This window comes from Homalodisca vitripennis, unplaced genomic scaffold, assembly GCF_021130785.1.
Source record: "Homalodisca vitripennis isolate AUS2020 unplaced genomic scaffold, UT_GWSS_2.1 ScUCBcl_1110;HRSCAF=4327, whole genome shotgun sequence".
Taxonomy (NCBI): domain Eukaryota; kingdom Metazoa; phylum Arthropoda; class Insecta; order Hemiptera; family Cicadellidae; genus Homalodisca; species Homalodisca vitripennis.
In genome coordinates, this window is record NW_025777219.1 from 30,214 (window position 1) to 102,302 (window position 72,089).

The 72,089-nt window shown below is 34.8% G+C and overlaps 1 protein-coding gene across 3 annotated transcripts; it reads left to right on the forward strand.

The window, feature by feature from the left end:
- Positions 1 to 10,205: 10,205 nt before the first annotated feature.
- Positions 10,206 to 55,905, forward strand: LOC124371204 (NFX1-type zinc finger-containing protein 1-like). 3 transcript variants are annotated; one of them, XM_046829533.1, is made up of 8 exons: positions 10,224 to 10,395; positions 32,360 to 34,026; positions 37,062 to 37,145; positions 38,772 to 39,043; positions 42,190 to 42,333; positions 44,665 to 44,932; positions 54,014 to 54,221; positions 55,789 to 55,905. In XM_046829533.1, exons 4-8 carry the CDS (start codon positions 38,855 to 38,857, stop codon positions 55,883 to 55,885), a joined length of 906 nt encoding a protein of 301 aa, XP_046685489.1. In that variant the 5' UTR covers positions 10,224 to 10,395; positions 32,360 to 34,026; positions 37,062 to 37,145; positions 38,772 to 38,854; the 3' UTR covers positions 55,886 to 55,905. The 3 variants fall into 3 exon arrangements, 1 of the variants encoding a protein (XP_046685489.1); XR_006923230.1 differs by lacking the exons at positions 42,190 to 42,333; positions 44,665 to 44,932; positions 54,014 to 54,221; positions 55,789 to 55,905 and having other exon boundaries at positions 10,206 to 10,395; positions 38,772 to 38,837; XR_006923231.1 differs by lacking the exons at positions 42,190 to 42,333; positions 44,665 to 44,932; positions 54,014 to 54,221; positions 55,789 to 55,905 and having other exon boundaries at positions 10,389 to 10,469; positions 38,772 to 38,837.
- Positions 55,906 to 72,089: the final 16,184 nt, after the last annotated feature.

The following is a 72,089-nucleotide window of genomic DNA, read 5'->3' on the forward strand; positions in this document are numbered from 1 at the left end:
AGGGATTGACATAAACGCAAATTTATCACAAATCTGTTTTTCTGACTCAGGAATGATTCTTCTGGTTCGTTTGCACTTATTAATTACTAATTGAGGGTATCCATTGCTTCTGAGATCCGATTCAATTTTCTTAAATTCTTCTTTTAGTCCATCTTTATCTGAGCACAAGCTCTTTGCTCTATCAAACAACGAGTAGGCTACTCCTTCTTTGACAGATTTTTGATGGTTGGATTGATAATTTAAATATTTTCCTGTGTGTGTTATCTTTCGAAAAACAGTTGTCTTAAGGACATCCCTATCTCTTAATACACACACATCCAAAAAGGGAAGCTTGTTTTGGACTTCCACTTCCATTGTGAGGCGGATGGAAGGAGAAATACTATTAATGTGATTCAAAAAATTATTTAATTCAATGTCTCCATGAGAAAAAATAACAAAGGTATCATCCACATACCTCCACCAAATCTTCGGTTTGAACTGAGCTGAAGCCAAAGCTTTTCGCTCGAATTCCTCCATAAAGATATTGGCGAAAATAGGAGACAGTGGAGAACCCATTGCCATCCCCTCATCTTGACGGTAAATTTTACCCTCTAACTCAAAATAATTGCATTGAGTGCATAATTCTAACAGTTCCATAATTACTGGCACGGGAAGTTTAGTTCTATCCTTTAATGTTTGGTCTTCTTTGAGACGTGATTTAATAATTCCGAGAGTTTCTGGAAACTGGTACATTTGTAAATAGACTTTCGACATCAAAACTTACCAGTTTGTCAGTTTCAGTCAACTTTAGGGATTTTGACTTCTCTACGAAATCCCTGGAATTTTTGATGAAGGAGTCAGTTTTTCCTACCAATGGCGTTAAGATGTCCAAGAGGACTTTAGACAATTCCCTGCAAGGTGAATCACGAGAACTAATGATGGGCCGAAGAGGGATGGTAGGTTTGTGGATTTTGGGAAGGCCATACATATGGGGGATTTTTGAGTGGTGAGGAGTTAATTTAGATCTAAATTTATCTGAAAAAAATTCTTTATGTTTTCTTAAGGTGTTTGCTACTTTGCGTTCAAATGAATCAGTCGGGTCTTTATTTAAAACTGTATATTTGCCAGTATTTAAAGTTTCCGCAATCTTTTCTTTATACGCTACCGAGTCAAGTACCACAGTAGCGTTGCCTTTGTCGGCAGGTAAGATTTTGACCGTGTCGTCTTTCCCAAGGATCGACCTGGCCTTTTTCTCCTCTATTGTCAAATTGGGTTTTTGTGGGAGGAATTTTTCTGAGTAAAACTTTTTAGTAAAAATTTTTCTTGTTTCACTGAACGATGGCAAATGTCCGAAAAAATCCTGTTTTCCTTCACAATCCTTCCATCGTCAAAAATAACCTTTAAACAAAGTATTAAAACAACCTTTACATTAATCAGTCTTTGCGTATGCTGATGATACCGCCTTGGTGTGCTCTGCTTTCAACAAGGAGACACTAAAAATGAGGATAAAAGAGGATCTGAGTGCGGTGTTGGAGTGGCTAATTAAAAATAAACTTTTAATCAATATTTCAAAATCAAAATGTCTTGTTTTTTTTCAATCAATCCAATGATAAAGATTATTTAAGAGATGATTTGAACTTAGTTTGTCATTCACATTGCTGTATGTATAACTGTACCTGTTCCAATATTGAGGTTGTGGATAGTGTAAAGTATCTGGGCTTATATGTTGATAAGTATTTGAAATGGGACCACCACATAGACTTTTTATCGAAACGGCTAAGGAAAGTAAATTACCCTCTATACCATCTTAAGCAACACCTTAAATATAAACACATGAAGCAACTATTTTTTCTTGGTTTGAGAGTATACATATTAAGATTTGGATTAATACATTACGGTGGAACATTTAAAACTATTCTAAAGCCAATAATAATGGCGCAAAGACACGCACTACGCATAATGTTTGGTCTACAAAGAACAAACCGAATCAGCTATATTTTTAAAGAAAATAATATATTAAATTTTGACCAGCTGTATAAGTTTTGCTTGTTAATGCATGTACATAAATATTTAGATCACTATAAAATCAAAAACCGTGAATAGAACAACACGCAGTTCCAGGTTCTATCAAATTGAATTGCCTCTTTTTGGTTCAGTTTTCCTCTAGATGCCAGTTCTGCTACATGGGCCCAACACTTTTTAAACAAGTTCATAGCCTATTTATGGCAATGAATTATTTTTTGAGAAAAAGCCTAAAGTAAAAATGAAAGCATTAACTTATGTCACTGAAAGCGTGCCTGATTGAGAGCATAGTTGCTTAAATCGCCCCATTTATTTATTTATATATTTTCTATTTTTTGTCTTTTCTATCATATACTAATGTATTTCTATTGTATTTATTATTTATTATAGAAAATAGAGCACACATGTTCTATAATTCACTTTTACTGTACTTGTTATAAATCTATAGTTTTATTTCGTTGTTATTATTTATTTGTTATAAATTTATAGATTTATCTCGTTGTTATTATTTATTTGTTATAATATCTATAGATTTATCATAATGTTACTTATTTATTGTTAAACATTGTATTTATAAATTTATTATATTGTTACTGTTCATTTGTTATGTATTTATGGATTCATATGTTGCTTATTTATTGTTATACATTGTTACAATTAATGAACTGTTGTAATTGTATAGGGTAATTGTGCGGACTCGGTGCAGGTTAATTGATTCATCGATTTCATGTGTAATTTCGATGTATCTTTGTTGAATGTTTAGAGTAGTTAATGCATAGCACGATGGATTATACAGTAGATACCTATAGGATGCTTCCTATATTGTTTAATTATTTATAGGAATATTTATATTTTATTAAGAGAATTGTAAATTTATATAATAAGTGAATTGTAAGATTGTGATCCTTCCAGCAGTGCTGAATTTCTTGTTGATTCGGGTTCGAGGAATGCCTAGAAGCTTCCTTTTGTCTCTAGGTATTGAGCATAAGTTTACAGGTCTGGGTTGGATAGGTAGGCTACCATCCAGTTCAGACATTGTGTTTGCTCAATTTTGATTGGCCAATGTTAGGTTGATTAGTTGGTGGGAGGCACTTCTAGATCCTTCCGGTGGATTCAAGCAGGTTTTCAAGGGAGTCTTTTGCTGTGTGCTCAGAGAGAGAAGTTCGTGTGGAAGTGATTAGCCTACTCTTGCCGTATACATTTTTCGGTAGGAAGGTTGAGTTTTAAGATTAAAATTCTTTTCAAAATTTAAAGTTTGTATTTTCAATTAAGTAGTATTATAACAGTTATTTTTGTTTGTTGGTGAAGTCTTCAGGAGATGTGTGAGGTACTGTGAAAGTTAGAATTTAACATTAAATAGAAAATTGCTTGATGATATTTTACTGTTCAAGTTGGTTAAATCAGGAATAGCCTGCTGATAAAGAAAATTTATTTTATGTTCTGAGATTCTATATATATTTTACAAGTTCCTAAATTTAATATTCAAAGCCAAGCAGATTATTCTGGATAATACAATAATCTTGTAAATTGGAAAAATTACAGGAAATAAGAACTTTGTAATTGATACAAATTTGAGTTTAACTGGTTGGACATTGTCTTTGTTCATATATTAATTATGAATATTACCTTAATTTGTTTGATTTTTATTTTGAGAAGAAGTCTTATTTAATTATTTGTTTCATTTTATATTTGAAGAAGATTATTTAATTTTGAAATTTAATGAAGATTTTTATTTTGAGTTTGTGTTGAAAATATTAGCACTGAGAACTTGAAGGACACAATTATTGAATGATTTGATTCATTGTTAATTTTAAGGCTGGACATGTGAACATTTGATGGCTTTAAATACTAAATAGTGAGAATAAATTAAATGTAAAAAAGATAGCTTGGCGTTGATCTATTTTTGGTGTTGACTTTTAATTAAAAATTTCTATTAATTTAAACTGAGTTTAATCATTGAATTCCATTGGAACTTGTGCTTGTTAAAATAAAGGGTTATTAGTTTACAACCCAATTGATCGCTCATATACTAAAACAAAAATAGTTGTAATTGGTTTATAGAAATTAACCTTCCTATAGACACGTTACTATACCTCAATTCTTACAGTAAAAAATTAAAATTTTTGTCTGAAAAAATATCAACTAATTTATACTTGTAATATAGAATGGACTGTTGCATTAGGACTGCCAGCATCAATCAGTAATGAACAATATATAGATTAAGATGTTCCCGCGCGCACCTTGCATGGTGCATTGGGAAAATACATTGTAAAATTATTAAATTTTTGAATAAAGATGGTTGTGAACTGTGAACACACACACACACACACACACACACACACACACACACACACACACAACACACACACACACACACACACACACACACACACACACACACACACACACACGCACGCACGCACGCACGCACACGCACACGCACACACGCGCACGCACGCGCACACACACACACACACACACACACACACACACACACACACACACACACACACACATATATATATATATATATATATATATATTATACACACACACGCGAGCGCGACAGTGTGTGTGTACTGGAAGGCCGTATTAGAATGTAGAATCCAGGTAAAATTTGGATGATGTGTCTTGTATTTCCTGATGTAGCAAAGGTTTGCAAGCCTCTGTTATTCTCATTAACAGCGTCATTTTCTTGAAATTCTTTTATGTTATTGTTATTATTCAAAAATGGAAAATTTTCGCTTATGTTATAGCCGTTTTTTGCGTAGCATAAAATAATAATAATGCTCTCAGACGTCTGTCAAATATACAATTTTTAAATTTATTAGCATTTAACATATTCCGAGTGGGGGGAGGGGTGCTACGGACCCCAGCTTGACTGGGAAGTACGGGCAATTTTCAGCGGAACCCCTCTCCCCCCTAAGTCATCCTAGATACGCCTATGCAGACATTATCAGTAAAAAGAAGCAACCACCACACTGTCACAAACAGACTGATTTTAGCGAGCGTGATGATTTATTTGTGACGATGCAATTCCGAGATAGGAGGATGTCACCGATGAGTCATAGGAAACGTTTTCGGGCCGCAGCGCATAACGCTACCCCCCTCCCCACCGTCAAACCTATCATCAAACACTCAAGGTCACGCGCGCCGGTAAAGTTTTCAATCTGTACACTAGTCAATGACAAGATTCGCTTTGCTGGAACGGAAATACAGTAGCTTTCATTGATAAGGCTACAGTATTTACAGTATCATTTGTATAAATATTTTAAGGTAGAATAAATAAAGTGTTCTTTTCAAAATTGTATTGACCAACTATGAAGCTGAAATCAAGCATCTCAATTTCAATTTCAACTCATTCGAAAACTATTACATCTCAAAAACTGATAATTCAAAAACTTAAATAATTTGATTAGTAATTTACTTTGGTAGTAGCCACTATAATATAATTTTGTATAATTTTTTATATATATATGTTGCATTTATAGCAAGCTTTTAATATTTTTGTCTAAGGTTTCTTTCTCAATCCAGAGAAGGCTTGGCAGTTCTTTGAAATTGTCTTTGTTTACTTTGTTACTTCCTTTGTTAGACCTTTTGGTTGTAATATTACTTTCGGTATCAGCTTCTCGATCTGACTCACTAGAGTCACTACTTTCTGCCCTATCTTCGTAATCTTTTAGTTCAGTTTTCTGGTGCCCGCGCAATGCAATGTTTTGACTTCCACAAAATATAATGCCTCTAATAACTGATTAAAGGATTTCTCCATTTTTTGTATTTCTTTGGTGAGTTGATAGTTGTAGTCACCACACCAGTCTTTTTGGAAGATTTCCATCCATGGTATTTAGATAAACATGCTCTGTGGACATTGGAACTTTCATTTCTTGTCACCACACTTCCTAGATGTTTCCAATCAGTGTAACCAGTTTTAACTAACACATCTTCAAGTAACTGGCCCTGTGTAGAAAAATGTCTACAGACAAAGCAAAAACTCGAATAATTTTTAATTGAATATTCTATCCAAAGGTATCTTTCATACTACGATCTTTGTTTCCAACTAATGTTGCGGCGTGGAAACGTTACTACTGGCTGTTTTGGGCCCATTGTCACAATTTAAACTCAAACCAAGAAAGACAATACGACTATGTACCATTTGTGTTTTAGAGGTTTAAGGCGGATCCAATTTTTATTTTTTTACTCTTTAGTTGCTAAAATTTTTCACAAATGCTACTCAGTTTAGGCCTGCCATTGTCAGATTCTTTGTCTGTTTGCACTGATTAATTATAATATTATTATAGCATTTTTTTTATTTTACGCAAATATTTATCCATATTAATTGGTTTTGGCACATAAATAGATAAATTCTACAATTCTGACCGCCTAAAATTGTCCACTTTCACTTTCACTAACACTAGTTGAAAGTTCTCAGTGATCTTTCATTTAATATTATTTACAATTTAGGCTCTTTGTAACAATAACACTTTTAAGTTTAGTTTATCTTTAGCCACAATGAAAACTTAGCAGTTCACAAGATGCTTGTAATATAAAATACATGTTTAACATGTATAGGTTATAACTTTTTTCTCGAATTGCTCTGAATATAAACAAAAACAAAACCCGTTTTTCGGGAATACTTCCTGTTATTACGTCATAATCTTAAAAATCTGGGTGGGCCCGGCCCACCCGCTAAAGCCGCCACTGCTATAATGCCAGCGCAACTATAGTTCCAATTTAGTGTTCGAGTCTGTAACTGTAAACTACACAATGTTCAAACTCAGCGCCGGGTTACGTTCACGTTCAAATAAACGGTCAAACAGGTTAGCCAAGTGACAAGAACTTAAAACCCTCAAACAATGAACTAGTCGCGTTTAGTGGGAGTATCACAGATTGGTGGTAAATTTATTTGCGACAAACTTGTTGAATTCGTCTCGTCAAAATTTCCGTACCATTCCAGTGCGCAAGCGTCAGGAACACATTCGTTGTAACTGTTTAGGAGTAGTGGAACTGTTTCAGTAACGAGTCATCATATAGGAGCTATTTTTTTGTTCGTCAATGAGTGCAGTAAGTGTTACACAGTTCCATCAATTTATTATCGTGCGGAACTTTTCCTTATTTTAACAAACTTGTCGTTACCTTTACACTTTTCCTTTGCTGTCTTTTGCTGGTATTATAATCTTTAATAATTTCAAACCATCTTGTGGTAATTTTCATATTTTGTGATTCATATTCAGCCGAGTGTATGTGTAACCTTATCTGCAATAAATATACTTACATTAAAGAGTTTGAATTGAAAAACATGGGTTTATACCCTTGCCTAATCTTATATGAGTAGCGTTTCTCACGTGGAATTATTCCGGATCAGGTTCCATGTTCAATAAAAATTAAAATAATTTTCCACGTTCTCATAAGAATGAAAAATCTTGAGGAAGTTGTGTGTTAAATATTTAGTCTTATATCTGAGTATGGAAATTTGCGATAACACAGATTAAAAATAACTCTCAGGAGAGAATTTTACTAACATACAAGAGTAACAGCTTGTTTTCATAATTCAGTATTCAAATATTCAGTAACATACACGTGTATACATTCAACATACACCAAGAGTTTCAATTAATTGTGCTAAGATACTATTTTATAACACCTAAAATCGAGGCTAAAACTACTAAGATGTTTGGGTAGACTGTTGTTTCTGCGCATCAGTTATGCGCCACAACAGTTGCTTTGTAGTAACAGATCCAAAGAAACTGTTATTACACTGCAAGCAAACCACTGGCATATCAGACAGACTAACGAGCTCCTCCCGTTTGTGTTCAATGGGGTGATCGTGACAGGCGGAGAGAAAGAGTGGGGGCAGAGCCGAGCAGTACCGATAAATCCCGAACATTCCTGACAAACCCTGTACATGCGGCTGATAGCGACCTCAGTTCGGAACGGTTCTGATTTCTATTATCTTACGAATAAATTAATGAGTCGTTTTATATCCGAATTAATGAGTCGTTTTATATCCGAATTAATGAGTCGTTTTATATCCGAACATATCTGCAAAACATAGAAATTAAATTAAATAACGAATGATCGACTTGCTTACCTACATTGTAGTCACTAATGACTACTAGACCACTTTAGGTGGTCAACTATAAAAACACGTTTTGATTAACATTTAATTTTTTGTATGCCATGCACTCTTGGATTTTTGGTAGAATTGTCTACCATAGTTAGACAATCTTTGTAGAAACTTATCGAAAAGTTTAACAATAAAAGCGAATGAAACAAAATATTTTTAATAGTATAATCGGCAAACTAAATTATTGGCATTATTCGCCCGTCTCTGTCGCTCGAAGCCTTGATTAAGAAGTATCTATAATCGAGGCTCGAAGCAAGGGGAGTGTGCGAAAGGGCTTTTATTGTATTTCTCAAGCCTTACTTGTTTGTGCATTGACTCTTCATACCAGGCGCAAGCTTTGTGTTGTCTGTCTGTCAGCTGCTGTAGATAAAATATAAAATCAAATAAACACGAAATTGAACTAAGAGCTTGCGTCGACAACGAATATGATTTCAGCTTAACACATTCAAGTTGAAATTTGCCCGAATGTTTTTACCACTGTGGGTGTTACAAGCCCCAACACCCCTCTATTTGGACTAAATTTAAGATAATTTTGTTAGTAATTTTTTGTAGATTCAAAATTTGTCTATAGATTATTAATATCATTCCATAATTTACTAAAATCAACTATTCCACAAACATGATATACATTTCTCTGTAAAATGTTTTCGCTCCCTGAAATTTGCTGAAATTGGCTATAGCCATTTAAGCCTATATGTCCATCCAGCTATATGCCTAAACTACAAAATAAACCAGCAAAATGAAAATGTGGTTTCCTGTTGTTGTAACTCTAGTGGTTACTCTGTGGTTATTTAAAACTCTGGTATTTATACGTTTTAATCTGAAAGCAATTTCATCTTTACAGTATCCATTACAAAATCAATTTCTCCAACTTACCTTTGGAAGTTATTGGCCGTAGATTAACATTACATTTAATGAGAAACACTTCAAATTATTTAGTTTAAATATATATATATATATATATATATATATATATATATATTATATATATATATATATATATATATATATATAATAAACTAGTGATAAGTCAAGCCAGCGTTTCTACGCCAGGTGCAGGGTTGCAGTATTGGTTGACTCATATCTCCTTTTCTGTGGCATGTCCTTTGATATCTTATCGTATTTTCTTTTGAAACTTTAGTATTTGAAAACACTTTGTTAAGTATTCATATTTTAATAACCTCAAATTATTACGATCAAGTTTTAACTTATAGCAGCAATAGCAATATATTTCTCTGTCTGTTTGTTGGATATATAGAGAATGAGAAATAAGCTATAGACTTGAAATTGTGCATGCAACTCGACCAAGCCTGATAAGTGTCATTTTGTGTCGTCTGGCGTACGCGATTATATAATGCTGATCTGATCTATAGTACATGGAAATTATCGAATAATTTCTAACTAATAGTAATGTAACCTACAAATTATATTTATTTGATTAAGGCAGTTTGAAAAATGCAATGAACCAAATATAATGTTACGAAACAATTTTATTGGTTTACATTTTAATACGAAAGATGCAATAAAAAACTCAACATAATTGTTGATTTTGTGTTTGGAGACCCTGAAGATAAATTCTTTAACTACTATGCTAAGTAGGGCTCTTTTTTAATCCTCCTGGATGTTTAATCACCCTCGAATGTTTTGTAGCTACGCCACTGAATGTAACGAAGTTACTTTGTTACATTAGACTTCCTTACGTCTTTTTTGGTATTTCGATACTCCGTTGTATTGGTTTATTTGTATGTAGACAAGAGTAATTGCCTGCCATTAATTACGTTGTAAAATCACGGTTCAATGAAATAAATTTAATTGCGCTGCATCCTGCAGCATCCAGCTTTGAAAATGTAATATATATATATATATTACATTTATACATATTACATACATATACATATTACACCACCAGGCTCTATTAAATTCAGAGGAGTACAGAGCGAGAACGCGCGGACTGCTTATTCCACTATTCTAATACGCGGGCTATCTCTAGTTGCAGGAGGGGCCCCTCCATCCCCACTTTTTCTCTCCGCCTGTCACGAATCACCCCCATTGAACACAAACGGGAGGAGCTCGTGACAGACTACCCGGCAACCTGGTGTGGGAGCTTGGAACTGACCGGATGCGGATAATCACTCTGGTTTAAAACCGTCCCATACATAGATAAGGGCTTTACTTTACATTTCACGCTCTACTGTCTAGTGAAAGTTTTTTTTTAAGTTTTCGACGACACATCACACAACATTAGAGGATCACTCCACTGCAAACTGCAGGTAACCTTTCTGCTTGTTTACTTTAGTGTTGACGTTGACAGGCGATATTAGTTAAATACGATTCTTAGATTAAGGTAAATACATAACTCTGAACTTTCCAACAGTAGGACCTTACATTATTCACTAATTTAATCTTTAAATCAATGTGTAACTACACTAGATACAACTATGTGTATTAACTAGTACTAATAGCCTGAATATATTGCATATTCATGTTTAGTAGGTCTAACGTTTATTTTTGGTTTGATTGTTTTCTTCAATGTCACACACAGGAGATAACAAAATTATGTTAGTGGAAATGGGATTGAAAATTGTTTAAAGGTTCCTTAAGATATCCCCTGATAGGTCTAGTTAGGTTGCAGTATGAGAGAAGGCCACCATGTATAGGCTTGTATTTCATTATAGTAGACCATGTAGTGAATGTGTACAGAAAGTTTTATCAAAATTGGGCTCGTATGTTTTTTTGACTGGCTATCCATAGATTGGTTTTTGTCAGCACTTGGCCTGTAAAGTTGATGTGGGCTCCGAAAATAGGCAAGGCCTAAGAATTAGGCTTGTATTTTAGTATAGTAGACCATGTAGTGAATGTGTATAGAAAGTTTTATCAAAATTGGCTTGTACGTTTTTAAGGCATGGGCCCTTTTATAGGGTTTCTCAAAACTTGCCTTTTAATTGAGTATAGTCTTGAAAATTGCCACTATAAAAAGGGATTATTATCATAAAAGTAGTGTTTTGTTCATTTAAAATTTGTATTTGTAGTATTTATCTTCACGTTATTAATTAAATATATATTTTGTATGGTTTGAGTTGATGAACTAGGTTAGGATTCATTTAGGAACTAGTTCCCGGTACTCGTTCTTTTTATGGATGGAATCTATGGCCAGTTTCACGTCGGCTTCCGGGTACTCGTTATTTTTATGGATGGAATCTATGGCCAGTTTCACGTCGGCTTCCCGGTACTCGTTCTTTTTATGGATGGATGGAATCTATGGCCAGTTTCACACTCGGTTTGATAACATAATCAGCTAACAAAATTATCAATATTTAGAAACACCTAAATTATCAAATACAAACTCATTTTTATTATACTTAATTAAAATTTTATTTAAAGCTAGCTGTTTTTAATGTATTAAAACAAAATTGTTTGAAATTAATTCAATGTGTAACACTCAATTAATTTCAATGAAATTGCTGAAAATATTTTAATTGTTTTTAGTATATATTGCAATTTGAGTTGTGTGTGTGTGTGTGCGCGCGCGTGTGTGTGTGTGTTGTGTGCGCGTGTGTGTGCATGCGCAGGGTGTTTTACTAAAGGTGTTTCAATATTGTAGTATTTTGTTCTAGACAAGAAAATGAGAAAAAAACTTCATATGGATGTATGTCCTAAAACCTTTAGTTTTCCATCTATCTGTCTCCAAGTGATTTTTACCAAAAAAGTATATCTCTTATACCAGTAAAGATAAATTTATGCAACTTTGCAGTTGTTGTGTTGACCTTTTGTATACCCATTTGAGAAAAAAAATATGAACAAATTATCTTAACCCGTTTCAAAATGGCAGCCGATCATAAATTTTGATGTTAAATACCGCAAAATCGATACCCTGTATGAAAATTTTACAAGAATAATAAAATGTTGTAAAATTTATTGTAAATCTCTAACAGTGGTTGTTTCATTAAAATCAAATAAAAAACAACTGATTACAGTAGTACTACCAAACATAATACCAGGTTTTACAACATTACACAACAGGAAGTATAGTATTCTAAACTATTTTAATCTGAACAGCTGATTTAAAGTAAATGAGCTGATTAATGTGAACAGCTGTTTATTTAAGCTATTAAAAGTTGTTTATGTTTCTGGCATTGTTTGCATTTTACTCATAACTAACTTAACCTATTTCTTCTGTAATGTAAAAGTTGTTTTGTGTCCATTCCAATTACTTTAGTATAAAGTATTGTTTGTTTTAATTAGTAAGTGTTTATGATTTAGTTTCTTTTCATTAGCAACAGGAATGGCAAATAATGATATTACCAATGATTTTACCAACTCAGAATTGGGAGACATGCATCTAATGTATGGCCTTGCTAATTGTAGTGGTACTGCAGCGAGAATACTGTATCAGGAACGTTTCCCAAATTGCGTGTTACCTTGTAATGAAACTTTTTCAACAATTCATCGACAACTTGCAGAGACAGGAAGCTTTTCACACCAAAAACCAGGTAACTCAGGCCGACAGGTTTCAGTAAGAACTCCTGAATTGGAAGAATCCATATTGGATGTCATATCAGACCACCCCAAACAAAAGTACTAGAGAAATTGGTTTGCAGTTCAATGTTAGCAATGAAACAGTCTGGACTATACTACGTGAGCAACAACTTCATCCTTACCACGTACAACGAGTTCACGCACTGTTTACTCGTGATTACCAACCTCGAATCCAGCTTTGTTAGTGGTTTACACAAAAAAATGTGGTTAAAAAAAAATCAATTGGATAGTTATTGGGCATCATCTTTATTTGTTACACAGTCAATAGATTTGAAAAGAATGCAGTGTACCAATGATCTCATTCTGGATTATGTAGTTTAAGTTATCTACATCTTTATTCTTAGCTGCCAAAATTGCTCTCTCACTCAACCATTCATTATTTTTGAGGTTAGTAATGATGTTTGGGAATACTTTATTGATGAGTTTGTCTTTCGATGAGACAAAGTTATAGAAATTCGGAGGAAATGAAATCCATCCGCTCGATTCGTCAACAGGTACACGACCATTACCGATAGTCAGCAATCGCTCAGAGAAATCTTCAGCAGATGTATCGTTCAGCAATGCAACTCTCATGTTTTTTGTCAGCTGAAGTTTCTTAACATAGCGCCATAGATTCGATGATTTGAGGCAAGGGTTTATTTCGTCAGCAGCAGTCGATCTGGGAATTACTGGCAATGTTTGGCAAAAAACGCCAGACAGTAAAATCATTGCGCCTCAAAACATCTTGAGTCATTAAGTAGATCTTGCAATGTTCGGTTAAGTGTTTCCATTGCACGTTTATGTGCCATTGTGTATTCATCCCAGATTATGATCTTCGATTCTGATAAAACTTTGGCCATAGCGGAGCGCTTTGTAATGTTGCATGTTGGTTCTTCAATAAATTGAAGATTTAACGGCAAATTTTAATGCAGAATGTGCCATACGACATCCTTCTAGCAATGTGGCTGCTATTCCAGAAGAAGCCACTGCAACCGCAATGTTGGTACTTGCACGAACAGTGGCTAAAACTACTGACTTGAGGAATGTCTTACCAGTTTCCACCAGGGGCATCCAGGAAATATAAACCACCGTTTCCATCATCAATTGCCTTCATTAATGTATTATAAACTTCCTTTTGTTGGGGATTCATCAGGGGTACATTCGTTTGAACTACTAAATCTAATTCCTGGTGATTATATTCACGTTCCCGTTCCCGATTAAATGCGTCACTCATTTCACGATTTGGCGCTGGTATTCTAACCTGACTAATAAACTACCGCACATGAGATAACAAATGTCTTCAATCAAGAGCAAGGCCCCGATTATGTATCTCATCATTCATTTCAAGATCGGAATGTCTTGAACTGACACAAATTTGGTGTAAAAATATCTTCTGCCAAATTATCCTTGTATTTGTGCCACAGGTTAGATGGGTTCGATGGAAAGCATGTCAAAATGATGATATCAAATAATGTACGTATTTGACTTGGAGATGCAGAGATAATTGCTTTGAATTGTAAACAATTAAAATTTGAATTGTATTATCTGGATTGTAAAGTCTATGATTAACAGTGATTGCAGAAACAGTTGAAACAAAATTTGCTATTTCTCTTAAGCTTATTCTATGCTTTCAAACTATAAATGTAAAGACATTTAAAATGGTAATTAAATGATATAAACATATATTTCTTTTGTCGCATTATATATTTTACAAAGAACAGCTGATTTAATTTGAACGGGATCTTTCACTTAATAACATATGTTTGCTGCAATGCATTTCTTATGGGTATTTCCGTAACTTTTAGAGACCAGTGGCGCGAAATACTGTGAACTTTTATGATATTTTAATACTTATTATCCTATTCCGATGAAGACAATTCCAAACACATAAACATCTTCAAAAACCGGTCAAACCGTTCTCGAGTTTATAAATAGTGTAACTAACACGACTTTCTTTTATATAAAATATAGATATGTAAATGCATAACTTAGAATATATGTTTTTTCAAAAACACTAAAAATCTCAAAAGTGTAGATTTTTTTCTCTTGTAATTCATTAAGATTTTTGTAGTAATTTATTTTGATTGATTATTTAATAAGTTTATCAATTTCACTAGAAACACCCTGTCAAACTGATTTGAAGGCTCAGCCATGGCCATAACCACTATAAAACAACTCCCGTATGAATGCTGAATGTTTACTATCAGCACACCAGCGTCATGTTTGTTGTGCATCAACACAAAGCAGAAGACAATCAGCCATGCGAAGCATTATCTGTTGGCCAAACATTGCAATATAAAGCAAGGTTGTATAAAGCAATAATATTACGCATCACAAGTTACAAAATTCAACCTAAGACCAATGGAAAATATTACATTAAAAGTTAGATGTAACTAGATTGATGTAATATATCAGTATAATATGTTTACTTTAACAGCTTTAAATATTTTTCCACACATATTTTAAGACTTTTCTCATTGGTTTGATCAACATTTTAAAACATTTTGATGAAAAATGAGCTAAAAAATAACATGTAGGTGGCACTGTACTCGTTATGAAACGATTCCGTGATAAACATTTAAGCTTAGACTAGCTGTCACGGCACCGTTCCGTGGTACAAGGCCAATGGGTTAATGCAGTTCTACGTGTAAGATAAACCTTACTCTGTTTTTGGAAATAACTAAAAATGAAAAACTCCCCCGAATTTTTCATCTATTATGAATTTACAATGTTCATTATTGTTTAAAGCTAGAAGGCCCCAGTCAGAATCTCCGAGAGTGGCAGACTGACTTTTGCCTTCTTCTTCTTCTATGGGGCGGCCTACTACCATGCACTTCAGCCTCAAGGGCCTTTTGCGCACCCCGGGAGCACACCGTTAGTCCTACCAGTCTATGATTTCAAGCACTTCCACAAACCGCCAAAAACAACTTATCAGGTCCTCCTGGGGAAATTCACCTCCCTTGTCCAAACTATCAAAGATGGCATACCGCTCCCCTTGTTATTGAAGGACAATCAAAGAGCAAGTGTTCGGCAGTTTCATCCAGGCCCATCACACAGTCTACAGAGCGGATCCTCCTGAAGGGATGCTGACTCTGTGAAGATGCTTCCTCAGGTGACCATGTTCCTGTGATCAGGCCTATAACCCGAGAAGACATCGATCTATTTAGTGGGAGAAGGTCAGACACCACTCTGGAGGAAGGCGACTGTATTACCATTCTGCTCATTCTCATGCTTCTCTCATGTTCAGTGAGATCCCATTTAGTCCAGGGATTCACTAAATTACACATAATAGGCTACGCTGAAGCCATAGAGTGATATATAACTGTAATAATTTTTCATCTGATCGACTTATTCCACAAATTATGAATCTGGCACAAAATTCCTGTTTTTAAAATGTCAAAACCGATTACTTTAAAAAAGAGTAATAAATGTTTAATCATTTCCAAGATATAAAAAAGTTTGGAAACTCATTTGTTTCTTTAGAAACACATTTTTGTATTGCACATAATAGTTTTTTATTATGTTGATTGTAATAGAAATAGTCCTTCTGGCTCTATTTCTTAGAAAGAAGTGACTTAGGTACTTTTGGTGACATCTGAAATATTAATTTATGCGAGCATTGGATTTACCGATACCAAACAAATGTTAATAAATAATAAAACGTTAATATTATAATCATATTAGAACAGTTTTTGATTTTACTCTAAGTTTATAAATAACAGAGATGTGAACATTTAAAAGTTTAAAAGACCATCATAGTAAAGAGAGATGGTGTACCAAACAGTTCAGTAAACTTAGTCGACATTTCAAGGATCAAGTTTTTGTACCAAGATTAAACTTGTTTCAGCATATCTATGTGATAGAAAAGTTCTTATAGGATTACATTTAATCAATATCTTGAAAACCATTTGAGATGTAGTCCCGGGTACCAACAAAATTGATTTCCACAAATTTTTAGTAAATCTTATAAGCATTTCTGAACATGTTTTTTCTCTAGGTTCATATTATAACTTAATTGTGAATTTAAAAAGTTGTATACAGCCACCAATTGTAAAAAGTGACGAATCAAGCTGGCCAAAGATCTTCTGCGAGATATTTATAGGATATATTTTGTGGTTTAAACTTTTTCGGGGTTTTTAGTGACAATTATCGTATCTACAAGTTGCGCTATATAAGTATATTTAAATCATTTAGGACAGGGATGGTTTCGGTTTTTGGGGATCATGTTCGGTAGTTAAGTTATGCAGAAATTTTTCCAATTACTACAATAAGACTGGTTGTATATAAAATCTACCTAAAAACTTCAAAATTACAAAAAAGTTTACTTTTAATTCAAATTAACTGTATAAAATCTTAAATAATGTTTATTGTTGATAAATAACTTATTTTTATGTAGAAAAACAAAAAGGAGAACAAGTTCATATAATAGTTTAAAATTATTACTAATTGTAAAACCTAAATAAAATTACAATGAAAGTACTATTGTGTTTTTAGCTCAAAAAGAGCTGAAGCAGTAGTAAATTTAACAGATATTTAAAATAACTATATTTTTATTTCATGATATACATTTTGTAGCAAAATTTGTACGATTACTGTGGTAGTTAAACGCTTTTACAGACCTTAAGCTTTTGTTTGGTATAAACGTAATTTCTAAAAATTAATTGTTTTATATAATATATAGAAATAAATAGACTCAGCTGTTTTTCTACTGCTGGAACTTTTGTTTGCTTGTAGTTTTCAAATAAGACATAGGCTAATTTCCAAATTCTGTTACATGAAAATTATAACTTTTATATAAAACACATGATTGACCATAGTTGCTCTAAAAATGGAACTTTTCTTCGACTGGTGCTACCCATACGGAATTTTTCCGTTTATGAATTTCATTGGTGCAAGCGTTTAAACTGTCAACTGAATTTTACAAATTATTGTAGTTTTTTCTTTAACTTTCCATTGATAAATGTTGTGTTAGGGTGCAACATTAAACCATGAATTAAAGTAAAATAGTACAGAATATAATCCAAAACTACCTCAGAAATAAGGAAAACCTTGGAAATCTGATATTTGTCACTTCTAAAGTTAACCAATGAAATTATCTTTCAGGTACATTACATGATCAATGCTTACACTATTATTCTTATCAATACTGACAATAACTTAAATAATATTGGCAATCAAACAAATTCTCCATAATTGTAAACATACTGTTGGCTGTTATTCCCTTTACTGATTATCAGATTTATAGAGAATTGAAATAGAAACTGTCAGGTCTACATCTAGCTTTGAAGCAAGTTAGCTTATCATTCTTCATGATATTAAATAAAATGACTGAGTTTAATTTACTGTAGGGTTTGCTGTTTTTGTAGGGTTCTAATACGGCAGTAAAGCAGGATGTCTTAACATGTTTGCTACTGAGTATAAACTTTTTCTCACTGTCCAATCCTGTTAGACTTGATTTCTACCAGACACTAAAGATGGTGACACATACTTTCGAATAGACCAACCTAAAAACATTTGTTTCATCAATCAGACAATGATTAGATACGTAAATCAGTAAAGAAAAACATAATTTTCCTTCATAAATTATACTTTAATTTACCCAGGAAACAGGATTTTTCTGGACATTTATCCATCGTTCAATGAAACTAAACGTCTTACGATGACAAATGTCTGGAAAAATCCTGTTTCCTTCACAATCCTTCAATTGTCATAAACTAAACTTCAAACTAAACTTCAGTTATGTTAATTAATTATAAGTGTTTACCAGTCTATTGCGTACCTTGCAATGTATATAACTTAAAACATGTTAATATTCTCATAGACCAATGTAAGCTATAGTTGATGTAGAGAATATGTTTTCTATTGTGGTGTATTTTTATCAATTCAATAAAACACGACAATATATTACAAATTTCAACCACAATTTCAATCCATTACAATATATAACATACATCACTATTCGGCCATCTTGTTGAATGCCGTTTGTAGGAAATTTAGTTACAAGATAAGGATTATATAAAAACAGTAAAAATTATCCCACTCAGGAAACGTGTGGCCAGCCCCAATTTTCAAACATTCCTGTTGATTCCGAACAACTAAATTTTAAGTTGATAACATAGATCAAAAGGTTGTAAGAGACAATAAAACAACATTGTTTTTACGTCAATAGTAGCTGACATTGGTTCAGTGCATTCAGTCCATGGGTAACCTACAGTTGTCAGTCTATGGGGAGAATAATTTGAAGTGACAACTGTATTTTTTTGGCACCGGGCTGTTGTAACGGTGTTTTCTTACGTGTTGATAGGGAACGTGTTAATCCTGGATCCTGGCCGTTGAAAAACTTTTAGTTGCGGAACACTCATCACATAGTCACTTATAAATAAATATGTTTAATGAGATTCTTTCGACTCAAATCAGCATTATTTTGTTTTTTTGTATAAAGTAAAAACTCTAAAAAGTAATTTTCAAAACATACAAAAGGTTATATGTTGGAACAATCTAAATATACAAAGTGAATGTAAAATAGACTTTTGTAGGAAAAGGATACAATGTTTCATCAAACGAAAGAAAGAAAGAAAGAAATTTTATTTCTCAAACAACACCTTACATACATACAGAATCAATGTATGTTTACATACATATTTTCTACCATCAATGCTATAGAAAATATAGTATCCTATGTATTTCAAGGATTTTAATAAAAAAATTATACTCATGCAACCTTGTTGGACCTAAGTAAAGCGTTTGACATTGTGTCTCATGATATTCTTATGACAAAACTTGAATTTTACGGTATTGTGCAAAATGAGCTAAATCTATTAAGGTCGTACTTGAGGGATGGATATCAAATGGTTTAAAACTGGTGAACAACAATCAAGCCTGCAAAAAGTATTAAACGAGGTTCCCCAGGGCTCAGTACTTGGGCCATTTCTTTTTATTATTTTTACTAATGACCTCCCAAGTTTCTTATCCAGAAATTGTGCTTTATATGCTGATGACACAACATTGTTAAATGCAGGAAAAGATCTTAATATATTACTCGAAGACAGTGAAACCACATTTAAAAAGTCTTGCATATGGCTCGAAAATAATAAATTATTACTTAATAAAAATAAGACTGAAAGAATTGTTTTTGGGCTTAAAAACACTGAAAATAGATCTGTTAAACTCCTAGGAATAAATCTAGACTGCAAGCTTAGTTGGAATGAACATACAAATAAATTGTGTAAAAAATTGGCTAAAGTTCTTTTCTTATTAAGGAAACTAAAAACATGTACCAGTAGGGAACTTATTTTAAATGCTTACTACTCTTTTTTTCACTGTCACCTATTATACGGTACAACTCTTTGGGGAAACTCCTCTGGGGCTCAACAGGTTTTTATATGGCAAAAGAAGGCGATTAGATGTATAGTGGGAATTGGGGACACTGAATCATGTAGACCGCATTTTATTGATCTGAGTATTCTAACGTTACCCTGTGTGTTCATGTTTCAATCAATTATGTATGTTAAAGACCATTATGCAGAATTTAATTTACGAAGCAGTAAACATGTATATAACACCAGAAATAAAAACCTTATCGATGAAGAATTTGTACGTCTAAGTAAGACGAAAAGTAATTACATACATATTGGCATAAAGCTTTTTAACAAATTACCTCTAAATGTAAAGTCTTTGTCTGTAAATAGTTTTAAATTAGTTCTTAAGGTTTTTAAAAAAAGCTTTTTATAGTTTAGACGAATTCTACAATGTTTCATTAGATGACATAATATTTTAGGTGTAATATTTATATATCATAATTTATTCTCATATTTTGTAATTGTTTATTATTTGTTGTATTTATTGATTGTTAATTTTATTAATTGTTATGTTTGTTAATTGTTATATTTGTTCATTGTTATATATTGTTAATTGTTATATTTAGATTAAGACACATTGATAAACAACAAGCTATCTTACATCAAATTTTCGCTGAAGTCAAATGTCTGCTATTTTATTTGTATCATTGTGCTACCATTTAATTGACTAATGTGACAAAGCCTATTGTAACATATGTTATTTAACGGCAATAAATGAATTGAATGAATACATACATTTAATAAGTATATCGTGAGAAATATTTAATTCTCCAAGGCTTAGCCTGATTGGAGGCTTTACTGCAATTTTAAATATCACCGTTCATATGGCAACTAAATTATATAAACAAAAATAAAGTAATTATACTTAAATCTATAATACACAATCAAATATACAATAAATACTACTCTTCCAAACTACAGTAGAGTCCCGTTAATCCGACCTAATTGGGACCGAGCCCTATTCGGATTATGTGATTGTTCGGATTAGCCAGAATTACAGAAAAATACGGTTTTAAACTTGAGAATGGGTCTATTTTGTTATAGAATTATCAACATTGTTTATTAAAACATGTTTTCTGACTGTTGCATTGTATTTTCTTGACAGATAAAAGTGTTTGCGAATATTAAGCACATTTACCGTATTTATTGTGAGAGTTCTATTGGTAAGCAATGTGAGCGTACTGGATATTGTACGGGTCCACGCGTTCAATAGTTGTACGAAACTACGCGTCATCCAATAGACTCTCTTCAATGCGACAGAAGACAATAACTGAATTTATGTCTTTTAACAATTAATATTGTACTCAATAATAATATCAGTACTGTACGTCCAATTTTCGTTTGATTTCACTTCTTAATACAGTAATTTAACTCATACTTAACCTATAAGTTTCAATTTGATACTGTATTTAACTTCATTATTTATGTACTGTACCGTACACAATTTGTCTTAATAAAATACCTACTGTACAGTATGTCTATTTAATTAAAGTTTTCTTTGTTTATGTACGAAATGATGCATCCATTTTCATTTTTTATGTAATTAGTTCCTATAACTGTTCATTATCGTTATAAATAATTCCTCCTGGACCTGTTCGGATTAACCAACGTTCGGATTACACGTGTTCGGATTAGCGGGACTCCACTGTACTACAATTTATAATATGAACACTTACAAAATCATTAGACAAAACAACTTAAATACTTATTGAGAAATTATGATTTCATAACTATAATAATTATCATAAGGCATATACAGTAAGTAAACCAAAGTACAGTGGAGTAAAGTAGGAGGGAAAACTTAAAAAACAACTAATTACAAATATAAAAACAATAAATCTTCAATATTCTGAATTGTAAACAACCATAGTCTTAATTTTTTTAAGAAAAACATTTATATTACTTAAATCTTTTATGTTGTTTGGCAATTTGTTAAATAATGTAGGTGCTAAAAAAATTAAATGATTTTTTAAAATACGTGTTTGTTGGCTTCGGTACAAACACATTTTTATTACTACGCAGTCTGTTAATATACTCATAATTTTCCCTACAGTTTCTACTTCTTAAGAAAAAAATTTTGAGTACCTTATATACATAAATATACCTATCTTAAAGGAAGAACTTTTAAGGAACAAAAAATTGGGAAAGAATGTTCAAATCGATTACTTTTAGTTATTATTCTCATAAACTTTTTCTGTGCTGTAATTATAGGTTTTAAGTTTGAGACATATGTGCCTCCCCAACACACTATTCCGTATTCTAACCTACTATGAACTAATGAAAGATATAATGTTCTTAATAAACTATCACTACACATACTTCGAATATAATAGAAGAGTCTTGTTGTATTATTTATTTTTTGTTTGAGGTGTGTTATGTGATCTTTCCAATTTAACTTTTCATCTAATATAATTCCTAAATATTTCACGCTCCGTGCTTCCTTTAGTTCACAGCAACCATCGTTGCAAAAACCACCACTCATTATACAAGTAATGCATTTCAAAACAATTTTATTTTCCTGTTTATTATTCTTTTTAATAGAGAAATTGATAAATTGAGTTTTTTCAGGGCTCATGCCATATTGTTTTTACAAAAACCACCATTAAATCGAAAGCAAATCCCTGTTCATCTTAATAGCTACTTCGTTCCAAGACTCTTCGGAATAAGACAAAGGAGTATTATCAGCGAAAGAAGTGATACTAGCATTTAATTTAGCATTGCACAAGTCATTAATGTATATTAAAAATAACGTAGCCCCTAAAACCGACCCCTGCGGCACACCGTGTTTGATTTCCCCCATTCCACTTACTACTCCGTTAACTTTAACACATTGCATCCTCCTTAATTTCCTTAAAACGAATCTTAATCACTGTCGAATTTACTCCATCAAGACCTGGTGTAGTTCCATTTTTCAAATAGTTTACTGCTCTTTCTAGATCATTATCTAATACAGGAGATAGAAACATTGATCCTGACAACGGTTGGGTAGCAAAGCTGTCTTTACAATCCATCAGCTCAAGATCAACTGTTTTATGAGTTTTTTTGTTTATCTACTAATTTTTCAGAAATGTACAAGAAATGTGTATTAAATGCTTCAGCTACAGCTAAAGGTTTAACTATGCTTATATTGTCTTCTTTTAAATAAATCAAACCATTTACTTTGGTTTGTTGACCACTTACCTCTTTTAAAACCATCCAAGTTTTCTTAGAATTTCCCTTCAAATAACTATCTTTTTGATTCCTTATGTCTATCTTTGAACTTGTTTCTAAATGTTTTAAAATACGTTAATAATTCCATATTGTCGGAATTTTTTTAAATTGCTTTTAATAAACTGTTACGCTTTTTAATTAGTTTACACGTTTCATCTGTAATCCATGGCTTTAATTTAGGAAATTTACATTTTTTATGCACAACCTTCTCGGTTTTTCTTAACAAGTTACAAAATTTATCGTGGAACAAATCAAAAGCGTGAGATGCATTCTTTTCCTTAAAAACGAAATCCCAATTTACATTATTTAGCTTATCACTGAAATATTCGTGATTGATACCGATAGAGGGTACTGGCTCCGTGACCTTGATATTTCTAAGTGTGTCTTCCCCCTCCCGCACCAACAGTACAGCTGATAAACAATGGTCAGTCAGCCCGCCATCAATTACCAGTGCTTGTACTCCTATTTTGTTTCTGTTCCGAATTCTAACTAATACATGATCAATGCAAGTTTGTGATTTCTGTGTTATTCATGTTGGTTCATTAATCATGGACTGTAAGCCATCTAAAGCTAAGGTAAGCTTATAGTTATTTATTAGTTCCCTATCCTCCAAAAGATTCAAGTTCATATCCCCAGCAATCAATAGGTTGTCGCAGATTCTAAAATCATAAAATCTGGCAGATAAAAAACCGCAACATAAAAAAACTACATATGACACTTTCAATACTATGTATTTATTCACAGTACTTATTACTGAATAGTATACTTCACAACATAAAAACTATGATTCCCAAGATGCTGTTTCCCAAGATAACTCAATATTCTTTAAAATAGGGATAATCTCTAGTGTAGGAGCAGTTAAGAGCCAATCTACTCTGTATAAACAACCCTGTTGTTCATAATAGACGATATTTTTCCTAGGAAAGAAATTGGTTGTCAGCTTTCCTAATTTTGGTGGAGATAAAACTTTTAGAGTAACAAAAGATTTAGAAATAGATATAGATGATTTTTGACGTGACAACGTCTTAAATTAGGTTGCGGCTAGGAGTCACTCATGAAAAAGTGTAACGCCCGGTAACGTTACGATGCCCGTCCAGTGGGTCCGCCGCACGGGATAAAGCAGATAACTATGTTTATTCGTGAAAATGTGGAAGTGCTTAGATTCGTCATTTACAACAACTACAAACAATAAAGGTAAATAATTGTACACTGATATTTCATTATCGTAAACTATGATTGATTGATTAATTGTTAGATTGACACAAAAGTTGAGAAACTGAGTTTATAGGTTATGTCATACTATTGACAAATGTTGATAGTGTTAAGTAAATTATTAGTTTAAATCACTCTGCAATCAATCGTAATTCAGTCGATTGAGAAGAAACAGCGCGTATTGCTAGTCAAACATTTAAAATAACAAATTATAAACCTCTAACCTGCATAACAGTGCGACCAAACAAACGAACTAAACCGACCAATCACCACGCGCGGAGTTAGAATTTAACTGTGTTTAGCAAGAATTTCAAAATTCCAATTTTAGTAAATGTTTTATTCAACTTTACCATTTACAATAACAAATTTTAATTAATTTCAAATTATGTACAATGTTTTAGTAAACAAAATATATTTCTATAGTTTAAAATTTGTGCAATTCTTATTTTCATTCAATTCCTTGTTCCTATTGTGCAATTTAATAATATTCATATCAATAAATATTCTAACGAGAAAAAGACGTTGTCACGTTAAAATCTTCGCCCGTAAAACCGACTTTACAGGCAACCATAATTTTTTTTTGGATTTTATTTTTCTTTGCTCTTAATTAAGACAAAATAACCATCAGGTGCATTAAATAACAATAGTTGTAAAAGTTGCAATCCTTGAAATTCCAAGCTAACTGAAAACTATTATTTGACATATAGTAATTAAAAATGTGGTACTGTAGTTCCAAAATCTAATTATAGAAAGATAGATCTGTTGGTTGAAATTACGACCCAAGGCACTAACTACTGGGTGGGGCAGAGTAACTTGCTAATTTTAATTTGGCGCAGTGAAAGGACTGCTGTTCCAAATTAAAATAACGACTATCCGTCTCTAAATTTGTAGGTCTATCTGTCTCTCTACCTGTGCATCTTTCTGCCTCTCAGTCTGAATAAGAAACGTAGAGAGACAGATAGACCTACAAACTTGGAGATGGATGGTCGTACAGACATAGAATGAGATAAAACATATAGATAGAGAAATAGAAATTAGTCTTTTAAATGTATGTGTTTACATATACCTCATACTTAACACTGGGAACTATTATTATTATTATTATTATTCTTTATTGAACATATTCTTAGAGAACAGTACAATCGTCAGATTTTATTTTGTTACAGCAGGTTAGAAAGTTCTGTTTAAAAGTTCATTTATTGTGTAGAATGGATGGTCTTGAAGCCAGAGTTTTAGTTTGTGTCCAAACTGCAGTCGGTCTCTCCTCTTCAGTTCTAGTGGGAGGGTGTTCCACAGCTTTGCTCCGACATACTTGGTTTCTTCTCCGTGGACGCTATTACATTTTCTACTATTATATGACTTAATTCAGAGTTAGCAATGCAAAAGCTTATTTTTTATGAACTTTTAACAGTTTTCTTGTTGTCTTTGTTAAAAAAAGAACCAAAATAGGATACTACGTTCTTTTGTTTAAATAGACGTGAACATTACTTGAGATATTTCTCCTAGTTGTTAGGGTGTCTTCTTTAAAGATGGCATTGTAAGCATAGAAAGCGTCATACTCTTATAGTTAACAGTACACCAGTCTACACATTGAAGACTAGGAGAGTTCTCGTCCTGGAAATAAAAAATCCGTCCTTTAAATACGCATCGAAATATTTTCTTTTCTTTGTAACTGAAGAGATGTAACATTAATATCTCTTCTCTTCCCTATTGGTATTGAGGTGTTTTCACTAACTTATGTTGAAGTTTCCTTTGAAGAAGAACTCGGCGCATACACTTCACTGTTATACTTATTTATAGCAGCATACTTTAACAACTTATCACTATTTCCTGATCAAAACGTAACTGGAAAACAATTCTATTAAGAACTAGCTGACCCGACAGACTTCGTTCTGTCCAAAATATTTGTAATGTGGCAGTTTTTTTGTTCCCCTATTTTATAGTGGGGGCAAAACATTCTCCTGAACAGAACCGTCACCTGGTGATAGGGCGTTGTAAATAAAAAATAATTAAATAAAACATAAATAAGCATTTAAAAGTATGTAATCGCTTTATTGTTAATCATGTGAATCATAATTATTCAAAGATCAGTTTTATTTTCATTGTAATGATTTGTGATATACAATGTTTTTTGTTTGAATACCTGGCAGATAGACAAACAAATCTGATGGTTCTCCAACACAGGAACAGGTAACATACAATTGAGCAGGGATTTTTGGCCAAAAAGCTCAAAAATGACATACAAAAATGTAATGTTTAGAAAAATTCAATTAGAATCTGTAAAGATTTCAACATTCAAAAGAACTTTTAATGTGTAAATATTGTAAAACTTGTCACCACCTTGCCTTGAGATCAATTTTCAGACAAAATGTCTCTTCAGATAAACGGCACTTTTATTTTAGAAACTGTTACCTCTATGATTTGTTGTTCGAAAGGAACATTAAAATTTCATTCATGGATCACAGTCACATCAAATTCTCACATGGAGGCAAGACTGTACTGTACTGTGACAGTGCTTACTGTTTAGTTTTCCTGCGTGACTCTGAGATAAGTCATGGAGACTGCTGATCGAATAGCAAGCAAAAGCGATCTGTTCTCTTCTCGGGTGGACAGCAAGCCTATAGCTGTCCGCCATGCAACAGGAAAATGTAAATCGTTAAGAGGAAACATTACTCTTGAGGACGGAGGCAAAATAATCAAGGATGGCATTGCCAATATCACCTCATAGAACTCCGCCCATTGCAACCAACCTCATAGCGGTATTTCAAGGACATTTTAAAATAACATTTACAATCTTTTTAATTTTTAAAGCGAACTAATATCAATTTTAAAATGTACTGTATATATAAATAATTTGGACTTTAATAATTTTGTTATATTAACAGACTCGCAGGCAGCAGTAAGCGCTATAGAAAACAGCTTTGAAAGTTTAACGAAACAAAATCAAATCTTTTCAATAATATTCAAAATATTAGAATTGAAGAAAAATATTGCTCTACAGTGGATTCCAAGTCATATAGATATTTCAGATTATACATCACTACAGATCAAGCACTGTTCTAAAATTTAAATCTAAACTGTTTAGTGGATTTTAATTTAGAATATGAATAGTAAAAATTACCATTTTCTGAATTATACAATACTTCAGGGAACTTTTATGATATTTATCTTCATATAAACCTTCCTCGGACTTCAATGAATATTTTACAAAAAGAATTAGTTTATTTGGTCTGCCAGTTGTTAAGATTAGCGCTTAGCAACACATTTTGAGATTATTTTTATTTATAAGACCGCAGCTTCAGACGCAATTTTCAAAATCAAAGTTTTTATACTACTTAGCAGTAGCGCTTATGATGTAATATGATGCATTTCTATGAAATGTTTCTAACTTTTTAAGTAGGCAGGATATAGAAGGAAGGAGGATCAGAGTTTAACCTGACTATTATATCACATTTTGCATGTGTAGGAGCATTTCTGGTTAGAATTATTTTTCGAATATAACCGTCGTCATATCTGGCAGAGTCTGACATGTCGCCTTGATCAACCAAATATTTGTATCTCAAAAACCTACTTCGGTCAAAAAACTTCTAATTCCGACTCTTGTAATCTACTTTAGGTCTAAGATATTTCCAGTTCCATAGAAGAGTTTGCCTTGTTATTCCGGCGAAGATAATATACATACATACGTAGGACTGAGAAGCCTATTACGGTTTAGAGGGAAATCCTATCTAACTCCCAATGGTGCAGTGTAGCGGGTACATCGGTTATCCCGAGATAACCGGATCAAGCAATGTCGTGCGTGGTTGCTCCTAGATGGGTAACCGTTGAGTGATGGTTCGGAAGTCATCTTTAAGCCGTTGGTCCCAGGTTAAGTATTAGGGCAGTCTTCTTAGCCTTAACTTCGCTTGGTAAAATAAGAAATATTTACTTTTAACTCCTACCTATTTCTGGTATAAAGGGAAAATACTTAATAAGTTCATGTATCATTTGAAAATAAGCGTTTATACAAATTCGCTTTAGAGAACTCTTGTTTTTCGGAGTGTAGTCTGGGAAAGAATGTATCGTTGAGGCATTTTAGTATATATTTCTCTGTATCTCCATAAGCCACTTTAAAATCCTATATCACAATGCCAAGGAAGCCCTCCAGATTCGAGCCGTACTTGAAACTATTCACAGTTTGTTTATTATGGTTGGGTTGTAAACAGTGTTTGAATAGAATCTACAATGCCTTTAGATGTTTTTAATTTGTCACTGGCGCAATCTGGAGTAAAAGTTACTACATAACGTATTACTATCCCATATATTATAACTATTAACTTTGTCTTTGCTATCTGCATCACTACTGATCAACCACTGTTGTATAATTTAAAATGTAAACAAATGTTTTTGCCTCTTCAACGAATTTGAAAATGTCATCAGCTGTTTAGTTTCAGCTAAAGTTTAGATTATAAAACGTAAATATTACCATTTTTCCTAAATTATAAAATAATCCAGGTAAATTTTCTTAATTTTTCCTTCATAAAAACCTTCCTCCGATTTCAATGAACATTTTACAAAAAGAATTAACCGAATCCGTCCACCCGTTATTGAGTTTAGCGCTTACCAACACATTTCGACATTCATTTTTATTTATAAGATAAAAACAAGTTATAATGCTTTGAACTGTAATAATATGTTGTATCAATAAACAAATTTATTACAATTACAACAAACAAGAAAAGTGCAGATGCAGTTTCACCAGCTAAAAAATTTGATTTGACTAAATGTGTGGGAGAGTCTAAATTCAATGTGTGAAGGGTGGTCGCTTAGTGGAGGAGTCCTGGCACGGACAAACTGTGTAGGAGAGTCTAAATTCAATGTGTGAAGGGTGGTCGCTTAGTGGAGGGGTCCTGGCACGGACAAACTGTGTAGGAGAGTCTAAATTCAATGTGTGAAGGGTGGTCGCTTAGTGGAGGAGTCCTGGCACGGACAAACTGTGTAGGAGAGTCTAAATTCAATGTGTGAAGGGTGGTCGCTTAGTGGAGGGGTCCTGAGGCACGGACAAACTGTGTAGGAGAGTCTAAATTCAATGTGTGAAGGGTGGTCGCTTAGTGGAGGGACCCTGAGGCACGGACAAAATGTGTGGGAGAGTCTAAATTCAATGTGTGAAGGGTGGTCGCTTAGTGGAGGGACCCTGAGGCACGGACAAACTGTGTGGGAGAGTCTAAATTCAATGTGTGAAGGGTGGTCACTTAGTGGAGGACCCTGAGGCACGGACAAACTGTGTGGGAGAGTCTAAATTCAATGAGTGAAGGGTGGTCGCTTAGTGGAGGAGTCCTGAGGCACGGACATAATGTGTGGGAGAGTCTAAATTCAATGTGTGAAGGGTGGTCGCTTAGTGGAGAGACCCTGAGGCACGGACAAAATGTGTGGGAGAGTCTAAATTCAATGTGTGAAGGGTGGTCGCTTAGTGGAGGAGTCCTGGCACGGACAAACTGTGTGGGAGAGTCTAAATTCAATGTGTGGAGGGTGGTCGCTTAGTGGAGGAGTCCTGAGGCACGGACAAACTGTGTAGGAGAGTCTAAATTCAATGTGTGAAGGGTGGTCGCTTAGTGGAGGGACCCTGAGGCACGGACAAAATGTGTGGGAGAGTCTAAATTCAATGTGTGAAGGGTGGTCGCTTAGTGGAGGGACCCTGAGGCATGGACAAACTGTGTGGGAGAGTCTAAATTCAATGTGTGAAGGGTGGTCACTTAGTGGAGGGACCCTGAGGCACGGACAAACTGTGTGGGAGAGTCTAAATTCAATGAGTGAAGGGTGGTCGCTTAGTGGAGGAGTCCTGAGGCACGGACATAATGTGTGGGAGAGTCTAAATTCAATGTGTGAAGGGTGGTCGCTTAGTGGAGGGACCCTGAGGCACGGACAAAATGTGTGGGAGAGTCTAAATTCAATGTGTGAAGGGTGGTCGCTTAGTGGAGGAGTCCTGGCACGGACAAACTGTGTGGGAGAGTCTAAATTCAATGTGTGAAGGGTGGTCACTTAGTGGAGGGACCCTGAGGCACGGACAAACTGTGTGGGAGAGTCTAAATTCAATGAGTGAAGGGTGGTCGCTTAGTGGAGGGACCCTGAGGCACGGACAAAATGTGTGGGAGAGTCTAAATTCAATGTGTGAAGGGTGGTCGCTTAGTGGAGGGACCCTGAGGCACGGACAAACTGTGTGGGAGAGTCTAAATTCAATGTGTGAAGGGTGGTCACTTAGTGGAGGGACCCTGAGGCACGGACAAACTGTGTGGGAGAGTCTAAATTCAATGTGTGAAGGGTGGTCGCTTAGTGGAGGGACCCTGAGGCACGGACAAACTGTGTGGGAGAGTCTAAATTCAATGTGTGAAGGGTGGTCACTTAGTGGAGGGACCCTGAGGCACGGACAAACTGTGTGGGAGAGTCTAAATTCAATGAGTGAAGGGTGGTCGCTTAGTGGAGGAGTCCTGAGGCACGGACATAATGTGTGGGAGAGTCTAAATTCAATGTGTGAAGGGTGGTCGCTTAGTGGAGAGACCCTGAGGCACGGACAAAATGTGTGGGAGAGTCTAAATTCAATGTGTGAAGGGTGGTCGCTTAGTGGAGGAGTCCTGGCACGGACAAACTGTGTGGGAGAGTCTAAATTCAATGTGTGGAGGGTGGTCGCTTAGTGGAGGAGTCCTGAGGCACGGACAAACTGTGTAGGAGAGTCTAAATTCAATGTGTGAAGGGTGGTCGCTTAGTGGAGGGACCCTGAGGCACGGACAAAATGTGTGGGAGAGTCTAAATTCAATGTGTGAAGGGTGGTCGCTTAGTGGAGGGACCCTGAGGCATGGACAAACTGTGTGGGAGAGTCTAAATTCAATGTGTGAAGGGTGGTCACTTAGTGGAGGGACCCTGAGGCACGGACAAACTGTGTGGGAGAGTCTAAATTCAATGAGTGAAGGGTGGTCGCTTAGTGGAGGAGTCCTGAGGCACGGACATAATGTGTGGGAGAGTCTAAATTCAATGTGTGAAGGGTGGTCGCTTAGTGGAGAGACCCTGAGGCACGGACAAAATGTGTGGGAGAGTCTAAATTCAATGTGTGAAGGGTGGTCGCTTAGTGGAGGAGTCCTGGCACGGACAAACTGTGTGGGAGAGTCTAAATTCAATGTGTGGAGGGTGGTCGCTTAGTGGAGGAGTCCTGAGGCACGGACAAACTGTGTAGGAGAGTCTAAATTCAATGTGTGAAGGGTGGTCGCTTAGTGGAGGGACCCTGAGGCACGGACAAAATGTGTGGGAGAGTCTAAATTCAATGTGTGAAGGGTGGTCGCTTAGTGGAGGGACCCTGAGGCATGGACAAACTGTGTGGGAGAGTCTAAATTCAATGTGTGAAGGGTGGTCACTTAGTGGAGGGACCCTGAGGCACGGACAAACTGTGTGGGAGAGTCTAAATTCAATGAGTGAAGGGTGGTCGCTTAGTGGAGGAGTCCTGAGGCACGGACATAATGTGTGGGAGAGTCTAAATTCAATGTGTGAAGGGTGGTCGCTTAGTGGAGGAGTCCTGGCACGGACAAACTGTGTGGGAGAGTCTAAATTCAATGTGTGAAGGGTGGTCGCTTAGTGGAGGAGTCCTGGCACGGACAAAATGTGTGGGAAAGTCTAAATTCAATGAGTGAAGGCCAGTCGCTTACTGGAGGGGTTCTGAGGGTCTTTAAGTTAAAAACTAGTTAACTATTATAATTTCATTTCCATAGTTATTTATAAGTTATTTTAGAAAAGTACAATTGACATATCTTCCATTGTTAATTTATCTATTTCATATCCCTTTCAGCTCTACATAAACATTTGGGAATCCAGGAAGCCCAGTTTGGGAACCGGTGATGTATTTATTATAACTTGTATGTACATGGTTTTGAAAATGTATGGGTATGATTTGATTAATTTTGTTTTATTTTTACAGATCTAAATATTTGATGAATACTGTAAAACATGTTAGAGTTCAATATTTTTTGAGATTGGGAATATAACCTTTGGAATATATATTTTGAACATAAACATGATTTATGATGATGATGATGAGTATTATTATTTATCTAATAAATTTCAACATGTTTCTATTGACGGAAATCCTAAAAATACATTGATTGATTCTAAGACTCGTTATCCTGAGTATTTAAGAAATCAAAATGTTACATCAGCCCGTAAAAGAAAATCAAAGAAAACTTGTAAAACGCAGGAAGTAATCACTAGCTCAGGTAGCACCAGTGAAAGCAGGAGGAGGAGTAATAAAAAACCTCTAAAGGAACGTTCAAGGAATGTCGGTTATGTTCAGGAAAGTTGTGAAACCACTGATGAACACATTCATGAAATGAAAACTGTGAGTATTTTTCCAACAGAAAAAGATTTGTTCGGTACTCCTGAATTGGAAAAGAATATTGTGGAAGGTGCATATAGAAATGTGGACCATTACTTGGCAGTACAATTTAGACTTCTTCGAGAGGATTTTATGGGTTCACTTCGAAAAGGAATTATAGACTATCGAAGACATAATTCTTCCAATGACGATCCAGAAGTTTCCTTCTATACTCAAGTACAAGTAACAGGATCTTCTTTTATTGGTGGTGGGAAATTTGGCCACAAGATAAAATTTAATAACAATGTCAATTGGGCTGATTTGTCAAAGGACTGCAAATTTGGCTCCCTCCTTCTGTTTACAACAAATAGATTTGAAACCTTTTTCTCAGGAACAGTGATTGACATGGACAATGTCAACAGCACAATAATGGTAAAATTCAATAGCAAGTCTGATACAGTCAATGTCTGTGCTTGGCAGTTCACTGTAGCATTCCCAAAAGTGTATTTTGAACCTTATTTCCATGTATTGAATGGACTTCAAAAAATGGCACATGAAAGATTTCCCATGGAAAAATACATTATAAAAGTCAATTCCAGACCAAATCCACCAGCTTATATCAGGGGATTCGGTCCTAGAACCTACAAAATAAATGGAAATCATTATGTCAATGTCTTAAGTACTACTTCGTGGCCACATCTTGAATCACTGAAATTAAATCCCTCTCAGCATCGTGCCTTCCAAGCGGCCCTGACCAACGAGTTTGTAGCAATACAAGGACCCCCTGGGACAGGGAAGACTTTTCTTGCCAAACAAATAGTTGCCACACTTCTGGATAATGTGGAAATGGATACACCTATTCTAGTCGTTTGTTACAAGAACCAGGCCTTGGACCAATTTCTGGAGGGAATTCTAGAGAAGACCAAGAATATCATCAGAATTGGCAGCAAAAGCCAGAGTGAGGTATTGGAAAATTTTAATATAAAGAATCACCGTCCAAAGAACTATGGTTATAATACATATGCAAAACCTATGGAGAGATTAGCTGCTGAGTACTCAGCCAAACAGAAACTGTTAAATGAAACCATCTCTCAAGGCGTTAGAGAAGAGATGAGGAAAATTGAAAGGGATATTCAAGTTCTAGAACAGAAATTGGATGATGCCAGAAACTCAGCTGATATAAGTGTTATGAAAAAAGCCAAGGTTGTAGGAATGACTACTTCAGGAGCGGCCAGACTTAGGCCTTGGTTTGAACCAGCTTGGAGCAAAGATCGGTAAGTTTCAATTGCTTTATTCTGCATTCAATACAAATTACAGTATTTGCAAGAACTCTGATACGGTAATGTCTGTTATTTGTATGCAATATAATCAATCATGAAGGAACTAATATTCCTTCTATAAGTGAGTTTTGTTTTATGTAAACAATGTTTTTCTTATGATAGCCATACAAGTTGAGTTATTTATTACTTAAGTTGGGTTGTGATTTGGAAAATCTTTTGATTTTTTTATGTACACTAAATAATTTTATTTTACCTATGAAAACAGTTCAAATGATATTACTTTTTTGGCAAGAACACTTTTTGCACCTATTCTAGATAAAAATTCATGGCCTATAACTCTGTAACTATAATTAACTAAAATATGGTACTATACCTTGTCAAATTTTACAATTATAATATTTTCAACATTTGGAACTGTTTTGACAAGGTATAGAACCATATTTTACTTATTCTGGATCTATTTCCTTTGTTACTTAATGGCACTTTTTGTTGATAAGTGATCCTTCTTCATATTCTTCCCCCTCTTCAAGTTCAACCTTTGCTCGTCTCTGCTAGGCCCAACAATCAAGTCCTATCTGAATTTCAGCGTTGTCTTTTCCCCCCAATGGATAATAAATTAACTAAACAGAATTATAGCATTAAGAATACCCATTTCTAATATGTGAATAGACAAAAGACAAATTCTTTATTTACAAATTTTTAGAGAATTCTATCTCCATCAATAAAAAAAAACTAAAATTACAATACATTTTCAAAGAAAAAAAGCCCGTCTTGCAAAGTACTCCTCAATCGTATGAAAAGGATTCTGCAGCAGCCACAGCTTCAATTTAGTCTTGAATGTTCTCGCATTAGTCAATAGTCAGTAATCTTTATTACAACTTCTCTATACAGATTGGTTAAGTTGTGTTGGCTTCTTTTCTCCTCCGGTCCAGGAATTCATTCATGGAGTAGAATGTTCTGTTGATGAGCCATTTGGTCAGAGTCATTTTCAGCTTCTGTTCTTGGAGTGTCTTCATGTCGTCTGGTAGAAGGTGAACAGCATTTGGCCCATATAGGATGGTTTCTTTTCAAACTGTGGCATGGTCTAGGGGCAGGTGAAAATGTAATGAATGGCAAGTGATGTATCTATGAATGTTGTGGCCTCTTTGTAGAGTTCCTTGTCAACATGCCTATAACTTCTTGGGTGTATAAATAAGCCAACTATTGCTAAAAACTTATGATTGGGGAAAAACTTTTGCAGCTCTCTTTAGGAATTGCAGCTCTCTCTAGGAACCAGTTTTGACATTATACTGATGGCTTTTTTTCTATTCCATTGTAAGTTGTTGTTGACTATCATCCCCAGAACCTTGGCATGAGTTTCCAAATTTACGTCCGGAAGTGCTGGAATTTCGACATTGCGATTTGGTCTTATCAGTGTTAACTACTAAATCATTTCCATTACAATATTGATAAGCCATGTTCAGTGTGAGTTGACAGCTAGGTTGTTTAAGGATGATTCAGACACCAACTGTGTATTGTGTTATCAGCATACATCAGAGCGGAAAAAGTGTGTGCCTAGGTATTGTGGCATGTCGTTCGTCAGGAGGATGGACAGGACTTGGCCCAATACGGAGTCTTGTGGTACTCTCCTGCTGATTGGTAGAGGGGTTCTTGTTATTTGGGTTATACCATTTTGTGTGTTTTGTATCTTAACGATTTTTTTCCCTCCTCCAAGGCGTCGATGATAAACTGTGCTATTTTGATCATGACTGATGTTGTTGACCTTCCTTAGACAAGGTCATTCGTCATGAGGATGAACAGGACCTGGCCTGATACAGAGCCCTGTGGTACTCCCCTGCTGGTTGGAAGAGGCTTTGTTCTTGTTATTTGGGTTACACCATTTTGTGTGTTTTGTATCTCAACGATTTTATTTCGCTCCTCCAAAACGTCGATGATAAATTCTGCCAGCTTGAATATTGTTGCCAGCTTGAATATTCTGCCAATGACTGATATTGTTGACCTTCCTTATACAAGGCCATTCGTTAGGAGGATGAACAGGACTTGGCCTAATACAGAGCCCTGTGGTACTCCCCTGCTGATTGGAAGAGGCTTTGTTCTTGTTATTTGGTTACACCATTTTGTGTGTTATTTTCAAGAGTACCTTTTTAATCACCTTAGAAAATGTTAAAATTAATGATGTTTGTCTGTAGTTGCCTGCTTCAGTATTGATCCAACTTTTAGCTTTTAACTAAAACCTTGATTTGTTATAGATCTGAAATGAAATGACCTTGGTTTAGGAATAGATTTGTTATGCTGACTAGAGGTGGTATTAAAGATTTCATACAGTGTTTTAGTAATTTTGCTGAAATTTCATCAAGCCTGGCTGAGGTTTTGGGCTTAATGCTTTCTATTATGGTCTTCATTTCTTGTTTGTTAGTGAGAGGTAGTTGGCCATGGTTTGAGACTGTCAGGTGTGGTGCAGTTCGTTTAGAGGGTCTTGGTTGTTGGTGGAGAGTAGTTCTGCGACTTTAGCAAAGTAATGGTTTAAATGGTTGAACATTTTGTGAATCAGATTAACTGTCCTGTGTTGAGTTAGCTCTTGGTCATGACTTTTCCTCTCACTGTTAATAACTTGCCAAAGACTTTAAGACATCTTAAGGGATTTTGCTACATGATCTAATAACTTGCCAAAGGGGTTTAGACTAGTTTTAGACATGTTTAAGGGCTTTTGCTACATGATCTACTGATAATTTACAACTGAGATTTTTCAGTATGATGTCGTAGTCTTTCTTGGCTTTGCTCATTTCAGCTTGATCTGTTTCTTCTCCAGTCAGTTCATATATTTTGAGAGAATTAAAATTTTGAATGAGAATTTAGAAACATTTCTTAAGTGCACAATAAAAACCAAGAGCAGTTTTTATGGCTATCATACAGAAGTTGTGTGTTTTATTCTCTTACATCAATAAATATTACCAGAAATTAAAAATACTAATGTACAGGATTATGTTTGAAATAAAGTAAACACTTTTGTGGTTTTTTTGTCATGACAGTGGTGATTGAAGAAGCAGCGGAAGTGTTAGAGTCACACGTCGTAACAGCACTCAGCAGCCAGTGTCAGCATGTCATACTCTTGGGTGAGTCATAGCAGTTGTTTTATATATACTATTGTAAAGTATTAGAGTCTAACATTGTGACAGCACTCAGCAGGTAGGTATCCGAGGAGGCCAGTTCAGTAACCAAACTAAACAACTGTCAGGATGATATCATATGACAAGTGAACTGACTAGGTTAGCTGTCTGAGGGGACCAGTTTAGTGACCAAACTAAACAACTGTCAGGATGATATCATATGACAAGTAAACTGACTAGGTTAGCTGTCTGAGGGGACCAGTTTAGTGACCAAACTAAACAACTGTCAGGATGATATCATATGACAAGTGAACTGACTAGGTTAGCTGTCTGAGGGGACCAGTTCAGTAACCAAACTAAACAACTGTCAGGATGATATCATATGACAAGTGAACTGATTAGGTTAGCTGTCTGAGGGGACCAGTTTAGTGACCAAACTAAACAACTGTCAGGATGATATCATATGACAAGTGAACTGACTAGGGTAGCTGTCTGAGGGGACCAGTTTAGTGACCAAACTAAACAACTGTCAGGATGATATCATATGACAAGTGAACTGACTAGGGTAGCTGTCTGAGGGGACCAGTTTAGTGACCAAACTAAACAACTGTTAGAATAATATTAAATGACAAGTGAACTGACTAGGGTAGATGTCTATGGGGCCAGTTTAGTGACCAAACTAAACAACTGTCAGAATGATATCATATGATAAGTGAACTGACTAGGGTAGCTGTCTGAGGGGGCGAGTTCTGTGTCCAGACTAAATTATTGTCAGAATGATATCATAGATGACACGAGAACTGAGTAAACAGTAATGTAATGTTTAATGTCAACAATATTCTACCTTTCATAATGATCTATATAACTGTCTCGGTTCTGAGCTCAGAACATGTTGTGTCACACACCTTATATTTATGACACATGAGACCTGACTAGTTGATACTCTTAAAGTTTATATGGAGCATACCTAGAATGTGAGACGGTGCCCACATCCGTCTAAACTATCCTTTTCAGTTTAAACAGACAGGTTTTGGCACACCCTTATGTCTATTCCTGCAATAACCCTCAACACTTAGGTAGCCATATCAACCTCATCAACCATCTTCCGCAATATACAAGACCTTTCGATCTTCCCTTCTCAGTATATTGTTATATGTGGCTAATGATGTCCATAAGGTTGCCTAGATTTCAGTGATCTAATGTTGGTTCTACTGGAAACGATAAACCAGCCAGAATTGATTCCTACTCAAGTGAGGAATTAGGAAGGATTAGTTTTCCGCCAATGGACTTGACTATCCAACTGTAGGGCAGGATTGTGCTTCTGTTGTTTATTCAACAGCTAATTGGAATGTTTCCTGTCACCCCCACATGATTGCTTTGATTAGTGTAGGGTTACGCTTCTAAGAAAGTGCTCCCAAACACTGCACCATAAGAATGCATGTCTGGTATTTATTCACTTTTTCTCTTATAGGGTGTTTGACTGAGCTAAGATCAATCGTCTCTTTGTGTACTGTTTAAGATCAGTGGTTTAGTGATACTATAGCAGTAACAGAAGATGGAAAATTATATTTTTTATTAATGGATATTATAACACAGGAAATAAATAACAGTTGGTAAACCTTTTGTTGACAGGTGACCACAAACAGCTGAGGCCTAGCACTGAAGTATATGAACTATGTCAAAAATACAACTTAAACATCTCGTTATTTGAGCGGATGGTTGAGAATGGATTGAACTGCTACCGGTTGAATGTCCAACATCGCATGCGACCGGAGTTCTGTTCTCTAATATCTCCAACCATATACGATGACCTCACCAGTCACAAGTCCACCGAGAACCGACAGAATATTCCAGGAGTCAGCAAAAATCTTTTCTTTATCACACACAGCTTCAATGAGCGTAAGGTAAATGCCTTCACTAAGTCGATACTCTTTTACAGTAATATGTCTCACTTAGTAGGCTAAACCATTTTACTCTTTTACGAGATGTGTTTTTTAAGTAAGGTCCATTTGAACTTAAATACACAACAAAAGGTTAGGTCAAAAGAGTAAATTTTTTTAGAAGGTACATATTTTTATTCTATTTTTCGACATAGTTGCCACGTTTGTTCAAACACTTATTACACCTCTTATCCAATTTTAAAATATCCACTTCATAAAAATCTACCAATGACTAAGAGTTCACTGCTGTTTTCCCATTGTCGTCATCATTGTACCGATTCCCACGGAGGTGTTGTTTGAGATGTCTTTCTATCTAACTGTCTGCACATCATCTTAAAACAAAGTGACCCATAAACTTGAAGTTTTCCATGAAGCTTCATTTTTACATAGACAACACTGACTTAGATGATGGTGCATGTAACTCACTAAATTATAATAAATGGTTTGTTCAATTTTGTTGCTGGAATTTATTAAAATTTTGGAAATAACTATTTTAATAATAAAAAAATACACTAATGATAATTACGAAATTAGGGTAATTTATGGTTACCTATTTTATCAATGATCAAAATTATCGTACAATTGTATACAATTATTTTCTGTAAGAAAACAGAAAAATTATACTAAAAATAGGATAATTATCGTAATTGTACATCTCGGTACACTGATCTAAAGCCATCTAGTGACTGGTAGAGGAATCTCTAGAGGATTACGTAAATGTCGATGTTACTATCACAGGACTCTAAAACCACACTGGACAATTTTTTTCACTGAACATGCCCAAGGAGACTAGAAGAAACTCCTAAATTTTAGAAAGACAACCTTCCCATAACAACCTTCTGTCTCTAAAGCATTTACTATAAACAGAAGCCTGGAATCCTATTTTTTCTTTACAAGATGTAGATTAAGCCTACCTACACTAAGTGCAACAATCCAACCTGCACTCGACTGGCCATGCCCCAAGAAAGAGTCTTGGGGAAGGCAAAAAAAAAGGAAAACAAATCAATTACACTGAGGAAATTTCTCAACCCTCAAAGAAGAATTTTTAAATATACAAGACAAATTCCTACTGTCCGGAAATGTAAATGACCAACTGCTGCTGCAACAAAGAAGAAATCATATGACCAAGAACTTAAATGGGGCAGACAAGAAGCCAACACTACATATATACAACAAGCCAACAATAAATCCAAAGCTGTCTGGAATATCATTAACAGTAAAAGCAGAAGAAAGGTAGACTCTGAAACAAGTAAGCTAGAAATACTCCACGAAGGTTAATTATACAGACACTAAGACTATAGCTAACCATTTCAATGAATACTTTTTAATGTAGCTGACAAAACACTGAAGGCTAACAACATGAATGTCAATTCATCTACAAACACTAAAATCTTCAAGCAGTTTCTACAGAGTGTCTTATAAATTTTCGACAATATTCAGCTGATAAAGTGAAGGAGACGATAAAATCATGAAAAAGTCAACTTCTACAGGGATTGATGAAATATCAACTAAGATCCATAAGTATTGCTCAGATGAACTAATAATCCCACTCTTTAAAATCTCAAACTTGTCCATGGAGCAAAGCATTTTCCCATCTAAACTAAAAATAAGTCAAATCTATCCAAAACTGAAGGTATTAGCAGCTATAGACCAATATCTTTGCTCCCATCACTCTCAAAATTCATAGAAAAACATTTATAATCACCTGACTTTTGGAGTATTTAAGAATAAATTACTAACTGACAAGCAGCATGGTCTTATATCTGGTAATCTGGATTTTTTCTACTGCAGTTATTGACCTTATAGAATTGGCAACATAGAAATTGGTAACACAGTAACTACTGTACTCCTTGACCTTAACTAGACATTTGACTGCTTAGGTCATGACCTCATACTGACTAAACTTAACAGACTTGGGATCCAAAAAACAAAATTCCAGTGGTTTGCAAATTACCTTAAGGAATGAAGTCAGACAGTGGAACTAAAGGAAACAATCAAAAGGGCTCATAAGTATAGCTCAGTCTTCTGCCAGTTAGAAGAGGAGTTCCACAAGGCTCGATCCTTGGACCAGTCCTATTCATATTATTCTTCGACTTCCAGGACATCTAGTTAAATATGAAACTGTGTATCCTTACAGCTAATAAGGATACAAAGCAACTAGAAATAGACTTGTTCATTTCCTTCAATATATACCCCAAGAATATATACTTACAAATAATCTTGTTCTCAATGAGGATAAAACCCAAAAAATCTTGTTTGGTACTAAAAAAGATCTTATAAGTGAACTGCCAGGCCTCCAAGCAGCTGGCGATGTTAAAAATCTAGGCATAATACTTGATGAGAGACTTGCCTGAGCTTCAAAAGTCACGTAGACAATATAAGCTTAGCTCAGCTCTATTCGCACTGAAAAGAACTAAACAGGTAGTAGTCCTGAACCCACGAAAATTGCAAACCATGCACTTTTTGAAAGCCACTTATGTCGTGGAATAACTGTCTGGGGTTGTTCTTCGGATGGAAATCTTCTTCTTGTCCCAATTATGCAGAAGAAAGCACTAAGTGTAATGGCAGGAATAGGACTTGGAGAGAACTGCAGAAACGTATTCAAAGACTGGAAATTGTTGACAGTGACTCCCATCTGCATCCTGGAAACCATTATACACTACAGAACCAAGGTTCCTCCTAAACAAAGTCATCTGCACATTCACTTCACCAGATAAGCATAAGACTATACACTCCCTATTCACTGTACTGCCCTATTTGAAAAAGAAACTGTCTTATTCTAAAATTAAGCTGTGTAACAAGCTGCCTGACTACCTGAAAGATGACAACCCAAGAACCATGAAGAGAATCCTTCTCCATTAGCTACAGAACCAGGCCTTCTACACACTTGATAATTCTACTCGTGGAATGACAATCTTTGACTTGACTAGACTTCTATCTATTCTGACATACTTTTGTCTCTGTAACATATCTCAATAAGATTGTTTAATAAAGAATATTGTCTATTTATAAGTAAGTAATTTGTTCACACATTATTTTTAGCGTTCTTTTGAAACGACAAATAAATCGGCATTACAACAATATAATTTGCTTGTAATTTAATGTTCCAGCTGCCGAATTCAGTAAGCTTCAGGAATGAGCATGAGTCAAGTTTTGTGGTTCAGCTTGCGAGGTACTTAATAATGCAGGGAACCCACCCAGAAGACATAACAGTTTTGGCCACGTACTCGGACCAAGTCAGAAATATTTCTAAGGTCAGTTTCTTTAAGAAAGTACATTTTAGTACACAAAACCTCAACTAGTACATATGTTTTACCTAATTTGCTTACAATTAGACATATGGTAGACTCTAAAATACTAATAAAGATTTTAAGTCTAACCACAAGCTGTTGTTTGAGTTTCTTTCTCAATTAAACTCTTTTTGCCTTTAGCTGTGTGCTTCTAAGCAATTTTATTGAAAAATCTAAGTACAGTTATAGGCAAATCTTTGAAAATTCATGAAGAATCTTAAAAACAAATTAAAAATTATTGTTATTATTTCGTAAATTAATGAAAAATTGAAGGAAAATCTGTGTTCTACAAAGTTAATTATAACACATTTTTTATCTTTATTATCTTGTTTCCAAAAATGTAAATTTATCTTTTTATTTATCTCTTTTTCATATAAACAATTTAAAAATCTGTTAGGCAAATGTACTTTAAATTCTTCTAACTCAAAAGATAACATTGTAAATCCAAATTTAGATTCAATTTCTTATATTCTTTCAATCTTAACTTCCCTATTTTATTTAACTCTTCTAAGACCATTTAGTGAGACAATCGTTTGTACTGCAAAATATTTTGTAGAAAATGCCAGAATTATGCACTCTATAATGCGAGAATTCCTTTCGAAACGGATGAAAAATTTTAACCTTTTTTTGAATAATCATAATTAATTTCATCAATGTATTCTTCAGGTGTTTTCTCCAAATGTTCTATAAAATCATAAATACCCTTGGTCAAAAACTGGTAGATTTAACATGAGTATACTCGTATAAGGGCAGAACGTATTAATCCGAAGCGCTTTCTTCTTAATTATCTCGCACCCAATTTGGTTAACTTCCCGGTATTTTAACCACCACCCCTAGAATCCTCTCCAGTCTTTTTTGTCAAACCTCCAACGCTCAACCTCAAAATGCCTTTGGTAAAATCCAGAAAATAAAACTAACTACGATCTAATTTTAACTTCCAGACTAACCTATATCTGGACTTAACCTGTCACCGAATTCCGCTTATCCCCGAATCTGATAGCACCTCACTTAAAAGCCTGGGGTGTAGCCCCCAGTGAGCCGAAGGCAAGTTTTTATATATTCATAAGATAATTCAAAATGGTCATTCCTTTATCTAAATTCTGGAACAAATTTCTTTTCATTTTTGTGTTTATATTGTAATTGTTTTAGCTGATTGTTCAAATTCTTTAATTTATTTAGAAATTTCTTAAGTTTTGGTTTCTTATACATTAATTAAATTACAAAGTCTAAAAACTAAATATTTGTTATCAATAATTTCTCCTCTTTCAGAATAATTCTATAACAGCTGATCCAGATGGCTCCTTCTTTTATTTATATAGAAAATTACTTTGTTATAGATGCAAAGAAGAATTATAAGACTACCAATAAATAAAATTTTCAGCAAAAATGTTTATATTTCTACAACTAATATAAATAGAAAAGATTTAATTTTATTATTCAACTATTTAGGTTATTATGTTTATGATTATAAAATTTTCTCTAAATTTGTGATGTCTGCATTACCTATGTCGAACTTGACCCTGAACTTTTAACAGAAATGTTCAAATCTTGAACTTTACTTAACCGATTTTAATGAAATTTGGTAACACATAGCAATCTTGATGCATCTTGTATATAATTCTGGAAAGACCTCTGGAAATGTTTAAGTTTTGTAATTCATCTGGATGATAAGAACCATTCAATTTTACTCTATCGATTTTTTACATTCGAACTATTGAAATTTGAAGTATTTTTTCTTGATTATTCTGTCTATGTTTGAAAAGCAATAATAATGAATTTAGGATTGAATATGTTTCATTAAAATATTTGTAATATTGAACGAATAAGTTGTTCTTTTTGTTCAACACATCTTCAATCTAGAAACTTAAACATAATATTTTGAGATTATGTAATATCAATCAATTGAAGTGTAGTAATGGTTTTATAATCAATCAATCAATCATTGGAATTCTAGTAAAAGTTTTGTTAGTTGTAATTTTTCATTGTGCTGAGTTATTACATACACATTAATGCACAATATTCACTTTCTGCAGTTGTCCATTTCAAAATGATGTCAATTCAAAATGTTTGCAGCTAAAATGTTTAAGAAATCTACAAGTTTTACAAAAAGTGTAAAATATGCAGGCAAATCAAATGTAGTATCAGTTTTTATCATAGAGTGAAGGTTAACTAAGAAAATAATTCATTCTAACAGTCGTATTTCCAATTTATTAAAAACTTATTAGAAGACAACTATTAGAACAAATAATTTGAAACATATTAATATCATACACACTTTAGTTATTTCTGTTGTAGATGATGAAACAATATTCAGAAACCATGTCAATGAATGCTTCAACAGTCGATGATTTCCAAGGCCAAGAAAATAAAATCATCATACTTTCATTGGTTCGTAGCAACAATAAAAGGAATGTTGGGTTTCTGAAGATGGAAAACCGTGTATGCGTTGCCTTGTCTCGTGCCAGAGATGGGTTTTATATTATTGGCAACATGAAACTTCTTGCTTCTAACACTGACATATGGTGGGAAGTAGAGCGATCCCTACTTAAACACAATGCAATAGGTTAGTATTATTATCAGTATTTTTAATTGTTGATTTTTTTAATATAGTGATGGGCAATTCCGAAATGATTGGATTCCGATACAATAAAGAGGTATTGGTTCTTGATTCACAGTTCGATTCATGTAATCACGCATTCCAAACAAATTCAAAGAAATTAGGCAAAAACATGTTATTATTGGGCTTCTAAAAAGGTAAAAGTTTTAAAATTAAAGCACAAAATGTAAAGAAATCCATAACACCGTAAACAGTTTTGTGTAAAGATTATACAACTAACTATATATACACATACACCTACCTGTATAACATAATTATAAGAAATACATACAACTAAACTTTTAATTAGTAAAATTGAGTAACTTGTTATGATTTAAAAATCTTGATTTGTTAACTCTCTGAACTAACAGCAACTTCCACTTATTTAAGTGTGCGATACTTTGTAGATTTTTGTTAACTTTTACATCACACCTATTTTGGTTGTCCTTGCACTTTTATTAAAATATTTAACAGTGTATAATCTCTTAAATCATGAGATTTGCACTTTACTTCGTAGAATAGTTTGAATCTTATTAAAGTGGATAACAGAAACAGTCTGGTTTAAACTAACCTTAATATTTCTGTTCAGTTTGAAGCATTGTACTGTGACAAATGTTTTTTTGCACTCCCTTTTCTGAAGTAAACTTTTTTAAAGTTCTTTAAAGCACAACACCTGGAAGTGATTCAAGATTTAAGATTCAAAAAGACTTTATTCGTGAAATGCATATCATGTATAAGAATAGTGTCAAATAAAAACACAAATTTGCTATTGAAATACCATTAAATTAATTATATAAAGAAAACAACAAAGTATACATATATATATATATATACACATACATACACACATACACACATACACAAAATAGTTACCTCCCAATTTACCTTCTTTCCAAAAATTCCTCAAATAAATAAAGGTTCAGCAGGTAAGATTTTAATTTCATTTTCATTTTTTTTAAGCTTTGTTCTTATCTCTCTTGGTAGGTTTTTAAAGACCTAATGTCCCATAAAATCAGTTTTCTTTTTGAAAAAAAAAATCAAGATTATGTTGTGGGAAATTTCTGTTATGACTTGTGTTGTATTGATGACTATTAACTAGAATTCGAGTGTTGTTTTCTTATTGTTTCGCATAGAGAACTGTTTCATAAATATATAAACTGTATACCTTTAAAATTCCATTTTCTGTAAATAATTCTTAATGGAGTCAGTCTTTTTAAGTCTAAGAATAATCCATAGAGCTTTCTTTTGTTGGACTAGTAATCTATCCAGATTCTTTTTTGTTGTTGCGCCATATATGCTTATTCCATATGATAAGTGTGAATGCACTAGAAAAATATAAAAGTGCACAACATTACAAAACAAAATTAAAGGTGTGTGCGTTAAGTTTGGAAAATTCACCTGTTTGACATGTAAAATCCTTTAGGCAAATCAGAATATGTCCTTTGGGATCTCTAAACAATAGTCTGAAATGAGAAGAACTGTCTTGCACTCATCACAGTTAAATTTTTATTCCAACTTCTTCACAAGCCACCAGCAAATAATCCTGCTAGGAAAATAACATTGTCTTCTAGAGATGGGCATAAAACTAAACATCGTGGCAGCAAGTAAAATTGTGTAACACATCATAACATTTCAGAAATCTCTAAGGCAAGTGACAACAAAGGGATGAATAGAAAGGCTAGAAGTAAGTTTATTGCTTCTTGAGTCAACTTTCAGCACACGACCCAAGAACACCTCTCATAATCGGCAATTTCATATTCACAATTTCTATTCTAACTTCTTCACGAGCCACCAGCAAATAATACCTAGCAAATAACAACATTGTCTTCTAGAGATGGACATGAAACTGTAAACATCGTGGCAGCAAGTAGAACTATGTAACACATTGTAACATTTCAGAAATCTCTAAGGCAAGTGAGGACAAAGGGATGAATGGAAAGTTTATTGCTTCTTGAGTCAAGTTTCAGCACACGACCCAAGAACACCTCTCATAATCGGCAATTTCATATTCACAATTTCTATTCTAACTTCTTCACGAGCCACCAGCAAATAATACCTAGCAAATAACAACATTGTCTTCTAGAGATGGACATGAAACTGTAAACATCGTGGCAGCAAGTAGAACTATGTAACACATTGTAACATTTCAGAAATCTCTAAGGCAAGTGAGGACAAAGGGATGAATGGAAAGTTTATTGCTTCTTGAGTCAAGTTTCAGCACACGACCCAAGAACACCTCTCATAATCGGCAATTTCATATTCACAATTTCTATTCTAACTTCTTCACGAGCCACCAGCAAATAATACCTAGCAAATAACATTGTCTTCTACAGATGGACATGAAACTGTAAACATCGTGGCAGCAAGTAGAACTATGTAACACATTGTAACATTTCAGAAATCTCTAAGGCAAGTGAGGACAAAGGGATGAATGGAAAGTTTATTGCTTCTTGAGTCAAGTTTCAGTGCCGGCTCCTAGGGCACCTCTCACAGTTGGCGGCAAAGTCCTACCTAGTGTGTAAACTATCAGATTTCAGTGTGTAGTGAAAAAAGTGGCAGAATTATTAACATGGAGCCTGTCCTTCTTATGGTGTAGTATTCATTCCCACCATGAAGTTTACTGCTCATGCCTTCAATTTTAGCAACGCAACTAAGTAGCAGCCTTGTGGAGACATCGTCTTTATTCATGTTTATCATCATATAATTCATGTTTCTTCGTGTAAACAACTGGATCTACCTTAGGTGTATTGTTGGACTTGGCTTAATTACATAGTAGTTAACCTATTGTTAATTTATGGTTCACTGTTAATTCTTCTATTATAATTATTAACCGTTAATTAGTCTAATAGAGTAATAAAAATGTCCTTTGTTATTTAGAAAATAACTACAGTTAACAGATGTATTCAAATTCAAATTTGTTACTTACATACACAAAACAATAATAGATACAGTACACTTCCATAATTTAAAATGAAAAACTCCTCATATAGACTATAGGTCTGTGTAAGGGGAAGAGTCCATAAATCAGTCCTTTCTTTATTTAAAATTTATATGGTATGGTTTTCCATTCAAATTTACAAAAGGTTGGTTTAAGATTGTACGAAATACATTATTATGAATTCAATTTAGGCATCGCTTGACCACCATATTTACTGTTAGATGGATGAAAACAATCCAAAAACACCACTAAACCACATCCAACAATAATAATTCTTATGTACACAATATTTCCTGTTAAGAGGCTTCTACATAATTTATTGGTAACGCGAACAAATCAGTGCCTCTGCAGCAGCATCACCCAGGTTGAACCACCACTGACCCACCCTACGCTTGTACTCTGCTACACATTTGCCCTCTGCCTTTAATACTCGTATGTGCTCCGGTAGATTTTTATAAAGCACATGACCTATGTAAAAGCAGTTAAATTTTTCTACGGAACAATTTTTGGTCTTGGTATTTCATATCCAAATTGTATTCTATGTGTGGTAGTATAGTTGGGGTGAAGCACTACAAAGATAAAATCTTCGTATTTTTTTCCATGCAGTAAAAGAAATTTTATATATTATTGCCGTACACTTAAAACAGGAAACTCGTGGTATAAAAGATTAGAAGGATATCTGCGATTTCTCCTCAAAATGATCCTTATTATACTTCTCTGTGTGGCCGCAAGTTGTTCCAGTACAACAGACGACACTCCTCCCCACACGAGAATACCATACTGTTAACTAATACTGAGAACTGAGAATAACCATTGATTGATAACTACAGATATAAAGTCGTATACTTCCTCTAGCGGACGGGTTGTAACATAGAGATGCCTTTGTAAGACCTGCACGGCTTCATTGACAACGGATAGGAATGGTGAGGAACATTTGTTTCACAAAAATATACATTGCGGCCCTCAAACCAAAACATTAATAACGGGTGTCTCTCCTTCACTAGAGTGCTCACACTCATCTCTCAGATAATATGTCGCAGATCGACGCATGAGATCAGGGTGTAAACTGATAATGACTGTCTTATTTCAAAGAACTATTTGTTAGTGAGAATTGACCAATTGACTTGTGGACGATCTTCGCTGATAAACTAACTTCAGCACTTATGCCTTGAACTTGCTAAAGAAAATATAGAAACAGTATGCATGAGAAGAATCGACCTAACCTCATAGATAGGGATAAGGGAACTGTGTACCATTTCGAGAAATATCATAGTGCGAAAAATACATTCCTGGCTGCACGAAATGGAATGAAACAGAAAACAATTGGGCTAAAACTGTAAGAAACTTAGAAGTTATGCAGACAGAGTCTGCCATTGTCAGAAATAAAATAAGACTTGTTGAAAAGCAATGATAATAAGGATGCGAGCCAAACAATTAAGAATGGAAGATAGAAGGGTTATCAACCTTTAGTCATGTCAGATTGCTGGGATGACCAAACACACACACAAAAGATATGTTAACCATTGGTGATAGGGAGGGATCGAAACTGAAGGATGCAAATTTAGGGCAATTACACTTACTATTTATTGGTTGGAAAGTCTGACAAAAGCCTAGAAAATCTTAATCTTAAACTACTATTGCAAACATAATAAAATGAATAAAAGGAACAAAAAGGAAAATGAATGCTACACTAAATTTGGCGAAGCTAACATTGTACCATATACGAAAGCTTGATACGCTTAAGTAACTTTTTTAAAGTTGTAATTGGAAAATCAACTAAGCAATCTAATGAACAATCTGTTCCCTCCAATACTTAGGAAATGAAGTACAAGACAAGAGCATCTGTTAATTCAAAATACACGTTGACTTCTAGAATGCAGCCTAATTCCTTCGCTTTACCATCAAGGAAACAAATCAGCCAGGTGCTAAGAATATAGAATGACAGCCTTCAAATGTGTGGGAAGTGGCAAAGTATAATAGCAATACTGAAATTTTGGTTATTGGAGATGGCCACACATGGATTGGGGAGGTGCTGCAAGTAGAAGAATTTTGCCATCCAAGCAAGTCTTTTGACTACGTCACTACGCTTCTCATTGTTGGAGGCACTGTTGGATCAGCAACACAACACCAACACCGTGTTGGATTCACTCCAACATCTTCCCACCAGTAATCCTCAGCTTGATATTCTTGTCTGTGAAACCCCTCTAGGAAATTTAGTAATCCTAACTTCTACTGAATCATAAAGCAAACAAATTCTTTTTAAACCTGGAATCACTGTGACAAGGAACTAATTATGGAGATTCAGTAAAGCAAATTTTTAGGGAACTCTAAATATTTACTGTCTATAATCTTCACATATTTGAAACTATAAATTACGTTATACATTTCTGCAATCTTGCCTTAACACATTCCTTGCAGCAAAAAGCATAATTAGGGTCACCGGATGCTGAAAAATTTGTATGTACAAAACACTTACCTTGTACGGTAAAAAGGCAGGATTGAAGGTCTAAATGATGTTTCCGGCCGAGTTTCCTGGAACTGTGATGTCACACGTGTCAGCCCCTATTGGGGCCAGCCGCATTTTGTGCTGGTCCCGTACTGTAGAAAGTTGTTGTTACGAGCTCTCTGCTGCCGATATCACTTACTTCTGTCATTGAAAGTCCGGGATGATTGTCCAAATGATATTTCCGTTTGTTTTTCTTTGAACATTGACGTTACAAGCTCGGTCCCAATTTCGGCCTGCCGCATATTATAGCCTTATGACTATTCTTATTAGTTATAAATATTATATGCACTATATACACCACCTCCAACTATTGATAAGCTTAAAAGCACTGACCCATGCACAGGCCAGGCTTTTCAGGGCATGTTACACAATAGAAAGCAGTTTTCACATTTGGTTTGCCATTTTTTCGTGCACTGCCTGCACTTCTTTCTCTTGGTACGGCTGACGTTTGCCTCTTAGCCTTGAATTTTGTCTAATTTGTGAGCCTCTTTTCTAATCCTTTTTTGACCTGGAGTTTCAACAACATTTAAGGGAGGCGGTAAAAGTCCTTTGATCACTTCCTATCGAAAATCATATAGCGTTATTTTTTGGTTGTACATGTTATGCAGTTGATCATCATTTGTATTGTATGTACAAAGATTTTTTATACTGTTTCTTTCAAATGGGTGGTATGCCATCATCTGATCGGCACGATCAACACCACTCATATTATGAGCATTGTATTTCACTATTGGGAGAGGTATAGGCTTAGTACAACCTCTTTTGTCCACAAAATCCACCATTTCGTTTTTGTTTTCAGTCGAGATGTATAAGACTGCTTTTGTCTTTCCATTTCCCAATCATAACACTATTTGCATAACATGCAATTGTCTCACCCTGCTTCAGGAATTGATTGATCACTTCTTGGGGTGTAAATTTTCAACCAACACGTAATGTCCCCGTGCAATATGTTTTTTCAGCTAATAATTTCGAAGCAAGGGTGTAGCTGTTATAAAAATTGTCCATATACATTGAATGGCCTTGCCCCAAATAATCCTTAAAAATGTGTAGGACAACCTTCTCCGTATGCCCTACACCACCTACAGTAGTATCTGATTTGCCCGTGTACATGAGGAATCTAAGAATAAATCCCTGATGCTCTGTCAAAGTGTGCAATTTGACACCAAACTTGTGCCTTTTTCCCTTGATGTACTGATGGAAGTGTAATCTTCCTCTCCACAGTACCATACCCACATCGAGAGATAACTCTTTTTGAGGGTAGTAAACACTTCTCATTTTGTCGTTGAAGTAACCTACAACGAATTGAATTTTTTCTATGGGGTTTGTAGTATCGGATTCAAGAGCATTGTCGTTTGTTTTGCAAAAATGCAAACAATGCATAATGGACAAGAACCTGTCCCTCGACATAAAGTTACTAAAACACTTGAAATTGAGTAAATAATATGTTTTCCAATAGTCTTGGATTTGATTCATTTTTATTGTGCCTGTGTGCAATAAAACGCCTAAAAATGTCTTCAGCTCGGGTACAGTGATGTCTTTCCACGCATTGATTCTTGATTTTGGTGTCAAGGTTGGTTTACTGTATACACAATTGAATGCGTAAGCATTTGTAAATTTGCAAATATTTTCTAGGATCATCAAGTAGGAGTGTGTAAAAATCTATTGGGGAACTAACCCCCGGGACTGATAGTAACAAAGATTTGGTTCTGACGAATTCAATAGGCCTCATACCTATGAAATCCATAGAACCATCACTGTCGTAGTTTTGTTCATTGCTGGTGTGAAAGTTAGTCTGACCAGAGGTACCTGGCACTGCAGACTAAAACACAAATAATGTTAAGAAAGAATTACACAGATGATATACACAAAAAAACACACTAAACACTCAAAGATTACAACAGGCTCCTATTGAAAAAGAACCGTAATGGGTAAACACGAATGAAACCGATAACAATAAAGCGTTGGTCATGACCTAAAATGCAGCAGAGATTCTATGGTCTACAACAAATGGCTGAATCACACTGAGGCTTTGTGTGTAGAGCGGCAAGGTGGTCCCATCTGGGGACGTCTGTACTCCGCACGTAGGTCAGCCATCCCCTAGTGGGGCCGGCTGCACTGAATTTGTTAACAGAAAGAAAACATCAATATAATACACGGTTCAATATATCTAATGATTTTCATCAATTGGAATTTTATAAAAAGAAAACCTCATACATGGGGAGAAAGTTGCTAAATCATTTACCGATTGAATTGAAATTTCACTACAACACTAATAATTTCAAAACTAAACTTAAAGAGTATTTACTAAATAAACCTCTGTATTCATTCCAAGAATTTTTTGAAAGGGATAATTGATTGGTTTAGCTCAACATGTCTATTTGTATATATGTGTCTGTGTATATGTATTTATGTATGTGTCTGTGTATATGTACATGACAACTATTTGTTACCATAATTTAGAATATTTTATAAGTTGATATTAGATAACTATTTATTAATTATAATGTTCTTGATGTGGCTCTTTATTTTGCATTCTGTGCATTTGTTTGTGAATCTGAATCTAGCTAAAATGATTTCAGTCTAATCAAATAGAATTATTTAAGAAAACATAACTGTATCTCTCATCCTGACCTCCTCCTTGCTCTTTACATATGTAGGTTCATTTTGCTCATGTGTTAACTTAACCATCACTTGCTAAATATGAAATTATTCAGAAACGCTGTATTTTTATTAGTTTGGCACTACTCTGATAAATTTGTAAATTTCAATCACTTCAGATATTCAACCTAATCCAGGAATGGGGTCAAGGACGTTTTCAGCAAGAAATTCTTCAATTACTTTTTTAGCAAACTATTATTATTTAAATAATTCAGTATTACTGACATGTACTGCTGAGAAATTGTTCTCAACATTGAAACAGGTCAAGAACCTTTGGAAGGAACAAAATGGGGAGTGAGCGGTGGACTGCACTTTCCTTATTTTCTGTCCACTACAGGAAAAAGTCGTTTGACCCCCCCTCCCCCACCCCAAAAAATGTGAGTGGAGTAACTGAAACTGGCTAAAGCAAAATATATATGACGTATGTTTCTAATCTGTCGTAGGTTTTTGTATGCAATTAATTGTATTTGTATAATTTATATATATTGTTAAATTTTACATTTTGATTGTTAGATTTGATATATTAATTGTTCAATTTTATAATATTAATTGTTAATTTTATATATTAATTTTTAAATGTTATACTTATTGTAAAATTTTACACCTATTAATTATTTTTATATTTGGTGGGGACTTTTGGAAAGTTATATTCATTTTTTTTATAATTTTGTTGCTTTTTACAATTGTTAATCTGACTAGTTTTAATGTAGCCTGCTGTCAAAAAAAACAAAAAGTACTAGAAAAAACCTTCTCAAACCAATAAGTTCATCTAATGTTGCTGTTAATGCTACTGTTGGACCCTGTGTGATTTTTATTTTATTTTATTTGTAGAATAGTACATTGTTACGTGTACTTTTGACTTGGCCATCTGGTGGCAAATAGACATTGTCAATACTGGTAGAAGTCTTAAGGCAATAAAGTGATTTGATTTGGTAAATTTTGTTAGGAAACTCCCTGAGTCTTCATTGCCAGTACCATCCAGAAATAATCACTTCGGTATCAACAGGGGAAGAGATCGCAGAGATCATAAAGAAAGGTTGCAATAAGGTATGTGGGTCACACATATTCCGTTGTGGCCACACCTGCAAGTATGGGTGTCATACTGCTGACAGAGAACATATAGGAGTGTACAAATGTCCTTCACATCCTGAAAGGTACGTTACAATAATGTTATGTTATATTACTTATGGCTCATGCTATTGTAAGGTTGTGTTAATGAAAGAGATACGCTGTAATGTAAAGTATATCAACAGGTATTGTTCTAGAAGGAACCTACCACTGCTGAATCACCTATCGCTCTGCTCCGTGTTATTGTTAAAATTGTCTTTGTTTATTTCTGCATTTAGACAAGTGAATGAAATGGTTTATAAACAATAACTTCTACTTTCTATTTCCATAAATATGAGAAAAAATACCGGATTTTGGTACTTTTCTTTGAAAATTTTTAACTCTGAAAATTGTGATCCGATTAAGACCAAAATTTTTAAAGTTTGTAGTGTTAAAATTTTTAAATATACAAATAAAAGTTCTTACCAATTTACCATCTTAATCTTTATTCTCGACCAGGTGTTTTGTAAAATTCGGAATTGGTCACGTTATGGAACTCTTAAAGCGCTGCCTTAGGCATGTAATTTAGTAAACCACTATTCAAAACTTTAATTTTTAACTTCGGTTACTTTAAACAGATTTTGTTAATATACTGTAACAGTTATACCTCCTTGTTTTAAACATGCAAACCTCCAGACTGCAAGGTTGTTGTTACAATGATTGTGCGCAGCTTGCATGCATTCAAGATTGGAAGGAAAAAGTGTAATTAATATTGTTTGAATATATTTGACCATTTCTCACAAGGGCTTTGGACCAACAAAGTCAGGATTAATTGTTTGCTAAGAAGTCGTTTTCGAATTACATTATTTATACAATATTTACAGTGGAGTAGTGAACCATACAACAAAAAGTTTAAAGTTTGATAGAATAATTGACGATTTTACCCATGGGGAGCCAGAAAAAAGCCATTATTTAAGTAAGCAAAAGTTAATATTTTTAAATTCAAAGAGATCTTTTGAATGCGCAACAAGTCATTTTCTATCTTTACTGTGATTATTGTTATTATTGTCTGCAATCTGACAGAAATAAATAGGCCTACTTTTTTAAATCTTGATTTCTATTTCCATATTTAAGTACGCAAACTATAGAACTATCAGTGAGAAATTGGAGGAATGCCATTATAGTTTATAGAAAACCACGAAGTAAAACAATATTAAATCATAACTTAGTCAATCATGCATGACTTTGTGTGCATGATGGCTTGGGTAAGTATGAGGGGATGAATGAATTATTGTCGAGGGGCACATTATTACTCAATACGGCCATATTAACCTTTACAATCAAAAATATCCACTGCTATGGACATTAGCATATATAAATAATATAACAAATTTGAATCTAACTTTATTTCTAGATAGGCAATGTTGTTATTATATCATCGACCATGTTTACAAAAAAGCTATTGAACAGTTCACAAACTTTTAATGGATCATTAGTTTCTACTTTATTTTGTTCTAAAGTTATATAAGTCATGGTCTTGGATGGTTTCCCTACTTCAGATCTAATTACATTCCAAGTACTTTTTAAGAGCTTATAATCCTTTCATTGATTTTCTTCTTTTGTGTTTTCTATTAATTTTTTGTTAGATTCTTTCTTTTTTTGTCAATATTTTAGAACCGGAGACTTCAGCATTGTGATCAGAGCAGTTGGGTCTGTGGCATCAGCAGTTGTGTCTGTGGCATCAGGAGTTGTGTCTGGGATATCGTGGTAAGTTTAAAATTGGAAACATATAGAAGCTCCAAGGTCAGCAGTACTAGAAATTTTAAGTTTGGCCATATTCATAGCGATCAATCTTTTATATATATATATATTGTTATTTTGTATTATACCTTATTATACCTTTTTGAAAACGGCAAAAAGCCGAAATATTAAAGGAACTTTGTATCAAGAAGTCTAATAATTGATATAACAGAGCAATTCTGCTTTTATACACTCGAAGTGAATATATATATAATTATATATATATAAACTGCCAGAATTTCCATATTCTCAAAATATTTCTCAGCTGTTTGATCAGGTCGTATAATTTAAGAATAATACAAATATGCTTGGTTTTGTTGTTTAAGCATAAGATAAAGATTTATTTACTAGTCAAATCATACAGACAAAATTTCAAAATAAATCTATATATATATAAAAATGAAACTGTTCGTGTGTAACAGCATCACTCACAAACGGCTGGACGGATTCGCCTAATTTTTTTTTAAATTTGTTCGTCTTGATCTGTAGAAGGTTATAGGATACTTTTTATCCCTTTCCCGATTCAGGATTCCGCCCCACTGGTTACAGAAATACCCGTAAGAAATGCATTGCAGCAAACATATGTTATTAAGTGAAAGAGTCTTTTCAAATTTTTAATCAGCTGTTCTTTGTAAACATATATAATGCGACAAAAAATTGTTGTTATTTTTGACAGTAACTAAGTAAACATAAATATTTTTGACGTTTCTATGTAAACAAACATTTTTTGACATTTACGAATATAAACGAATAAAATGAAGAAAAGTTTTCAAAGCGCCTGCACATTATAACCTGCAATTACGAGATAGATACGTATATTAAACAGTGAAACACTATTTGAAGGCGCTAAGTTATGATGTATAATTGTGTAAACTAAATTTTTGGTTGAACTTAAAGGTTGAGTGGTAGACCACTTTGTAATAAAATACATTATGCGTGTACAATACATTTTTGACATATTTTCTTGATCGTGACATCAAGGTAAAATCTACATCGGGGTTGGAAATATAATTTACTTCAACCAGAAATGCTCATACGCGGGCAAAACTTACGAAAAGCGTGCGAAGCCGCGGGAAACAGCTAGTCTATTATATAAAAATGAAACTGTTCGTGTGTAACAGCATCACTCACAAACGGCTGGACGGATTCGCCTAATTTTTTTTTAAATTTGTTCGTCTTGATCTGTAGAAGGTTATAGGATACTTTTTATCCCTTTCCCGATTCAGGATTCCGCCCCACTGGTTACAGAAATACCCGTAAGAAATGCATTGCAGCAAACATATGTTATTAAGTGAAAGAGTCTTTTCAAATTTTTAATCAGCTGTTCTTTGTAAACATATATAATGCGACAAAAAATATATTTATATATAATTTAATTACTACACTTATAGTTTTAAAGCATAGAGTAAGCTTAAGAGAAACGACAAATTTTGTTTAAACTGTTTCTGCAATCACTGTTAAACATAGACTTTACTATCCAGATAATACAATTCAAATTTGACGTAAAAATTCACCTTTAACTGCAATATTTATTTAATATAAACCATGCTCATGCTTGATCAGAAGAGCAATGCAGATATCATAATTACTATCTTACGTTGGCTACAAATATAAAGAATGTTATAAAATCAACTTTAGTTGTTTTTTTTTGACAGAAGTATCAGGAATGTGGTACATACCTTCATAATGCGCCCAAGAAGCTCACGAAGGAACGACTATCAATTATCTCAGCAATGTTTAGAATGTGATAGAAAATGAATAAGTGAATATAGTGTACTGTTTTCAACGGGAAATTGCGTGCGAAGCCGCGGGAAACTTATTGAAATGCGCAGCGAGGCGCGCCGGGTCCGCTAGTATGTGATTGAATATATGTGTACTAAATTGTTTTCAATGTTTGAACATTGCAGAAAAATGACATTCTAAATAGAGCTTATATCCCTGAATTAATTTTAGATCATATATTGCAAACATGATCATTCCAAGTGAAGTGTTTGTTCTATGTGCAAACCATGAAAATTTATAATTGTTTGAAATTTATTCTGTTTAGTTTCAAGTGTTTATGTTTGGAGTATCTGATATATTATATTATTCAAAATAAAATAAAATAAATTTTCTCAACACTTAATGTAAAGTTGGGATTAGTGAAGTAATTTACTGTATTTTTAGTTGTTTTTTTTTTTTTTTTTTTTTTTTTTGTGGTAAAATTTTGAATCATCTGCATAGAGACACAGGCTGTTCTAGGGGATATGCGTTAGTGCTAATTCTATGTTTTTTATACATCAAGTAAACAAAGGAGGTCCAAGTAGGGAACCATGAGTGACACCATATTTGAGTGGTTGTAGATCAGAATGAATTGCTCTGTTATTAAATAGCAGGGTACATAAATTGTAACATTTTTATGTGTAATCTCTACAAACTAATACCTGTTTTCTAAATATGATATAAACTATTCAAGAGCATGTTTTTTTTAACACCAATTGATCTTAGTTTTGTAATCAGTACAGAGTGATCAATTTTACCGAAAGCTTTTGATAGGTCCATAAAAATTCCCACTGTGGGTTGACCTTTATCAGCAGAATATAGCACTGAATCTATCAATAAAACTGCTGCTTTAGTAATGGATTTACTAGTGAAAAAACCCATGTTGCATACTGTCTTTTAAATTGCGTTCATGTAAAAAAGACATAAGTTGAATATATGCCCATTTCTCTTATTTTGAGATGGATAGGAAGTAAAGAAATGGGTCTGTAATTTGACATCTTCATAATTTTTGGTATGATCGGAATTAGTTTTAAATTTTTAATTCATTAGGAAAGTAGTCAGATACAAAAGATGAATTTACAAGGCGCAGCAGTATTCCACGGGTGATGTTTGAAAATTTTAGTATTGTTACTTATCTTCATCATACCCACTTGAAAATTTGTTTTTGGATTTAAAAAATGGCTGTATATTGAGCTCAGTTTTGGAATCCTCATCATCAGTTTTTTGTTTGTTTGTTATTTCAATGGACAATCATTAGGAAAACAATATAAAGTTTACAGGCAAACTAGAAAAAGAATACAGATAATACAAAACAAGTGTTCTAGCTAGGACAAAACACATGCAACATAAATGCTAATGTACATGTGCACAATATTAATATTATAATCATAACAGAGTATAAATTATATATAACAATTTAACAACTAAATGGAATAACAAACAGAAATGCAAAAGTAAAAAATATATTTATGAGTAACATAGCAGAGTATAAACTATTAAAAATTAATAATAGCAAACAAATATGTAACAGTGAAAATATAAATAAGAGTATAATAACAGAATATAAAAAAAATAACAACTGAAAGATGCAACAAACAACAGCGAAACAACAATTTAAGAGGTCAACAATAAGAGAAAATAATAGTTAGTATCAAGAGTTACAACAAGAAGGTAACGAGAAAGAAAGTATTAAATAAGTAATTGCAAACAAAACTGTGAAGGAGTGACAAAGAAAGATGAGTAATAAATAAATATTATAAAAAAAATCAAGAGCTTAAGAGGAAGCTTTTAAGAAGGGGAACAAAATTTCTAGCAATATAATACAGCAAGTGATAGGACGCACTTAAGTTTTCTTCTGAAGCCGGCGTAGGAAGGGTTGAAAAAGTCAACTGAGTTAGAAACATCATTGTCCAGTTGCTGAACCCGGTCAAGCATCGAGTTCATCATAGTTTGAGTTGAAGAGTCGTCTTCTGGAACGCGTTCTCATGGTGCATTGAAGACCGCAGCGAGAAGCTCTGGGGAGTCGATGAGGTTTTTAAGAGTTTGTATAGAAACAGGATGTCCTGAACCTTCCTTCTGGTAGATAGTGGTTGGAGGTCAAGTTTGACAACCAATTCCTCGACTGGGACTTCCTTGAATGCAAATCTCAGTCTTGCTTCGACCATGTGTAGGAACCGTGTTTGAACACTCTGTAACTCTTGTTGCACGTTGATTTGATGTAGGGGACTATACAGCGGAACTGTACTCCAGGGTTGGGGTGCACTGCTGTAAGATAGAGGAGTTTGAGGAACTCAGGGTTTTTTCATTCCAGCTGTGTAGCAACAAATCAAACCAGGGCATTTGTAAGCTTTACAACGAACATGACAAATGTCATCTGAGTTCAGATATGTGAAAGCATTACACTTAGATCTCGCACTGACACAACAAACCATAGGAACGTCTCCCAAATGATACTGGAAAGTCACAGAGTTCTTGATCTCTTAAAAAGACATGCCAAAGCATTTCTTAATGTTGAGGTCCATACAGCTCTTTTCACACTACACTTCTATCTCACTCAGAATCCTTTGTAGTACTAGACAGTTCTCTTTTTGTGGTAATAGTTTTAAATAGTTTAATGTCATCTGCGAAGAGAAGGCAACTGCTCCCACCTGCAGCCTTGCCAATATCATTAATGTTAATAGTCAATAGTCTTTATTTACAGTTTCATGGAGAAAAGTACATGCGTCAATACAATATAGGTTTCAGTTTATAAAAAATTGTCTAGTGAGTCAAGTTGTGTTCTTCAGTGCAGGAACTCTTCTAGGGAGTAGTATGGTCTGTTGATGAGCCATATAGTCAGGGATGTCTTCAGCTTCTTTCCTTGAAGTGTTTTCATGTCGTGTGGTAGAAGGTTGAATCATTTTCTGCCCATGTAAGATGGTTTCTTTTCAAATTCATGGTGTGGTGTAGAGGCAGGTGGAAGTTTGATGTGTGACGGGTGTTATAGTGATGGTTATCTTGTCCTTGTTGCAGGAGTTCCTTGTCAACATGCATGATTACTTCTTTAATGTATAAGCAGATTACTGTTAGGATTTTTTGGCTTCGAAAATAATCTCTGCAGCTTTCTCTGGGACCAAGATTTGAGATTATCCTAACAGCTCTTTTCTGAAGCAACAGGATCCGGTTGAGGTTTCCTGCTGTTGTATCTCCCCTCATGAAAGATTCGAACAATGCATGGTAGGCAATTTTTGTTGTGGCTTTATCACTGATATGTTTAATTCTTTTTAAGACATACAGGCAAGAGTTCAATTGACTGGAGAGAGATTCAATATGGTCATTCCACTGTAAGCTGTCGTCAATTGTCATACCAAGGAATTTGGTGTGTCTTTCCAGTTTTAAATCTGGCAATGCTGGGACTTCGTCTTTTCTTCTTCCAAAAGCCAGTTGTTTGGTTTTACCAGTGTTCACTACCAGATCGTTTTCATGACAGTACTGGTAAGCCGTGTGCAAGATTATGTAGGAGTTGATAGCTAGATTGTTGAAAGAAGATTCGGACACGAGTAGTGTCGTATCATCAGCGTACATCAGTGGGAAACAGTGTGTTCCTAGGTATTATTTTTTGGTATTTTCTAGTTGTGCTTTTAGTCCATGCTCACTTAGAATGATAATATCTGGTTTTGTTTCTTCTACAAAGTGATTAAGTCTATCAATTTTATTACTCATTTCTTGCATGTTTTGATGAAGTATGGAGAGTTGCAGATTATTTTAGAGGGGCTCTTGTCTGGCTGGGTTGTTTGAGAGTGTATTTACTTCTGCCAAAAATTTGCTGTTTAGAATAATTCTCGTGGTGAAGGCCGTTTTTTGCTTGGCTTCTTTTTCTTGGTGCAGTTCTAAAAAATGTTTTGCTTGTAAGGGTTCTAGAATACAAATATTTTTATTTAGATTCTCTGAAAGGGCTGTAGTAGATAGGTTTAATGAGTTATTTGTTTCTTTTCTTGAATCTTGTTGTGGTATTTTGGACTGTCTTTTTATTTTTATTTTTTTCAATAAGGTTTGTATAAAACTCAGCTGTGTTTGTAGCTGTTTTAGTTCCGGGTGGTTTTTTACTAGTTTATTGTTTTTTATATATAGTGTTTGATCTTGAGATGTCATTGTCGGAGTGTTTAATTGTGAGGGGTTTTGTCTTTGAAGAGTTTCAGCATTTCGTCTGTTGAGGCCTTGTTTGTCCATGTCCTCAAAGTGTCTTTTCCAAAAGGTGAGATGTAAGATAAAGAGTTTGTATGTCTCGATATGGTCACAAGACAGTGTGGCATAGAGTTGTAGATTTGTTCGTCCTTTCTCACAATTGCTATGTCTTTTGCTTGCTTCCCTTGGAATACATGGATTGTAGTGACATTATAGCCCAGTGGAATTAATTCAAATTTTTCTGATTGTTTGAATACCAAGATTTTGTACTTTTTGTCAATCTGAAGATTGTCCATGCTTTTTAGGTGAAGCTTTGTCATTTCATTCATTACTAGGCTGGATGTCAAGTCAAGTCAAAGCAAACTTTATTCATGAACATAGAGTACAGAATATGTGTCAATAGATAAAAGTAATTATAAATTAGGTTGACAAATCTCTCCAATTTGAAAATTCTTCAACGGAGTAGAATGTCTTGTCGGCCAGCCAGGTGGTGAGACGTGTCCTGAATGGGAATAGTCTCTTCTCTTCTTTGAGATGTCTTGGCAGTAGATTGAAAAATTTTGCTCCTGCATAGGAAGGTTTTTTTGGCAAACATTGCAAGTCTGTGAGATTGAAGGTTGAAATTTACTGCGTTTCTGGTGTTGTGGGTATGGATGTCAATGAATCTTTCAGCATTGCTTGTGAGAATGTGATTGATGGACTGAAAGATAAACAAGGCAGTAACAGTTTGAATACCAAGGTCTTTAAAGGCACTTCTACAAGTGTCTCTTGGTCCCAAGCTTGCTAGCACTCTCACAGCCTTTTTCTGCATTATTAGGACTCTATTCAGATTTCCTGCAGTTGATCCACCCCAAACAAGCAGTCCATATCTTATGTGGGATTCAAATAGTGAGAAATAAGCAACTTTAGCTGTTGCGAGGTCTGTGACAGCTCTAACTCTTTTGAGCACATACAGGGCAGTACTCAATTTGTTGCAGACCAAATCAACATGAGGTGTCCAAGATAGAGCACTGTCTACAATAATTCCCAAGTACTTAGTTTCTTCCTCCACCTCTAACATCGGGAGTCCAGCATTTTCATTTTGTGCTCTACTAAACAGTACTTGCTTTGTTTTTCCTTCGTTTAGTGCCAAGTTGTTAACATGACAGTATTGTTTGGCTACATTTAAAGCAATGAAGGCCTTACAGTCTAAATTATCAGGTTGCTTTTCTGCCAACATCAAAGCAGTATCGTCTGCATACATTGTAGAAGAGGCATACTCACTGAGATGATTGGGTAAGTCATTAGTGAACAGTATATAGAGTACTGGTCCAAGGACGGATCCTTGAGGAACCCCTCTACTGATAGGAAGTTGATCAGATCTTGCATGGTAAGTTGTGTTGTTCACTGTATATTTGATCTCAACCAATTGAGTTCTATTTTTCAAGTAGCTTGAAAACCACCTTTCTTCTGTATTGTGAATTCCCAATGTTTTAAGCTTTTTAATGAGCAAGTTATGTCCGAGACTGTCAAATGCTTTAGAAAAATCTAAGAACAAAGCTGTGGTCAAGTTTCCTTCTTCCAACTGGTCTATTACACCTTCAACAAAACTTATGATGGCTGTAGTGGTGGATCTTCCAGGTAAGCCGTGTTGGTGTTCAGATAAGAGATTGTTAGAAGAGAGGTGTCTCATCAATCTTGTTAAAACAATTTTTTCAATTATTTTAGAAATCGTAGGAATAAGAGATATCGGTCTATAATCACTTGCAACTTTGCATGTCTTTCGTTTATTTATCGGGATAACCTTAGCTACTTTAAGATCGTCTGGAAAAATGCCTTGTAAGAGAGACTTGTTAATTATGTTTGTCAATGGAAGCCTGATTTCTTCGACTATATATTTCAATACAGTGGATGATATATCGTCAATTCCAGCTGAGGGTTTTGATTTCAGTGAAAGAATTGTTTTTTCAACCTCGGTTAGATTTGTCATTTCGAACTTAAAATCAGAAACATTGTTGATTATGTCCATTTGGTTATCAGTGAGGTCAAGATTTTGACCGGCTTCTTTCAGTGTTTTCTCCGCTACAGTTGTGAAATAAGTATTTAAGTGTTCTGCTACTTGGAGTGGATTCTGAGTTTTCTTTCCGTCAACTTCCAGTTCAATTGCTGATTCCGTGCATTTTTTTTGTCGCTCACTGTTTATGGTGTCCCAGATCGCTTTAGGCTTGTTACCAGCATTGTTAATAAAGTCGGCAGTTGCTTGTCTTCTACAAAATTTCAATCTCAAATCATATGCTTTTTTCTTTCTGCTGTTAATCTTTTTGCCTCAACCCCAGGTCTTAATTTTTCTTGCTCAAGACCTTCAAGAAAGTCTTTTTGAAGTCTGTTAGCAACAGGGTCTGACATGCTTCTAAAGTTAAGCCTTTGTTTGGATCTAGATTTTTGTAAGGGCAGGCTGTGTTCATTGCTGAGGTGAGGATGCCACTAAGTTTTTTGTACGCTGTGTTTACATTTTCTGTATTTATGATTTCATTCCCATTCCTGATCGTGGAGAATTTCTTTTAGGTGGTTCAAATTTTTCTTGTTTAAGTGCCTTCTTTCTGAATTTACAATGGGCAGAGGAGCTGAACACTTGTAGATTGAGCTTAGCTGTGCTTTATGATCAGAAATCCCAGTAGTGAATGTAGAGACATTGATTTCTTGAGGAGTGATATTACTACATACACAGTCTATGGATGAAGATGTAGCATTTGTCTCTCTGGTAGGTGGGAGTTGTAAACGGTGAATATTGTATGCTGCCAAAGTATTAGTTAGCTTTGCGTTGTCCCTATCTTGTTTTAGACAATCGATATTTATATCCCCCATGATTATAATACGTGACTTCCATACAGGTACAGTGTCCAAAATGTCAGATACATGGTCAAGGGCTTACGTCAAGATCTCCTCCAGGTGGCCTGTAGATTCCCAAGACATAAGTGCATTCCTGTCCCTCTGAGATAGCAACTAGTTGCGTTTCACACACCATTTCTATTGATGGTTTTGCAATGATTGGTTCTATTTTATATCCAAATGTATTGTTCTTATAAATGGCAACTCCTCCTTTCTTATGTGTGTCCCTGGAAAAACCTGCTATGAGATCATAATTTGGGATTCTGGTATTTTCAAGATGTTTCATTTTTTAATCCGTGTTCAGTAAGAATTACCAGACCAGGATTTGTGTTCTCAAGCATGTGACTCAATCTATTTACCTTGTTTGCTAATGAATATACATTCTGGTGAAGAATTGTCATTTGACAATTTTTTCCTCCATGTGTTCTATTTTGATTTTTCTTGGGATTCTTATTGTGAGGACGTTCACTTAGTTGGTTTTTTAAACCAGTTGCTTTGTTTTCCGGAAAGAATTTATGAAGGTTTTTGTTTTTTGAAATTTTTCAATTTGGATTTTTTCCTGGGCACTGTTTCTAAAAAATTCTTTTGAACATTTTGGGCTGGTATCATGTTGTAGTTTTTGGCCATGTGTTCTTTGTAAAAAGTTATATTTTTATTGAAAAAAGTCATCTACAGTTTGGCCCTCTGAAAATTTCTTTGAATTTAAGGGTGGTTTGCAGCTGAAAGGATATGTGATAATATGATCATTTTGTCTGTTTGTTTTAATTATAGAGTTGAAAAAATGAACATCTGTCTCACCTACAATGATGCTGGCGTCTTTCTCATTACTTGGAGCAAATGCAGTAGGTGTAGCCTGTGGGGTTGTCGACTGGCTGGGGTCCTCTGTCAAAGATGTTGTGGACAGTTTTTTGGTCAGGGTTTGACTGACTCCCTCCGTCAATACCGAAGCCTGTGGGGTTGTCGACTGGCTGGGTTCCTCTGTCAAAGATGTTGTGAACAGTTTTTTGGTCAGGGTTTGACTGACTCCCTCCGTCAATACCGAAGCCTGTGGTGTTGTCAACTGGCTGGGGTCCTCTGTCGAAGATATTGTGGACAGTTTTTTGGTCAGGGTTTGACTGACTCCCTCCGTCAATACCGAAGCCTGTGGGGTTGTCGATTGGCTGGGGTCCTCTGTCAAAGATATTGTGGACAGTTTTTTGGTCAGGGTTTGACTGACTCCCTCCGTCAATACCGAAGCCTGTGGGGTTGTCGATTGGCTGGGGTTCTCTGTCAAAGATATTGTGGACAGTTTTTTGGTCAGGGTTTGACTGACTCCCTCCATCAATATCGAAGCCTGTGGGGTTGTTGACTGGCTAGAATCCCCTGAAGTAATTGATGATTTACTTTTTGCTACTTGCAAAAGAGACACTAAAAACATTGTCCCCCTTGCCACTATTTTTAGGTTTTCTGTAGCTAGTGTTCATGTTATGTCCCTTTGGTTTGTGTTTCTGATTGTAGTTAGCAAGGTTAGAAAATGATGTTATTGTGTCTTTGTTGTGTTCAAGATTAAGATTATTGAGTTGAGCTGACAGTCCGTCAATCTTGAGTTCCACTTCATCTTGCCTTCTACATAACCGAGCTAATTCAAGGACGATTGGTGTGTTTGTCAAAGTGCAAAAAGTCCCGTCATAGGTCTGGGTCTCAGTAGACTTGAAACATTTTTGTTTTTTTGTCTCATCAGCAATGTCATGTAGATTATGATGAGCTTCATTGCTTAATCTAGACATTTCTTTTTCCAAATTGCTTATTTTATTTAGATATTGCCTAAGCAGTTGGCCCTGAGCTTGGTCATGATCCTCGAAAATTTGTTGCAGCTCAACTTGCTGTTGTTTACTTTTCTCCAATTGGAGAAGTGTCTCTTGCAATTTTCCTTGGAGAGCTTCGATTCTATTTAAGTACTGTTCATTAGGTAGAAGATCCTCTACTTTAGCTTCCATACTAGCTAGGTTGGCTTCATGTTTGGAGTTACACGTACGTAAATCTTGAACTTCTTGAACTAATTTAGTATTCTCGTGTAGTAGAGCATTTCCTGCTTCTGCTGCTAAAGTTAAGGAGATTTCCAGGTCAGATTCATCTAAAGTTTCATGGACCTGTAATTTTGACTTTATCCCCTCTAGGTCTGAGATTTTATTGCTATTTTCGGATAAAAAAAGAGTTTTCTTTGATGGATGGATTTTTAGATGTTTTGCAATTTTCACACATCCACGACTTGACATCCGACCTAGACATTTTATTAAGTTTATTTGGTAAACTAATACATTTCTCATGGTACCAAAGCTGGCAGAGGCCTGTGCATTTAATTCCTGAGTATCTGACCCCAATACTACAGACACCACAAGGGTTTTTAGTTAATGACATTTTATTCTCAAGGGGATTATTCTATGAATGCAAAAATAAAAATGTAGGCAAAAGAATTATTTTACTATTGTTACTGGTATCAGATTAACAGAAATATTGACAGCTTATATAATATTACTGTAAGCAGTAGCCAGTGTGTGAGGTCAGGGTGGCGAGTCAGCAGTCAGCATATGGAAGGTCAACGCTTCACCATTGTGACATACATCAGGCCGTCTGTCTGTGAGCTGGAATGTTTCGTTGGAAAGCAATGTATTGCGTAGCTGTGAGCTGGCAGTGAGTGTGACGTCACAGCTTGTATTGCCTTTCAGGTGGTCAGTGTCTATCTCTTTGATATAATAAAGTTCATTTAAGACATATATTTCACCAAATAGAAAGTTTTACTATGGAGTTAGATACAAGTTCTTCTTCTGTGTAGTAATGGTGGATGTGTAAAATATTGCTGCCTTTGAAAGTAGGTTAACTTGTAGTGTTGATTGTGTTTCTAGTGTTTCTTTACTTTTGGTAATATTTCATTTTTAATTTTAATAATTGACTACAGAAAAAAATGTCTAAATTTCCCTGTGGAATCTGTGAAACTGGAGTTAAATACCAGGGAATACAATGCACCAGCACTTGTAAAAAGTGGTATCACTCAAAATGCTTAACATGGACTTTTAAAAAATTCAAAAATCTTACAGCCAATGACATACAATCATGGATATGTGACACTTGTAAATCTGATGACAACGCAGCAAATATTGAAAACCTGAAAACAAAAATACAAGACCTGTCATTAGAAGAAGATTTGGACCTAAATCAATCATTAACGCTAGCTGCTGAACTAGGAAATGCATTATTAAATGAGAACAACTATCTGAAACAACAGTTACATGAAACTAGACAAGAAAAAATCCCAACATGAACTTAAACTCGAAGACAATCTCAGTATAGTAAATGAGGTAGTAAAAGAACTAAAAGATGAAAATGATAATCTGCACAACGAATTATCATCTCTCCGAAATAAGCTTGAACAAGAGCATGCACTGAATGAAGACCTTATTAAACAAGCTGATACAGACACGACCACATACACAGATCAAATAAAGGAGCTGTCCTCTGTAAACAAGGCCTTAAAAGAAAAAATACAACACCTGGAAGTAACAGTTAAGGAGACAAACAAGCAGTCAGACAAGCTCAAGCATAGCATTTTAGCCCAAAAAGAAGAACTAAAAACTCCTAAACTCATCAGTCCAAAATTCAAAACATGTAAATGGAACACTGGAACTTAGGTTAATGGAGTATGACAAACGCAATCAAGACTTATATTAGAACTGTTCTAGAAAGCTTTAAGCCTTACCTCACATCTGACAGCGTGTCACAATTTAAGCTCATCCATAACTTACAACCCAAATGTACCAGATCCGAGTCTCAGCCTGAACTATCCCACAAAACAATACTGACTTGTCTACCCGAGTCAGCTGAATGGAGACCAGAGTATTTTAATTCAGAGGAACTGACAGATGCTGGGACGGTTAAGGTTCTACAGGAAAAATCAGCAACACACATGGAGCCTCTCCCGAACACATCATCACTAACACCTCACACCACCATTAACCGCAATACTGGAACCTTCAGTCTGTCAAGAAGCCGCCTTCAACACAGGCTCACCAAATCACCATCTAAAAGAAAACGGAATTTCTTCAGTGTTTCACTCCAGATGGCAAAAAGTAGGGATAACAAAGAAGATAACACACAGTATAATAAAAAACAAGAATTATCACTACAACAGCAACTAAGAGAACAAAATATGGGCCTTGATAAAAAAAGCGACCACAAATTTAAGGTTACAATATCCCCTCCAATCACGGCGACAAAACTTGAACCAACTGAAACGATTCAAGATTTTTTTGAGAAAAGCATTAAAAATATCTGCTCAACACAAATGGCAGGGCTGAACAACACCTACTCTCAGGATAGAAGGTCTTTTTTAGTAACAAGCCCAAGAAAAGAACCAGGGAAAAAACACTGAACCAAAACCATAACATAACAATCCTTCATCAAAACATTCAAGAAGTTTCTAACACAAGGCCAACAGATTGATACATTTTATAGAGACTGTAACACATACACCAAGTATAGTAATTCTAAGTGAACATGGACTTAAATCGGACCAAATTGAAAATGTAGAACTATTACCAAGGGTACTGCCTTAAAATCACATTTCAGCAGCAGAAAACACCATAGAAAAGGGGGAGTAGCAATATTTGTGGCTGAAAATCTTGCAGAGTACACAGAACCAATAGATATATCACAGCACTGTGAGGAACTTCTTTGTGAAATGTCGTTGATCCAAATAAAACGGAATAGGACACACCTTAATATCTTGGGTATATACAGACCACCAGAAGCAAATATAGATGAGGCACTGAATAAACTCTCCAGCGCTATTGATACTACCAAAATAGAAAATTCCCAAACACTTATTATGGGGGATATCAATATAGACATTCTCAAACCGAACAGGAAAATGATCAAACTAAATGAAATACTAGCATCTCACAACATACATAGATTGAACCTACCACCTACAAGGATAACTATGCTATCAAGTACATCAATAGACTGTATTTGTACCAACCATAACGGAAGAGAAAATCACAAGCAAAGTAATAGAAGCCGGACTTTCAGACCACACCGCACAAATTTGTACAATCCTCACAAAAACTCCCTGCTAAACAACCTATCAAGGTGTGTAGGAGCTTGCAATTAGAAAACCTGGATGAACTGAAAATTGCAGCTTTCTAGGGAAACATGGGAGGATGGGGAGGATGTAGTCAACGCTCCTACCACAGAGGAAGCATACAATGATTTTAACTTCATCCTCACAAAAGCCTTGGACTCAGCATGCCCCAGGAAGAACAAGAGATCTAAAAGAAAACACAAGCCAAAACACTTCTCAGACAAGGAAGCACTCAGACTAAAAGAAGACTATTTTAACATCATCAAAGACAATATGAAGTGACAGGGAATCAAACCGATAAAAGAAGAGGCAAATGTAAAAAAGAAAACCTATGATCAAAGACTCAAGCTACTTTAGACAACAGGGATCCGCTAAATACATAGAAAGGGCAGTAAATAAATCAAAGGCCACATGGGAAGTGATAAATAACGCTCGAAATAAAAAGAAAAGCACTTCAGAGCTTCAAACTCCAAAATAAATGGAGAATTATCATCCTGTCCCAAAAAAAGTTGCTGACTGCTTTAACACATACTTCATAAATACAGCTGAAGAAACTCTAAGTAGAATCCCAGACTCTGAGAGAAAAGCAATTCAACCCATAGTCCATGAGCCAATAAAAAAACTAAACGCCATCACATATACAGATACATCAGAAAGTCATGGCAATCATCTCTGAAATTAAAGCCGAAAAAACTCTGCTGGCATAGATTGAGATCTCCTCCAAAATGCTGAAACACTGTGTGGACGAGCTTACCTTCCCCCTTGTCACTATCTTTAACAAATCTTTCAAAGAAGGAAAGTTTCCCTCAAGACTGAAAATCTCAAAAAATCTATCCCAAGTTTAAGCATGGTGAAAAGTCTGAAGTAAGCAATTACAGACCGATCTCACTTATTTCAACTTTTTCTAAAGTCTGTGAAAAGATTGTGTTAAGGAGACTGCTCGATCACTGCTCCATAAACTACCTTCTCAGTGATTGTCAGCATGGTTTCACTACAGGAAAATCTACCATCACAGCGATGATAAAGCTAACTGAAACCATTGTTGAACAACTTGGAGGCAGGTAATTTCTCAACAGCAATTCTACTCGACCTAAGTAAGGCTTTTGATTGCCTCAGTCACGAACTCATCATTAAAAAACTAACACACATGGGAGTAAGCGAAACTGCTAACAAATGGTTTCAAAGTTACCTCAAGGGCCGACAACAGCTAGTAGAACTGAAGCACACACACAGAGGAATCACAGAGGAAATAACGATCGAAACCTCTCCCAGTTCAAAGAGGAGTGCCTCAAGGGTCGGTACTAGGACCAGCACTTTTCATCTTGTTTGTTAACGGACATGCCACAGTACCTAGGTGATTTCTGCTCCCCTTTAATGTATGCTGATGATACAACGCTTCTGTTGAATGGACAATCACCAGACAACCTAGCAGTGTCATGCTATGTTGCTCTAAACATGGCATAACCAGTACTGCAATGGAAATGACTTGGTTGCAAACCCAAACAAAACCAGCCAGATAGCATTTGGAAGACGAGCATCTGAAGTCAAAGTTATACCAGAAGTACAAATGGAGACAAGTGTTAAGTTCCTGGGACTGACAATTGATGAGAAGATGACCTGGACACCACATATAGATTCCCTCTGCAAAAAACTTAACACCAGCATGTTTATGATCAAACAAATAATAATCCCTTAGTAACACGAAAAACTGCTAGAACAGCTTACTTCTCTTTTTTTGAAAGCCAGCTGAGATATGGCCTTGCAGTGTGGGGTGGCACATCAGCCACAAATCTACAAAGAATTCTGATCATCCAGAAGAAAGCAGTCAGAGTCCTGGCAGACCTACAACACATGGAAAGTTGTAGAGATGCTTTCATTAATCTAAACATTATGACAGTTGTTTCCCTGTACATATTAGAAGTAGTGTTACATGTCGATGGAGAATATCTGCCAAGAAATAGAGACATTCACAGTCACAATACCAGAAATGGCGCACTGTACAACCTCCCAGCACACCACATGAAGCTGTATGAATCTAAACCATCGTACATCGGAAGGAAATTCTTCAATAGGCTACCACAAGAACTGCAACACAAGAGAAGCTCCTTACTGAAAGCAGCGTTGAAAGAAATGGCTATTGGACAGACCTTTCTATTCTCTCGAGGAATTCCTACAAGGAACATTCCAGAACTGACCCAGCCACCTCAGAATAAAAGGCCATTGTAATTGTTTAAAACGTTGACACCATTTGTAATCTTGATGATTA

Excerpts from the sequence above, each read along its gene's own strand:
- LOC124371204 (XM_046829533.1), top strand. The coding sequence starts at position 38,855 with ATGGTTGAGAATGGATTGAACTGCTACCGGTTGAATGTCCAACATCGC. Across the intron at positions 39,044-42,189 it reads ACAGCTTCAATGAGCGTAAG|CTGCCGAATTCAGTAAGCTT; the intron begins GTAAATGCCTTC and ends TTAATGTTCCAG. Across the intron at positions 44,933-54,013 it reads ACTTAAACACAATGCAATAG|GAAACTCCCTGAGTCTTCAT; the intron begins GTTAGTATTATT and ends AAATTTTGTTAG.